The sequence below is a fragment of the Taudactylus pleione genome, unplaced genomic scaffold (assembly GCF_031769625.1).
Source record: "Taudactylus pleione unplaced genomic scaffold, aTauple2 ptg000134l, whole genome shotgun sequence".
Lineage (NCBI taxonomy): Eukaryota > Metazoa > Chordata > Amphibia > Anura > Myobatrachidae > Taudactylus > Taudactylus pleione.
Window position 1 is genome coordinate 4,239,704 of NW_028284536.1, and position 72,089 is coordinate 4,311,792.

A 72,089-nucleotide genomic window follows, 5' to 3' on the forward strand; every position below is an offset into this window, starting at 1 on the left:
CCCTAAGTGGGGTGAATATGTTGTGGACAATGGAGGAGGTGTCCCTTCAGAGCTGGAGCCTAGTGGCAGGTGCATCCATTGTCTCCCACAGTTCTGCCCCTGCCCATCCTTCTCTCCCATCCAGGTCATCTTACATGATGCCCCATTCTTCCATCCATCCATATTACACAATGCAAGAGGTGTCATCTAGTAGAGTGATACCCGATGCAAACTATTCCTGCACAGGGGAACTAGGTTCCACGGGTGAAATCCAGATGCGTGTTCCATTGAATGCAGCTATGAACTCCACCCAAACCCTGAGGTCCCTCATCAATTCTGCCGACAAGCGAATGAAGTGATGTGGTTTAAAAATCCGCACCATCGCTCTTTCTAATTTATGGCTAAACACCCACCCAATGGGAATCACCCGACACGCAAAATTGAGAAGGCCAAGCAATGATTGAGCCTGACGCAAGGTAAATTTACCTGCATCCAAAGCCCTTGCTAGTTCTTCGTGCAGCCGGTCCACCTTTTCTTGTGGAAGATGGCACACTCCCATGAGAGTATCAATCTCGATACCTAAATAGGCAATCACCGGTGAGGGCCCTTCCGTCTTACCATGGGCGACGGGTACGCCGAACTCCGCGAACAACAAAAGAGCCCCCGCCAACATTTCAGCATGACATAAAGAATCAGGAGGACCCACTAAAAGGAAATCATCCAAATAGTGTGCCACTCCCTGCATACCTGACCGATACACCAGACACCAGTGTAAGAACGTACTGAACCTCTCAAAATACGCCCATGAAATGGAACAACCCATAGGGAGGCATCTATCAAGATAAAATCCGTCCTCCAGCCGAAAACCAATGAACCGGAAATAATCTGGATGCAGGGGCAATAGCCAGAAGGCCGATTCAACATCTATACTGGCCATGAGGGCCCCAGTCCCAAAGGACCGGACCAACTCCAATGCATCGTCAAACGACTGAAAAGTTACCCGACAAAGATCCTCAGGAATTGCATCATTAACTGAGGACCCCAATGGCCAAGATAGATGCTGTATAAGCCGAAATTTTCCAGGGGTCTTCTTTGACACGACCCCGACCGGAGAAAAGATTAAGTCTGGTAGAGGGGGCCCCAAAAAAGGTCCCACCATGCAACCCAATCTGACCTCCTTCAAGACTTTCTCCTTAACCATGGCTGGAAATTCACCTGCCGAATGTAAGTTCCGTGGTGAACCCATGCGAACATTACCCAGCACAGGCAAGTGAAAATCCTGAAGGAAGCCCATCCACGAAAACTCAGCATCCTCGCGCCATGGGTAAATGTCGAGCCAGCGCGACATGGCAGCAACATTAACCAGCGTGGGGGCCCTACTTTGCACCCGAACCCCCGGTCTGTCCCCCTGAGGGGACACCACTACTGACCCCGGGCACCCAAGCACACTCCCTCCCTGCATGCGCACCCCGCATCGGAGACATTGGTGACATTTCGCACCATAGGGGCACCTTCTGCTGTTGAAAGCAAAGCACTTCCCTTTAGGACCTGCAGCAACCCCCAAGGGCACAGCCCCTTTTCCCACAACCTGCCCATGTTTGCCTCCTGAAATCTCAGTCCCTGGCCTACGTGGGTTAGTTGCCTTAAGCCAGACCTCAACATCTTTTGAGCCAAACTTCATAATGGCCTGGCCATGCTGCTTATGCCTAAACTCCTCATCATAAATGCGCCATACATAACCATTAGCTGAACGATACAGACTATGAATCAAATGAAGATAGCGAACTAAATTCATATGTTCATCGGGGTGCGTACATAAGTAGCACCCCATGAAAACACAAAAACCGCTCAGCCAGTTCGTATAGAATCTATACGAGTCAAGTGCCTTCTCTTTCTTTTGTTACCGCCAGCACCTTTCGGGTTTTGGAAGTGAGCGCAAAAATGTCCACATAACGGCCTACCCGAATCCGCTCCCGGATTCTAGGGCGGATGCCTCTGAGCATGGCCGTATTTGCGCAATGCACAGCTTCCTTGGGATCCTCCAATCCCGAAGAACTAAGGCTAGTAGACCTACGCCTGCGCCGGACGATTCCAATGAGGATGACTCCGTGGATGATGTGGAAGACTCCCCGGGCTTACTCCTCTTATAGCGTCTACGCCGCTTGCGCGACCTATCCACAGGCTTACGCCAAGAAGCCTCAACTCCCGACATCTGTGAACAATCCCCCGCCCCTGAAGAACTGCCCAAATCAGCCTGCCAATCCTTATCAGAAGTAGTACCTGAATTACCAGAGCTGCTCGCCTGATCTCCCAAAACAGACATGACAGCTACAACTCTGTCCCTGGTGGGAACGCCAGTCTCCGAACTTACAGCATCAGCATCTGGGGAAGAAACAGATAAAAAAACAGGAGGGGGTATCACACCAACAGCCCCAGAGCCCCCTGCCTCAGAAACAGCCGCCACAATGGAAACAGGTGCATCTGCAACATTATTTGACACCGCTCTGTGCACGCTCACTACTGGATCCAAGGAGGGGGGGGACCCCCGCGCCCCCAAGAACCGGAGTCAAGAGTTGAAGAAACAGAATGGCCAGTGGAACTAATTGCATGCCGAGTCACTGCTAATCCATAGGCTGCGCCAGGACCCCTGATGCCACACCACCCTGCGATGCCGGCAGCAATGGGGCCACAGCAGCAGCCACCACAGACATTAGCGACGCTAGCGGGGATGACAAACCATCAGCCGCAGTGACAACCTGCTGGCCAGGGGCGCAGGCAACGAAGCCGCAACCTGGGGGACAACGGTGGAAGCCAATGGGCCAGGGGTGGCAGCAGGGAGAACCCTAGCCACCACCTGTGCATATGTCATGGCTTCATGCAAAGTGGAGCCATCAGGCCTGACAGGCGGCTGCACTAAAGGGGTCACAGAGGCCTGCTGCCCTCGTGCACCACTGGCACCAGCAGGTGGTGCCGGGCAACATTGGCGCTGATTATTCCAACCCCCCCACGGCAGCACAGGGCGTGAGGCCGGCCGGAAGCTGGGGCCGGGGCCTGCGCCTGCGTCACAGTATCCCCAGCCTCCGCATAGCGAGCTGGGACTGCTGCGGAGCAACGGGGGCAATCGGGGACTTGAGCAGAGCGGCGGGGGCGAGGCATGTCAGCAGACAACAGGGAGAGAGGAGACAAGACTAAAGGAGAGACAGAGCAGAAAGAATAAAGTGGGAAATAAAACAGCAAAGACGAGACAGATACAGATGGGAACAGAGAAAAGGAATTGAATGAGATGAAAGTGAAGATGAAGATGTGTGAGTACAATAAGAGTAATGACAATACTTATATTGCTTTACTGCACAGCAGAACCTTCCTGGCAGCTGAACAAACCCAAGGAAGATGACCTAAAATGTCTGCCAGCCCAGTCTCCCTGAAATGTCCCTAAAACCCCACCCCCCAGCATCCTTCCTATAGGACAGTGTTGGCTAACCTTGACACTCCAGCTGTTATGGAACTACATAACCCAGCATGCTCTGCTACAGTTTTCCTATTAGGGCATGCTAAAACTGTGGCAGGGCATGCTGGGATATATAGTTCCACAACAGCTGGAGTGTCAAGGTTAGCCAACACTGCTATATGATAACCTAACTCACCTCATACTCACAAACTGCCTAGTAACAAAATTTAACCCCTAAAGCCCGTAGTCTGAGCAACTGGCACGGGTGTTTAATTTTTACTTCTTGCATATGAAATGCACTCTGTCTTAATATGCTAATGCTGGTATCAGTCCCTGCCCTGGGTATACAGCCGTGTGTCTGTGACTATATGCTAATGCTGGAATCAGCCTTCCCCTGGTGTACAGCAGTGTGTATGTGACTATATGCTAATGCTGGTATCAGCCTTCCCCTGGTGTACAGCCGTGTGTCTATGACAATATGCTAATGCTGGTATCAGCCCTTCCCCTGGTGTACAGCCATGTGTCTATGTCTATATGCTAATGCTGGAATCAGCCCTTCCCCTGGTGTACAGCTGTGTGTCTGTGACTATAGACTAATGCTGGTATCAGCCCTTCCCCTGGTGTACAGCTTTGTGTCTGTGACTATATGCTAATACTGGTATCAGCCCTTCCCCTGGTGTACAGCTGTGTTTCTTTGACTATATGCAAATGCTCGTAATTATTAATTTAATTTTCTCTAATTATTGCATCTTAATATTCTATATATTTTTCCTTTTGTTTTACAAGTGACCCAGTTATTTATCTTTTTATTTTAGTGCTTTTTGAAAAACCTGGCACTTGTCCTGAAGATGTTGATTATCCCCAGTGCAACACTATTGACATTGGCTTTAAGTCAGAATGTAAGAGAGACAAAGACTGCAATGATAAGATGAAATGCTGCTACTCAGGCTGTAGGTGGCGCTGTCTGCTTCCACTGGAAGGTAATAGATAGAGATTATTTACAAGATGTTCAGAGAATATTGTTTAAACATGAAAAATATATATTTTTAAAATGACACAATATTTTGGATGGCAAAATTATTCTATGAAATAATGACCAAATATCAGGCATAACACAGGACGACATAGAGGTGCAGAGGACATGACATTTTCTGAATGTAAATCATTGGTATAAAGGGCACTGCTGCTGTGGGGAATCATTGGTATAAGGGGCACTGATGCTGTGGGGAATTATTGGTATAGGGGCACTGATGCTGTGGGGAATCATTGGTATAAGGGGCACTGATGCTGTGGGTAATCATTTGTATAAGGGGCACTGATGCTGTGGAGAATCATTGGTACAGGGGGCACTGATGCTGTGGGGAATCATTGGTACAAGGGGCATAGCTGCTGTGGGGAATCATTGGAATAAGAGGGCACTGATGCTGTGGGGAATCATTGGTACAGAGGGCACTGATGCTGTGGGGAATCATTGGTACAATGGGGCACAGCTGCTGTGGGGAATCATTGGTACAGGGGTCACTGATGCTGCGGGGAATCATTGGTATAAGGGGGACTGATGCTGCGGGGAATCATTGGTACAGGGGGCACTGATGCTGTGGGGAATCATTGGTACAAGGGGCACAGCTGCTGTGGGGAATCATTGGAATAAGGGGCACTGATGCTGCGGGGAATCATTGGTACAGGGGGCACTGATGCTGTGGGGAATCATTGGTACAGGGGGCACTGATGCTGTAGGGAATCATTGGTACAGGGGGCACTGATGCTCTGGGGAATCATTGGTACAGGGGGCACTGATGCTGTAGGGAATCATTGGTACAGGGGGCACTGATGCTGTGGGGAATCATTGGTACAGGGGGCTCTGATGCTGTAGGGAATCATTGGTACAGGGGGCACTGATGCTGTGGGGAATCATTGGAATAAGGGTCAATGATGCTGTGGGGAATCATTGGTATAAGGGGCACTGATGCTGTATGGAATCATTGGTATAAGGGGCACTGATGTTGTGGGGAATCATTGGTATAAGGGGCACTGATGCTGTGGGGAATCATTGGTATAAGGGGGACTGATGCTGCGGGGAATCATTGGTACAGGGGGCACTGATGCTGTGGGGAATCATTGGTACAAGGGGCACAGCTGCTGTGGGAAATCATTGGAATAAGGGGAACTGATGCTGTGGGGAATCATTGGTACAGGGGGCACTGATGCTGGGCAAAATCATTGGTTCAGGGGACACTGATGCTGTGGGAAATTATTGGTATAAGGGGCACTGATGCTGGGGGGAATCATTGGTATAAAGGGCACTGATGCTGTGGGGAATATTTGGTATAAGGGGCACTGATGCTGTGGGGAATCATTGGTATAAGGGGAATTGATGCTGCCGGGAATCATTGGTACAAGGGGCACTGATGCTGCGGGGAATCATTGTTACAAGGGGCACTAATGGTTCTGGGAAAAAAAAATTTTATAAACTGAGCACCCATTAAAACACACAGAATTCTTAAATATTTGTGTGGCTTTTGGCATATTTTGCTTTTACCAAATGAAGCAAACACATCACAATATTGAACTTAATATAAAAAGCTGCTTCATACCATTTGTGAAAGGTTATTAAGAGCTAGAACCAGAGTTGGATTAAGGCTATTGGGGGACCGATGCACATAAGTCTGGGGTCTTGAAGAGCAACATTTGGAATTTGGGGATTAGGCCAATATCATGTCCATATTTCATATCACACTCCAGCCATACACATTGGGGGTGATTCAATTCAGTGGGAGTTGAGTCACACCAGGAAGTTGGTCCCGGAGCTATTCATTTCACTGCGCTGTTTAGTATGACTGTTACAAGTTAAGTCAGAGAATGCAGGTTCTCGCGACTTAACCTCTGTTTTCAGCCCTAAATTTATGCTGATTTGAATAGTTCCGGGAACTCCTGGTTCTATCAACATCACACTGAATAGAATTGTACCCACTGTTTCCTCAGGTGCTAGGCTGCCTGCACCATGAAACATACTGAGTAACCGCAGCTGTAGGCAGTGCTATGCATATGCTGATTTTACGGCTGTAATGGTGCATGTGCAGCACTGACTACAGCTTGGGTAAGGTAGAGCACTGATTACAGCTGTGGTAAGGTAGAGCACAGATTCCAGCTGTGGTAAGGTAGAGCACTGATTACAGCTGCGGTAAGGTAGAGCACTGATTACAGCTGCAGTAAGGTAGAGCACTGATTACAGATGAAGTTAGGTAGAGCACTGATTACAGCTGCGGTAAGGTAGAGCACTGATTACAGCTGGTATAAGGCAGACCACTGATTACAGCTTGGGTAAGGGAGAGCACAGATTCCAGCTGTGGTAAGGTAGAGCACTGATTACAGCTGGGGTAAGGTAGAGCACTGATTACAGCTGCGGTAAGGTAGAGCACTAATTACAGCTGCAGTAAGGTAGAGCACTGATTACAGATGAAGTAAGGTAGAGCACTGATTATAGCTGCAGTATGATAGAGCACTGATTACAGCTGTGGCAAGGTAGAGTACGGATTCCAGCTGCAGTAAGGTAGAGCACTGATTACAGCTGCGTTAAGGTAGAGCACTGATTACAGCTGGGATAAGGTAGACCACTGATTATAGCTGTGGTAAGATAGTGCACTGATTACTGCTGGGGTAAGGTAGAGCACTGATTACAGCTGCAGTAAGGTAGAGCACTGTTTACAGATGCAGTAAGGTAGAGCACTGATTACAGCTGTGGTAAGGTAGAGCACTGATTACAGCTGTGGTAAGGTAGAGCACTGATTATATATGCGGTAAGGTAGAGCACTGATTACAGCTGTGGTAAGGTAGAGCACTGATTACAGCTGGGGAAAGGTAGAGCACTGATTACAGCTGGGGTAAGGTAGAGCACCGATTACAGCTGGGGTAAGGAAGAGTACTGATTACAGCTGGGGTAAGGTAGAGCACTGATTACAGCTGTGGTAAGGTAGAGCACTGATTACAGCTGGGGTAAGGTAGAGCACTGATCACAGCTGGGGTAAGGTAGAGCACTGATTACAGCTGGGGTAAGGTAGAGCACTGATTACAGCTGCGGTAAGGTAGATCACTGATTACAGCTGCGGTAAGGTAGAGCACTGATTACAGCTGGGGTAAGGTAGAGCACTGATTACAGCTGGGGTAAGGTAGAGCACTGATTACAGCTGGGGTAAGGTAGAGCACTGATTACAGCTGGGGTAAGGTAGAGCACTGATTATAGCTGTGGTAAGATAGAGCACTGATTACAGCTGGGGTAAGGTAGAGCACTGATTACAGCTGCAGTAAGGTAGAGCACTGTTTACAGATGCAGTAAGGTAGAGCACTGATTACAGCTGCGGTAATGTAGAGCACTGATTACAGCTGTGGTAAGGTAGAGCACTGATTATATCTGCAGTGAGGTAGAGCACTGATTACAGCTGTGGTAAGGTAGAGCACTGATTACAGTTGGGGTAAGGTAGAGCACTGATTACAGCTGGGGTAAGGTAGAGCACTGATTATATCTGTGGTAAGGTAGAGCACTGATTACAGCTGTGGTAAGGTAGAGCACTGATTACAGCTGTGGTAAGGTAGAGCACTGATTACAGCTGGGATAAGGTAGAGCACTGATTGCAGCTGGAGTAAGGTAGAGCACCGATTGCAGCTGGGGTAAGGTAGAGCACCGATTACAGCTGGGGTAAGGTAGAGCACTGATTACAGTTTGTATAAGGTAGAACACTGATTATAGCTGGGGTAAGGTAGAGCACTGATCGCAGCTGTGGTAAGGTAGAGCACTGATTGCAGCTGGGGTAAGGTAGAGCACCGATTACAGCTGGGGTAAGGTAGAGCAACGATTACAGCTGGGGTAAGGTAGAGCACTGATTACAGCTGGGGTAAGGTAGAGCACTGATTATAGCTGTGGTAAGGTAGAGCACTGATTACAGCTGTGGTAAGGTAGAGCACTGATTACAGCTGTGGTAAGGTAGAGCACTGATTACAGCTGGGATAAGGTAGAGCACTGATTGCAGCTGGAGTAAGGTAGAGCACCGATTACAGCTGGGGTAAGGTAGAGCACCGATTACAGCTGGGGTAAGGTAGAGCACTGATTACAGCTTGGGTAAGGTAGAACACTGATTATAGCTGGGGTAAGGTAGAGCACTGATCGCAGCTGTGGTAAGGTAGAGCACTGATTGCAGCTGGGGTAAGGTAGAGCACCGATTACAGCTGGGGTAAGGTAGAGCACCGATTACAGCTGGGGTAAGGTAGAGCACTGATTACAGCTGGGGTAAGGTAGAGCACTGATTATAGCTGCGGTAAGGTAGAGCACTGATCGCAGCTGTGGTAAGGTAGAGCACTGATTACAGCTGTGGTAAGGTAGAGCACCGATTACAGCTGGGGTAAGGTAGAGCACTGATTGCAGCTGGGGAAAGGTAGAGCACTGATTACAGCTGGGGTAAGGTTAGAGCACCAATTACAGCTGGGGTAAGGTAGAGCACTGATTACAGCTGGGATAAGGTAGAGCACTGATTACAGCTGGGTTAAGGTAGAGCACTGATCGCAGCTGTGGTAAGGTAGAGCACTGATTAAATCTGGGGTAAGGTAGAGCACTGATTACAGCTCGGGTAAGGTAGAGCACTGATTACAGCTGGGGTAAGGTAGAGCACTGATTACTGCTGTGGTAAGGTAGAGCATGCAGGGAAAACTATCTATTTCCTGAAAAGCTGTCATCGCAAAAATGACACCTTTTTGAAATAGCTAGTAATGGAGAGGAGGAATGATGGATTCCTCTGTTAATTAGGTAGAACTCCATGCGAGCTCTAAACCTAATTACCTCCAGAGAAATTTTAGTTATGATGAATAGGCCTCTTAGTCCCTAACATTAACTCTCCCCATAGTGCCTAACTCTAACAATCCCCGCAACCATGCTACAGTACTTATGTTCGAGATGCCAGATGCTGGGATGACATTGCTAGAATTCTGGCAGGGGTCAGGATTCCAGTGCCAGTATTCTAAGTGCCAGCAACCCCTGCGCTGGTATACTGAATGTATCCCATACATGCATTCAGTAGTCACACATATACATGTACAGTCACCTACTTATACACATGTATACAGACAGAATGATAATATATTGTCTCCACTCCCTATTATATTACAATCTGCTATACTGCAGATGCTCCTCCCCTCCTCCTCTCCATGCAGCAGGAACTGACTGTATAGAAGTGATGGGCATTTATCTGATATTTTAGAAATATTGATTTTAATCTCCAAATAAACAGTGATTTTGCATCAATCCAGAAATCACAATGCTGCAGTATACCTGTCCCAGCATCCCCTGCTGCACTGCACATGTGTCAGAATATTTTTTTACTTCTGCACTAAGCACACTAACCATGCATGTGCAAAAATGATATCAATAAAGAAGAAGAGTAATATTACTATGTGTGATTATTCTGTGTATTAAATATAGACATGGCTATCCTCTGTCGACCTAAAAAGATCCATTCAGGACTGCCGATTGGCCATCCATACAGTGCTCTGATGTCCTTCCACCCTGCTTAGCCTCCACCCATCCTGTTTTCTTTTTCATTTCTACAATTTGCAGTGCACTCCTTCCCTGCTGCTGTAATCAAAGGCTGGAGTGCACCCTTAGAGAAAGAGCCATGGGACACGTGACCCCTCTGACTCCCCTTAGTCAGGCTTTGCCTAGAACATTTTCATAAGTGCATATGAATGTGTAACAATTTCCTCAGATCAAACTCTTTGACTCATAGGGCTAAATTTGCCAAGGTCAAATTACATAGAATGTGGCTAAATTGCATGTTAAATGCATATTCTGAATTTACTAAAGGCTAAACTCTCCCAACTTTGCTCCATTCAACATCTAAAACTCTGCTGACAATACCTGTAACTCAGCTGATAACATATTTTGGACACATAGAACAACTCAGCAGCACTTTGCCATAGAGAGCAATCGTACCTGCACATTTACTAAAGATTCAAATATGTTCTAATGGGCAAAATATAATGCAAATTGGCTGCTAACCACACAAATAGAACCCAAATGGAAAACTCCAATAGAACACCTTTTCTTATTTGAGTTTCACGTCTTAACCTAAACAGATGCATGCATGGATCAAGGAGATACATGATAAATTACATCTGTGTATAATTAAATAAATAAACACAGTAGCACAGAAGTGAGATCCGTCTGTGCTTCTGTGATAAAAAATTAAAACCAGTGTAAAATTAGAAATAAAAATGGAGTGGCCCCCTCCTAAAAGAACAACCAGCACCTGACTTTGGAGCCCCAGTACTAGTTGTGCTAAATACAGGGGAAAAACAACTAGCAACTAGCCCTGGTTGCCAAAATAAAGGGGACAAAAGACATAGGGGTCCCCTGTATTAAGCTCATCCAGCACTGGGCTCTGAGCCGGTCCTTGTTCTGGTAATACAGGAGAAAAATGTGTAGGGTTCCTCTATTAATTCAAGAACCAGCACCGGACTGTTTCTAGTGGGGGGATAATTCCATGGCCAGGGAAACCCTTTCACCAGTCCCCCCGGCCAAAGCATTACAACTGATTGCTAGTCAGTCCAGGTCGGGGATCCCAGTGGAGCTGTGGACCCACCCCAATAAAGGGGTCCCCTTCTACAGGGCACCCCAGCACCTCTGGCCAGTGGTCTGCAAGGTTGGTAGTGTAGTCTGGTGTAAAAAAACAGATGAGATAATATTGTTTTTTGCTGTGAATCTACAGGTCCCAGCAAGCTTCCCCCACATGCTGGTATTTAGAGAACCACAAGTACCATCATGCATGGCATTATGGTCCCACTAGTTTTTGTAGTTCCACAGCAAAAGAAATATTAAAAAAAACACATAACTCACACCGTGACAGTACAAGTTTAATAACACATACATGCACACACAGATGCACACTGACTATCTTGCATACTCACCTATACATCCCTAAAGCCATCATGTCCACTTTTCCAAGTAGAATCCATAGGGTGCCTGTAATATATAAAACCATACTCACTTCCTCCTATGTGTGGTTCACGTCCTTTTCTGTCCATGTAGGCATCCACGGGCTTGGCAAAACAAAACAAATAAAATACACTAACCAATGAACTAAGGACAGTACTACCCGGATAAGCGCACCTCAGCGGGATTTCAGTCTAGAAGTCCCACTATTGAGTTTTCATTTGAGTCCAACATTTGTCTTTAATGGTAAGAACCGCGAAGGTTACTTAAGGTTTCTTTTGCGGTTCTCACCATTGAAGACAATGGTGGGACCCATTCATCAAGCGCACTATACTATCAACCCGGCACCCACTGGCCAGGCTAGGGTAGATATCACCTGGAACAACATTAATCTTCTGGTATTTTGCAAATGTTGAATAAATTGGCTTAAATCAAATTAAACTCACTTTAGAGATAATGGTTTCAGAGAAGGTCTTGTACCCTACACTACAAGAGGTAGTTTGACATGTTGACTTGTCTACCTAAAAATCCCCAAAATTTTACTAAAAGAGCAGTCTCGACCCTGGGTTTGATTGAACCACCAACCTTCTGGTTAACAGCCAGACTCACTAACCAATTGCGCCACAGATACCTTATTTAAGACACAAACAAACAACAGCTAAAATAAACATTGATCTGGAAAGTTTCCTTGACAAAGTTTTAAAAGTCTCTAATCTGGACAGTTATTTTAGGAATTTTCATTCATTAACCAACAAAGAAAAATGTTGCCACATTCTTGTGATGAATCAACCCTTTTTGAGTTCTTAGCACTTCCATGAACAGTGAGTGGCGCAGCGGAAGCTTGCTGGGCCCATAAGCCAGAGTTCGATGGATCGAAACCATCCTCTGCTATGTGCTATTTTCATTTATCAAATCTAAAATTGGGATTGCTATTTTGACTTTTTTGGTCTTTGCTTATAGTAGAAAATCCATTATTATCTTAACTCATTTTAATCGAATTTTGACAGAAGTGCTGTAGCAAAAAATCCAAATAATGTCTTTACTTTACCCTATTACTTCTATGGTTATTGAGAAAAACAAACTACAATGACTCCAGAAGAGCAAATAATGTGTTCTAACTAGTGATTTATTAAAATCATCTTTCCAGCTTACACTTTGGTGATGCAATAAGACAATGATTTTGTAAAAAAAATCTTCATATTTAAAAAGTTTTTCTTAATTCATTACCTTTGTACTATTAAGATATCACCTGGTTTTAACATAAAAAGGCTTCCTCTTAAAAATGCTGCTAGGCTTCATTGTCCCTGGGGTGCCCTGGATAGGGGGATGTTTTTATTGGGGGGTCCCCATCTCCCCAGGGATCCCTGGCCTGGGCTGACTAGCAGTCAGGGGTAATGCTTTGGCCAGGGAACATGGGTAAAGTCTTTCCCTGACTGTGGCATTACCCCCCTCTAGAAAAAGTCTGGTACTGGATTTTTAGAGGGGAACCCTACACATTTTTTTCCACTGTATTTCCAGAACCAGAACCACCTCAGAACCCAGTACTGGTTGTGCTTACTACAGGAAACCCCTATGTATTTAATCCCCTATATTTTGGGTACCAGGGTGTGAGGAGACAAGGGAAAAAGACTTATAGGACTTGCCTTCATGTTGAAAAGAGTTAACCCCATGACCCATTTCTGTGTTCTTAAATTGAAACCTTCAGTCTGCATGTCTCATACAGGAAGCTTGTAAGCAGCAGACAGCAAGGGAGTGCTCTTGTTACAAAGCCCTCCTCCTTCCTCTCTGCAAAGACTGACACCTGAGCCCACCAATGAGTGAGATAGAGGGAAGTAGGGTGGTGCAGCAAGGGGAATTGTGGGATAGTGTGTGAGTACAGTGTGACTCTGGAGGTTGGGGTGTTGTCCCCTCTCAGTGTCTTAAGATATATAGCAGCTCTGTGTGCCCCACTACAGCTGTCATTGCTGGCCAGGTAGGGAGGAGATATACAGCAGCTGGAAAGGACTTTGCTGATGAGTGGACTGTAATGATATAACCCTGCTTACTGTTTGCTGGATTTTTGTGTGTCCATGATTAAAGTTCATCATTCCTTCATTATAACCCGCTCCACTGTGTGATCCCTGAACCCCAGGATACCCAGGTTACCCAGTATCCTCACTTTTGGCGGCAGCAGCGGGACGTCACACAGTTCCTGCAGTAATTAAAGGGGAGTGAGTAGAAGCCACGCTAACACTAGAGAATATCAGCATGGAGAGTCAGTCAGGAGTTGCAACCGGTGACCAAATTGAAAACGTCATGAGAGAGCAGGAGAAGTTTTATTGGACAGCCTGGAAACTGCACCTGCAAGGATTTTGCAGGATGAAGGGAATTGTATACAATGGGACTGACACCTGGGAGATTCTGGTACTGTGGTTGTTGGAGTGGGATTGTGCACACCCAGAGGATCCCGACCACCTGAGTGATGATGAAGGAGGGCCAATAGGCAGTGGAAGCACTTCTTTCAGTCAGTTACCCGAATCAACCACCGCTACTCCCGCCCTACTACAGAGCTGGCTGGGTTTGCTAGGTGAAAGTGCAACTACACAAGATAGAGCTGGAGTGATCCAAGCAATATTAGGGGTTCAAATCCCTACTAGCAGTGGAACTGTGCTGTCGCCCGGAGGGGCTGAACAAGAGAAATGGCGCTTGTGATTTAAGGATGTTCCCACATTTCAAGAGAATGAAACCTACATTGACACTCACCTCCAGATCTTTGAGAATCTCATGGGAGTGCACGGGATAGAGCCAGCTGTATGGCCCAAGTACTTGGGGCCAAGTCTCACCGGTAGGGCTTTGGAAGCCTACAGGGCTCTATCTCCCCAGGAATGTGGAGTCTACACCTGCATAACGAAGGCATTGCTGGCTAAGTTTCAGATCACTGCAGAATCTTATCTCAAATTCAGGACACTGAGCAAAAGTGGGACTGCTTCCTACCAAGAGTTTGCCAGTCAGCTATGGCAAGCTTGTGGAAAATGGCTTGAGGGTAGACAGGCCTCTACCATGGAGCAGATCGTCAACCTAATAGTGGTAGAACAACTAATGATTAAGATGGCACCAGAGATATGGGAGTGGGTTGCAGACCGGAAGCCCAACACACCTGAACAAGCTGCAGAATGGGCTGATGAATATATAGCTAACTATCCCCAATGGGGACTCTTCTTTGCAACAGGTGGTACAAGACCCCCACGAGAGGAGAAGCTCCCTGACAGAGAACCGCGCATCAAAGGAGGCCCTTTCAAAAACATATCTAATCAACCACCCAGATTCAAAGTGGTTAACCCCGAACCTTGGAAGTGTTACCGCTGCAATCAACCAGGACACTTGTTGATAGACTGTCCACGCATGCGAGGGCTATTCCATGGGGCTAGACTGGTCCCAGTCTCTGTGGTATGTTACACCATGGAGGATTATTGCGAGGCAGTCATTCAGTCAGATGCAGTTGAGATGATGGATGGGGTGTATATTGTAGACCTGGTTCTGGGGGAGGAGCAGGCAACTTCTCAGAATATGCAGGGGCACTTACAGCCTGTGTTGGTAGAGGACCAGCGGGTACAGGGCCTACGAGATTCTGGGGCTTCACTCACATTGATTGAGCCAGACCTGATTCCCACCTCCCGGGTGATTCCTGGACAGTACATATGAATTGCCACTGCTGGGGGACAACAGACAGATATCCCCATCACCAAGATACATCTCGACTGGGGAGCTGATCAATCGTGGATGTCGGAGTACTCAAGGGGCTACCAGCCAAAGTCATCCTCTGAAATGATCTGTGACAGGCACTGGTGACATGCTTTGTTCAAGTGGTGACCCAGAGCCAAACACAGAGAGCAGTGACCCAGGTGACAGATTAAGAACAGAACCAACCTACCCCGACCACAATGGTGAGTGATTCCAGTCCCTTGTCCAGTACTTCAGAGATAGACTTGGGGGAGGTGGACCGGAGCGAGTTTTGACAGGCCCAACGGACAGACCCTTCCCTAAGTAAATTAAGGAGCGCAGCCGACCTGGAATTGGAAACAGTCGATGGGAGCAAGATAGTTTGGGAAAAGGAATTGCTGTACTGAGTGGTCGTTCAACAGTCTGGACAGGAAACAGTCATGCCCACTAAACAGTTGGTGGTACCTACACCATACAGAGCACAATTACTAGCCCTTGCTCGTGACATTCCAGCAGCTGGGCATTTTGGCATGTGTAAAACACTGGCCCGACTGTTACAGAATTTCTTCAGGCCACGGATCTCTAGAGACGTTAAGCAGTATAGAGACACCTGCGATACCTGCCAGAGACTGGGGAAGCCCCAGTGAAAAGCTCCTCTGCACCCATTACCTATTATAGGGGAACCCTTTGCCCATGTTGCCATAGACCTAGTCAGTCCATTAGCTATTCCTAGTCATATGGGAAAAAAGTACATTCTAATGCTGGTTGACTTTGCTACATGCTATCCTGAGGCTGTGGCCCTGTCCTCTATTGAGACAGAACATGTTGTGCAAGCATTGACAGACATATTCAGTCGACTTGGATACCCACAGGAAGTCGTCACAGATCAAGGACCCCAATTCCAAGGTGAACTAATGCAAACCCTGTGGGAAAAGTGGGTGGTTCGACCTCTTTGGACCACCTCTTATCATCTGCAGACGAAGGCACTCTGTGAACATTTCAATGGAATGATAAAAAGACTTCTACAAGCTTACATGCAGTCTGAAGGGAGGGACTGGGAGAGAGCCCTACAACAGCTTCTATTTGCTTTTTGGGAAGTCCCCAGGCATCTACTGGATATTCCCCATTTAAACTTTTGTATGGCCAGAAAGTGCGGGGGCCTCTAGACCTGGTTAAAGAGAGCTGGGAGGGAACTTTACAAGAACACCAGCAGCCCATTTTAAAATATGTGGAGAATATGCGGAACCGCATGAGAAGATTGCTACAGTTAACCGAAGAGCATCTCAGAGAATCACAAGAGAGACAAAAGGTATGGTATGATGCCGACGATGAAGACTGAGAGTTGCATACAGGGCAAAAAGTAATGGTGCTTATCCCAGTGCGAAGAAACAAACTGCAGGCCACGTGGGAAGGATCGTATACTGTGGAAAGGCGCACCGGACTGGTCAATTACATGATTACCCTGGATAAGGGAGGGAAGCACCTACACACCTTCCATATAAATCGAATTAAGGCCTATCATGATCGTCAAGCAGTAACAATGGCGGTATGTTGTCCTCCGATGGAGACACCAGAAACTGTGCCATTGCTTGACCTTTTGGGAGCTGTTAAAGAGAAGAAAGGAGTGAAATCAGTCCAGGTGGGACAACAGTTGAATGCAGCCCAGCAGCAGGAGATGTGGAGAATCTTAGAGGCTGAACAAGCCCAGTTTTCTTGTCTGCATGGTCGAACTCATCTGACCGCCCACCATGTGGACACTGGAAGTGCTAGGCCCATCCGACAAGTCACTTCCCGGATGACTCCAGGTGTTATGAGGCAGGTAAAGGCAGAGATAGAGGAGATGCTAGCTTTGGGGGTCATAGTCCCATCTAAAAGCCCATGGGCTGCTGGGGTTGTGTTGGTTCCCAAGAAATATGGAACCACACGGTTTTGTGTAGACTATCGCAAATTGAACGAAGTCACCAAAACTGACGTTTACCCTATGCCCCGTGTTGATGAGCTACTGGATCAGATTGGAGGGGCTGAGTTTGTCTCAACACTGGACTTGAGCAAAGGCTACTGGCAAATCCCTCTTACCAAAGAGGCACAGGAGCATTCTGCCTTCATCACACTGGAAGGACTCTTTGAGTGGACTACCATGCCTTTCGGGATGAAGAATGCCCCTTCCACATTCCAGCGAATGGTTAATGACCTCCAGGAGGGGTGTCAAGACTTTGCCCAAGCCTACCTAGATGACATTGCCATCTTCAGCCATACCTGGAAAGAGCATTTAATTCAGGTGACAGAAGTGCTCAAGAGGATTAGACAGGCTGGACTCACCATACGCCCAGATAAGTGTCAGGTGGGGATGGCTGAGGTTCAGTACCTAGGACATTGGGTCAGAGGAGGTGCTATCAGACCTGATCCGGCAAAGGTGGAGGCTATTGCCAATTGGCCCCAACCTATCAACCAGAAACAAGTGTGGGCGTTCCTTGGAGTCGCTGGCTATTACAGGAAATTTATACCACATTACAGCACTGTGAGCAAGGCTCTGAAGGACTTGACCAAAAAGAGATATGCTCGAAATATTGAATGGACTGTTGAGTGTGAGCAAGCTTTCAACACCTTAAAAGACTTGCTGACTCAAACCCCAGTATTGGCTGTCCCTGACTACAACAGAAAGTTTATTGTGCAGACAGACGCATCAGGGTGTGGACTTGGGGCAGTGTTGAGTCAAGTGGGAGAAGACAGTAAGGAACATCCAATTGTCTATCTATCCCGTAAACTAGCTGACTGAGAGATAGCCTATGCCACTATCGAAAAAGAATGTCTAGCCATAGTCTGGGCCTTAAAGAAGCTACAACCATATCTTTATGGGAAATAATTTACTGTTGTCACTGACCATAACCAGTTGTACTGGCTAAATAGAACCTCAGGGGAAAATGGCAGGTTGTTGAGGTGGAGTCTTGCGTTACAAAGTTTAAACTTTTCCATTTCTCACAAAAAGAGACGAGAACATCACAATGCTGATGGGCTATCCAGATGTGATGAAACAAATATCAAGCTTTGTAGACCCTCGGGCTGAGTTGACAGTCAGGACACCAACATTGGGACCATGTCTGTCTCCTCGATTTAAGAAGGGAGAGGTATGCATGTCTCATACAGGAAGCTTGTCAGCAGCAGACAGCAAGGGAGTGTTCCTGTTACAAAGCCCTCCTCCTTCCTCTCTGCAAAGACTGACACCTGAGCCCACCATGTCTGTCTCCTCGATTTAAGAAGGGAGAGGTATGTTAGGAGACAAGGGAAAAGGACTTCTAGGACTTGCCTGCATGTTGAAAAGAGTTAACCCCATGACCCATTTCTGTGTTCTTAAATTGAAACCTTCAGTCTGCATGTCTCATACAGGAAGCTTGTAAGCAGCAGACAGCAAGGGAGTGTTCCTATTACAAAGCCCTCCTCCTTCCTCTCTGTAAAGACTGACACCTGAGCCCACCAATGAGTGAGAGAGAGGGAAGTAGGGTGGTGCAGCAAGGGGAACTGTGGGATAGTGTTTGAGTACAGTGTGACTCTGGAGGTTGGGGTGTTGTCCCCTCTCAGTGTCTTAAGATATATAGCAGCTCTGTGTGCCCCGCTACAGCTGTCATTGCTGGCCAGGTAGGGAGGAGATATACAGCAGCTGGAAAGGACTTTGCTGGCCCTAGGATAACCCTGCTTACTGTTTGCTGGATTTCTGTGTCTCCATGATTAAAGTTCATCATTCCTTCATTATAACTCGCTCCACTGTGTATCCTCACACAGGGCTAGTTATGTATAGCCTGGTGCTGGTTGTGCTTATGTCATTTGTCTCCTGTATTTAGCACAACCATAACTGGGGCTCTAAAGCCCGGTACTGGTTGTTCATTTGTGGGGGTTTACACCATTTTTCTTTTTACACTAGTTTTCATTTTTTTTTTATCACAGAGTAACAGATGGATTTCACTGATCCCTTCCGTGCTTCTGTGTTGTTGTTTTTTACACACAGATGCATGTATCACAGATCTCCTTGATGTTTGCATGCATCTGTGTAGGATCAGATGTGTAATTTCAAATAGAAAATGGTGGTCTATATGAGTTTTCTATTTGGGTTCTTTTTTGTGTGGTTTGGCTACTAAATCAAGCTTGAATCCTTAGTAAATTTGCAGATCCTATTGCTTTCTATGGCAACGTGCTGCCAAGTTGTTCTGTTGGTCTAAGTTTCCAGAAACATGTTACCGGCTGAATTAGAAATACTTTTAGCAGAATTTTAGACATCAAATAGAGCAAAATCAGCAGAGTTTAGCCTTTAGTAAATTCACATATGCATTTAATGTGCGATTTAGCTGCATTTGATGTCATTTGACCTTAGTAAATTTACCCCTTATTACTGAACATATTTCTATTGAAAGTGAAGTGTGCTACTTTGCAGAGTCCATTTTACTGTCACAAAATACCAAGATCGCCACTGAGGTTAATACTGTGCATGCATGGCACAATATTGTTCACTGTGTTCAGTGTCATGGTGGGAGATGGATGTCTCCTACTTTGCTCCATATAGAGGACCATGTTTACCTAAAGATAGCAAGATTATTCCAGAATGCCTGCACCGCTAACTGCTAGTAGTGTTCACTCACCAGCTAGTGAAAACTCACTTTGTTTCATTAACCATTGTATACAACAGTGTGTACTGAATGGCTGTATCTGTTTTATCTTCAATAAACCATCACCACTGGTTAAGTAACTGGGCTGTTTATAGTCTGTGGTGTGCCTAATTAAAAATCAACACCTGTACACAAACATAATTTCCAACAATGTCAACCAGTTATTTTAAATTGGGAAGATTTGCCTCCACTTAACTATAAGAAATTCAAGCTACATCACAAAACGCCTATATAAGTATTAAATTCTGCTTATTATTATAGTGATCAAGATATTCAACAAAACCTCGTGTACCAGTGCTTAAATATGTTTGAGTAGAGGTTTTTGGCACTTTCCTGTAACAAACAAAAGATAGATAAAGTCAGCAAACTTAAAAAAACAGCTAAGAACTGTTAGATTATCAGGGCAATGTTTAGGTCTTTGACCCCCTTAGCCTAGCTAGTCTGGCCAAGAAAGGGTAATTTCAAGTTTGTAAAAACAGTGGTCCTAATAGACAGTCCGACCTTAAAATAATTGTTCTTTTAGAGAGCTGTCCAGTGAATTGAGCCATATAAATTGATCTAATGCCAAAACATTGATATTATTCTTGAAGAGTCCAACAATAGATATTGCCACAAGGCTCATACACAGTAGACAATATGCTCCATGAGCAATATCTTCAGTGTTTGCCCTTGAACTGCTGGCCACATGACACAGTACATACACACTAAACTATATCGCTAACAATATAATTCAATGATGTCATTCTGCCACATCACTGAACAGGCAGTTCCTGATGATATCGTTAGATTGACCTGCATGTTCAGATGACAGCAGACATTATCTTCTTATGGAAGCGCGCAGCATTGGTTCTTCCAACCATACACATTAGACGATATGAACGATATGTCATTGCACGATATCATTATCATTCATACTGCATAGTTCACTTTTATCGTATAGTGTTTACGCTGCATTACATAAACCAGTCTGAATTAGAAGGTAGAGGTAGTGGTTGAGATTGTGATTCTCTACTGTACTAGGTTCCTCTACAAAAAATGTTGGACACTGTCTCTCCTCATGTCCTAGGGTTCAGCATGTCCCCTATTTGATATGATTTATGCAGTTTACCTGGGAATGGTAGGAAACAAAGAACAATCTTTTGTCAGGCCAAAAAGGATAATTCATGAATCCCATTTATTAACACATGAATGTGTTTTTTTCCACTCCTGCTGACTGGCAGATCTGGCACAACATGGCTGACTGCTAGTAAAAAAACTACTATAAAGCCATTAGCTTGAAACTAACGCTACTTCTCCTGGTGCCTCAGGGTGATTGATATCCTTACAAAGAGGTAACTATTGCTCTCTTAGGGGACATACTGGAGATGATAACAGCTCATATAAAACCCATCTGGTGACATTTAGGAACATGTTAATTTATAAACAGCAGAATATTTAAGCACAAGTCAGAAACAAAAATATAACATTATTGGGGAAGTAGGATTGCCAGGGTGGGCTTAAGCTTAATAATACATATAACTGACACCACAAGGATCAAGTAAGAAACATGATTCAGAGTTGGGAATAGAGAGAGAGATAGCACTTAACTGTGTACCTGGATAAACCATGTTACAATGCAAGGGGTGTAAATAGATATTTTTTTTTGCATGTGGGGTAAATACTGGCTGCTTTTGCATGTAGTCCACACATATTGCACAGCTTTATTATTTCTCTACAATTTAGATGTCAGTTTGGACACCACCCTCCCAAACCTAAATCTCTCTGCACATTTTAAATCTGCCCCACTTGCAGTGCAGCATGGTGTCACCTAGATGATCAGAGATATCTCTCTATTTTCCCAGCTCTTAATCAGGCCCATAGTGTAAAATGATTAATCGTTTGGCTTACATACAAAAATGTGTCCACCTATTAGCAAAACTATGGAACATTGTATCTGGACAAGGGCCATTCCAGTGCAAATTTAAGGGACAATGTTTTCTTGTAACTCCAGTTTTGAGTTATCATTCTATGGAATAATATCATTATTGCATTTTCTAAATTAACATTTTGCAAAATACACAGTCAGAAAACATCACTGGGGTGACAATGACAGATTGAATCTGCTCTGTAGTGGGTTTTTTTAAGGAAATTGGAGTCCAAATCTTGTGGTGACAATTTGGAAACCTTTATGGTCAATTATTGAAAAAGATGAAAAGTTCCTGGACAATATCAGTCATCTAATACCCTAATATTCATTTTGTGTCTGATAGCAGCAAGTAACATTAATATCCTTACTAAGAATGGGTCTGGCAGTCATATCAGTTCTCATTGTATTGTGATAAGTTTGCTGGGTGGCACAGTCTGAGCAGATGTCACATTGTGATAGTGTGGGCTCTGTAACCAGGTATGCATATACTTCTATATACTACAGGGCAGAACAAACGCTGGTCAACATGACCGAGCACATGAATGTACAGGAACAATAGGAAACAGTCACATTTTATGCTAGTTTTATTTTTTTCAATAATGAATAAACACTGGGCAATTACTGAGATACATGTGCTTAGTACACCTTCCATAATATTATTTTTCCACAGTTAAGATGAGATCGTGCCCTTACTTTGACTATTCAACCTGTCTTTGGGTCAAGACTCTGCCCTCAGAATGCCACAATGATGCACAGTGCCAAGGGACCGACCGCTGCTGCTGCTATAACTGCAGATACCAGTGCACCCCGACAGGTAAGAGACATCACTTGCACCCTGATACTTTGTGGTGTAGAAATCATTAGTAATATATGTACAGGCTTTGTGCCATAATATTACTATGCATACAGCAGGTAAGATAACAGGAAAGTTACTTGAACAATTGATGAAGCCAATGTCCTGTACCCAATGAAATATCTCCTGAATATAACATGGAGGGACCACAGCCTATATCTCCATTACCTGTTGTGTGAAGCATCTTCAGATGGCAGTAGCCTCTTTAGCCAATGGGCAACACTTTGCATAATTACTTGGAGAGGGATCCTGAGGTATTATAATAATCTGCTTTAAAATCAAATAATTGATAAATGTGTCCTAAAAACTGCTCTTTCATGACATTCACGGCATGACATTTATAAAACATTTAAAATACAGATAAATGTAACCCCATAAATGTTTAAATGCAAAATATGTGATTAGTGCAAAACAAATTTGGAAATTCTAGTATAGAGGTATAGAGGGGCCTAATTCATATTTTGGAATAGAGTAAGAAAGAACCAGTAACTGTGCATCTTGGTAACACTGTGCTGCCCTGCAGGGGGGCAGATATAACAAGTGCAAAAAGATAACAATGTGAGAGGGGTGTGTCCAATTTGAAATCTAAATTGCATTGTAAAGGGGCATACACACTAGACCAGGCCTGGCAAACCTGTGGCTCTCCAGCTGTTGTGAAACTACAAGTCCCAGCATGCATTGCCACAGTTTTGCTATTAGGGAATTCTAAAACTCTGGCAAGGCATGCTGGGACTTGTAGTTTCACAACAGCTGGAGAGCCACAGGTTGGCCAGGCCTGCACTAGACATGTGCTCCATGAGAGATATCATTAATGTTTGGCCTTGAGCTCCCGGGCTCTACCAGGCAAACGACATTTAGAATACACACTGAATGATATTGTTAACTATATTATTCAATGACATCACCCTGCACTTCCCCGAACAAGTGGTTCCCGACAATATTGTCAGATTGAGCTGCATGTTGAGATGACAACACACATTGTGTACGACCCGAGGGAGTGTGCATCGGCCATCGTTTTGAGCATACACACTGGACAATATGAATGATAATGATATTGTTATCCTCCATATCGTTCACTTTTATTGTCTAGTGTGTATGCTCCTTAAGAATAAAGCTGTCCAGCATTTGTGGCCTACATGCAACATCTGCCAGTATTTAGCCCACATGCAAAAAAATTGTATGTATCTGCCCCCCTCGTATTGCAACATGCTTTGTTAAGGTGCACAGTCACTTACTTTATTTTACTCTATTCCCAAAATCAGGCCCAGAGTGAAGTGTTTGCTCTGTACTGTAATAGTGAGCTAGGAGCTCTCCTAAAAACACGTTCTCTACATTCCTTTAACAACCTTCTTCCACTAAACAAAACCAAATTTTTTACACAAGTTGACATGTGATCTGTTCTTGGTGATGGATGACAGTAGGGCAGCACCCAATCCATAGCACTCGAAAACAGATATATTCATGAATGTTATCTCTGTATAATATGTTTAATAAAAGAGACATACAATGAAAAACTAAAAAGCTAAAGTTTACAGTGCTGAGATTGGTAAAGTGATGCTACGGTATATGGAATTCTGATTTTTTTTCAACAACTGAATGAAAAATGGTAACAGCACAATGTCAAATAAAATGATGGACATGATAGTAAGGTCACAAAATGTACATTTATTTAAACACATATAAAAACAGTAGACTGTTGCATCATATGTATCCATTAGTGTCTAGTAATACACAGTCTGTGATAAACAGCTAAAAGCAAAAGTTACTTATAGGCAAATGATTGATCCAAAAGAAAACAGTCCAGTAATGTTGTTTTATGGCTGGTAATAAAATTTGAGCTATTAATCCTCTAAATATAGAAAGAAGTTATATGAGATTTTAAACTTGCACCTTTGTGGTCTTTGAAGAAAGATACATTTAGGACACAAAAAAATTAATACATAGTACTAGACAAAATGTTTTCATTCAATTAGCATAAGAAATTTATTTAAAATTAATACTTTCACCAACTGGGGTATGCCCTTGCAATAAACAATAAGTCGCCGAACCACACAAAAATTCTAAACAAGATGTGCTGGGTGCAAACTAGCTGGAGAAGAGCCAGGAATTTAATGGATATTTTAGTCGAGTCACCTTGATACTCTGAAAAAAAATTAGATATGGGAATGAAGGATTATATAGATGCGGACAATGTAAAGCATGCAAGTTTATGGTCCCGGGAGAACATTTCTCTGATAAGTTTGGTAAGAAGTAGTCAAGTACAAACTTTATCTGTTATACCACTATGGGTGTAATATATCTACTGGAATGCCCATGTGGCAAGATATATGTTGGGAAGATGATCAGACCCATGGAATGGAGGATATGGGGACATATACATAGTACCCACAATGCCAGAAAGATGTAGCAAGATTCAAGACCATGACATCTGTAGACAGTGACTTTTTATGTTATCATTATGGCTGTACTACAGGACGGAAAGCCTTTGGAATGCACCATATACAAATGGGAGTGAGAGGTGGTGATGTAGATAAAGAACAGCTGAAGGCAGAAACAAGGATGATTTTTCTTATGGACTGCATATCCCCAAATGGGTTAAATGAGAACAACAGCTACTCACCCATTCTGTAAATTTGAGATCACCACTGTGTGTCTCTCCAATCATAGCAGGATTTTATATAATTGTATATGTTTTTCTCATGAATTTACGCTTAATATAAAGTTATGCTACTTCATTCATCAAGCCTTGGATCAGTGCATATGAAGTTTATGCTATCTTTATTTATGACAAACTCAATCACATAGAACCCAATGTGGCATATAATACCTGGAGAAAAATTTTCCAGGATAATGATATTTTTGGGGATTTAAGATCACTTACGCCTTATATGTGAATCTACATATCCGTAGATTTACTAAAATTACAGGAAATAGGAATTCTCTCTACTCCAACTTTCTCCTACAATACCAATAAGGATAATAAATATCTCTCCCAACAGGGCTTATATATTAATATGTTATATGTAATTAGTGGTATGAAATAGTGGTAAGTTACCAGATTTCAGGGGTTTACTTCCAGTTGATATATCCTGAGATTAATATACTAAAATATTTATTCTATACCTGAGTGTTCCCTGACAATTATGATGGACTTCAAATTAGATCCAGATGTGGAGACAGTAGGAACACAACTTCCCATCAAATTATAATTGGAGGAATTTCCTAATAATTCTTACTATTTATTTACTTTTCTACATTTTTTTTTACTGTATTGCTATTGGTGTAACTAGGGCCTTTGTGCTTATTTCATATACACCATTTAATTATGCACATTGGGATAGTCTCAGTTGAGGGGGTTGAGAATTATTATGGATTAGGTTTATAATATTACATTCTATATTATTTGTGATCCACTATGATCTGCTTATTGTTTCAGTTTATTATTGATAGTTTATTCTAAAAATATTTAATTGTGTTAGGTACACATTATGGATTTACATTTATTTTTACAATCACGCATTTGATTCATATATGAAAGTTTTAATTTTATTTTATCAATAATTGATACACATTCACTTGGTGTGCAGTGTCACTTATCACGAATTTTAGTTTTAATCTAAAAATTCATGTAGGTTTTCAGACACACTTTTTAGTAATTATTTTTTTATATTGTAAATTTTCAAACATACACTCATTATTATTTCTTTTCACAAATAATTTTTAGATCACTATTCCTTTATATACATTAATTATATTTTTTATATGTACAATAATTTTATCCTCCTATTCTACACAATATACATATATATATATATATATATATATATCAATGACACTATATACTGTGGCGTACACATTTTTTATTCATCTATCACATGGTTAAGGAATACTTTGTTAACACTTTCACATCACTATTATATAATATACAATTAAATATTTGATGAAGATTCAATTACAATTATAATTTATATGTTATATCAGTTTGATATGTAAGATTTACTTTCTCCAGTACACCTACCCAATAATTTATATTTATGTTTTACATAAATGATTGTTTTAATGAAGGGATTTGTATTATGATGTATTTTCACGTTTAGAATAATGTTCTCAACATTTGATCAATCTCTATCGGTTGACTATACCGCATGAGTAAGAATGATGTGTTGATTTAATACTGATAATATTTTTAAACTGGCTGAATTATACACTCAGGTTAGGCTTGAAAACTATAAGTGAAACATACATTGGCGGAACGACATGCTGACCACCTATGCTGCTTCAAACATGTATATGTGCATTCTATGTGATTGTATAATTAATGTGAAAAGTAGAGAAATAGATCTACTAGAGAAGCATCTGCTGCACACTTGAGTTATACAGTACACTCTGCCCTGTGGTTTTGCGGCAGTGCACAGGTGATGGTCGACACAAGGGACAGGGGCTCTGACTCTATACTCAGGAAGCAGAATGAATACTTGCGGTGTGTGAGAGGTTACATATCTTATCTAAACAGGAGCTCCATGTGAATTAGCAAGGCTAAGGAGGAGTTATATACTATACACTAGATACAAGAATTATCAATACCCCTGACCCGGAATACTGATGGCATCCATGCACTAATAATAAAAGTGTATTGATCATTAAATAAGCATTGCATGTGTCACTGTATAAATTAGGTAGAGATAACAACTGAGGACCGCTAAATGCAAGCGCACGCTCTGAATGAGGGTGGCCGCATGTATTTTGTGACCCAGCCTCCTGGCCACTCGCTAGACTGTGGGTGACCTCCCACAGCTTTAGCGAGTGGCCAGGTTGATGGTCGCGATGGTCAAGACCATCGGGGCTTGTGACGAGACCCTTGTAGTAGGGACTAAAGCATTACTTCTAACCTATAATGTTTAATACAGTCATCTGATTTATAGCTAATGGGAGCCTTAAGAGAGATGATTAGCCATAAGATACTGGAAATATACAATAACGGGCTTTGGAACTAACATTTATGTGTGATAGAAGGACACAGACTAATCGTTTATTAGCTTCCAAGCTCCTATTCACTCTGACGTGTACCATTGGAATAAAATGTTTCAATTTGTTACTAAGTATTGCTGATACAGCGTGTGGTGTGTGTCAGGGGCAGACCTGGCAAGAGCCGCACCGGGCCCTGGTAAAATAAGGTGTGGCCTAATCATGGGAGGTGTGGCCATGCCATTTTATGTAAAAAAAAAGGTTTGTGGCACCGTGCACTGGGGAAGGAGGCACAGTTAGCCCCATCAGCCTGGCTTAAAACCAGCTTGATTGCTCCCCCCCACAGGCATAGGAGATTGCTGTGGCTGTTTCTTAGCAGCTGAGAGCAGTCTCCCAGTGCAGCTCAGCACACAGCAGAGTGTGGTGGGCTGCTGTGATGTAAGGGGGGGTGGTGCCAGAGCTGGGCCCCTGCCAGGCCCCTCCAGCAAGCCCAGGCCAGGGTAATTAGTACCCGCTCCCCCCCTCTTGGTGCCCCTGGTCAGAGTAACAGTGAAGCCAAAAGCCATTCATCCAGCAAGGGCTATTTCCACTTTCAATAACTTAAATAAACACTTACTGATAACATTTAATTTAAAAGAAGAAACTATATATTAAGTGGAATATATCAGCAATCTCCATTAGTACCAGACAGATTTAATATATTCACATTAATAGTACATTATATTTATATCTGATTTTCTCAGGTTAATCATATTGGTAATTCTCTTTTAATAACCAGAGACAGGTTATTGACCCAGATATATTTATATGAAGTATACTTATCTGTTTATCGATTTACTTTGCTATAACTGAAGATGACACTATAGCGATACATCAATATTGGATTTCCCATCAGAGGAAGGTTGGATATAATCACTTATACAAGGTATAATACGTGATAGTTATTTATACCTATAATACAATATAATAATCCTTCATAAATTAGCAGCATATAGTGAGTCCTTGTGATTTTTTTATTTTTACTTTTCGAACTTAACTTTCTTTTTTCTTGAATCCATTCTTTGTTTGAAATATTTTACTCAACAAGGTTTTAAAATTAAGATAATAAAAGTTATATTTTATGGTCTATAAACATGTATTGTATCTGATGTGCGCCACTATACGACATCTTTTCTCCTCCTTTGGAAATTTGTACATAAATTCACACATTCCAAGTTGTGGACCTTGCAGTGAATGATTTTTTTTTTTGAGAAGTGGTTGACCCAGCAGATCACATCACGTGGTCAATATGTCACCAGACCTTTTGAAAGGAGATCTCTGTGAGCTCAGTCAAATTTAATGGAATCATTTGGGTCTAGGTCCAGAACTACGCCCCCCAAATTTTTAAGCACATCCATATGGCCCAAATAAGGAAGATCTTTTGGGAGGCTGCAAATTTGATTATTGTTTCTATGACCACTATTGTCCAAATCATTCAACCTGTTTTAAATGGCCCTCATATCCAGAGACTGTTGTCACAGTGTGCCGTACACCAGTCATCTCTTAGCCGGTAAGGCAGCACTGGTTTCTCCGCGAGCAGCAGGCGGGGAGAACCCTGTGCCAGCTTCCAACAAAACCTACTTGTGATGTTCTGGGTTGTTTGTGGACCCGGGGTGGTAGCTGGAGTGATCACAGTAGCAGATTTAAAAATAAAACTAGAATTTTTAATAAGTGCTTGAGTAGACAGATAATGGCAATAAATAAAAGTCCAGGAATTTATAATGTGCACAAGAGTTCTGTGGTGGGAGTAAAAGGGTTAATGTCCAAGTAGATACAATTAAAGCTGTCCAGGTGTGCAGGTAGTGAAACTGAAAATAATCAAGCCTGGTTTGTAGTGAGCTGAAAATAAACAAGCCAGGTATACAAGTAGTGAACTGAAGCGCAGGATGTCAGCAGGCTCAGGCACTCAGGTATGGGCAAGGGTGATGGAGAAAGCGGGGTAGTCCAGTGGGAGCTAGGAGCTGACAGGCAGACTGGCAGACAGCGAATTCACAGGAACAGGTAAGCACCGAGAACTCCCTCTCAGCTAGGCTGAGATACACGTTGCACTGGCAAAGAAGGAAGGCACTGACCCTTCCTAAATACCCCATGCCGTGCTGTTACTGGCCGGAGGGAACATGTGACTTACCAGGATTGGCCAGCCGCATCACATGGCCAGAAGGCAAGATGGCGGCGCCCATGCCAAACGGAATGGAGACGCCGCCAGGCCTTACCAGCGCAGAGTGACAACAGGCCCGCACAACAACACGCGCAGCCAAAGCCCCCCGCCAGACACCAGCTCTGCCACCAGACAGCCCGCACCACAATGACCTCACAGGTAACACTCGCCTAGCGCCATGCTGAAATACCCTGGCCGTGACACTACTCCTGCTCTCTGTTACATCCCTAGGTGGGTGCCAAGCAGGGAGACCACAGTGCTTCCTGATTTTGGGCCCTCCTCCATATAAGAGGGAGTATCTGGCAACTGACAAGTTCCAGAGTATAGGCTCCAATACCTACTCCAGCATTCCTGTGCATTTCATGTTATTCCATTCCTGACCTTGGATTGTTGTGACTCCATTTTTGTCTAATCCCTGGTACTTCATTAGATATCTGGTTTTGACCTTTGCTACTCCCTGTGACCCACCAATGTTTACTCCCTGGTACTGTTTCATCTGTTTGGTTTGACACGGCTTGTCGAATACACTTAAGTCCTCTGCACTCCATCCAGAGTTCACCAAAACCTGTATAGGGAAACCTAGCCTGAGGGCAGCGCCCGGTGTGTTGGATGCAACCAAGTCCATACCTTCTTGTGAGGGTCCCTGGTGAATACCGCCAGCACATTAGACTCTGCTCCTCAGGCATAGGTCATGCCAATTCCCTAAATATGGGCTGCATCCACAATCCATCTGAGAGTTGTGACAGAATACTCTGGCCAAAAACATGGATGCTGCTGGTAATCTGTCACCGCAAGATTTACTTGAGAATCTATTTGCTAGAGAGTAGATACAGGAACAAGACCAGGCTCAGATTTTGCAGTGTCTCAAGACCCTTAAGCAATGAGTTGGTGCCACTCAGCTGCTTCTGTTGCAATATCTCCCACCTTCTATGGTGATTCTACAAGCTGCAGATGCTTCCGCACCATTACACATTCCGAATCCTTCAAAGTATGATGGGAATTCCAAAGACTGTCCAGGATTCTTGAACCAGTGCTCAATTCAATTTGAGATCCAAGGTCAAATTTCAATTAAGAAAGGACGAAGGTGGCGCACTTTATCTGGCTACTGTCTGGTCAGGCGTTGGCTTGGGCCTCATCATTGTGGGAGAGGAATGATCTCCTAGTCAACAACAGCACTGAGTTTCTGAAAGCTTTTTGGAAGGTCTTTGACTAGTCTGGGCGAGTATCTCTGCAGGGTCAGCCATTTTGCAGCTGAAACAGGGAAACCAATCTGCAGGACAATATTGTGCAATTCCGACCCCTTGCTTCTGTGAGTTGTGGTGGATCAATGAAGCCTTGGTTGCTGAATTTATGCAGGGGCTGTCTGATCAAATTAAATATGTCCTTGCATCTAGAGAATTGCCGACTTCCTTGGATGACTTAATCTCCTTGTGTATCCGAGTAGATCATCGCTACAGAGAGAGAGAGCACGTGAAAGGGAACAGTCTTGCTGCATCGCCTCTAAGCTTGCTCCATGTTTCACGGCACCTACTGAGCCCCCAGAGGAACCCATGTAGATTGGGGAGTCTCGCCTTCCTGCCTCAGAAAGGAATAGGAGGTTTAAAAATAAACTTTGTTTGTACTGTGATGAACCAAGTCATCTCTCTGGCTGTCCATAGCATCTGGGAAATGAGAAGGCCTAACTGATCAAGGAGTGGTCAGGTTAGGTAAATTTCAGTACACCCAAAACAACAGTTTTACTTCCCAGTTTTCCATTGATGTAACTCTGGTCATGAGCAATTCTTCTGAAGTCATCATGGCCTTCTTTGATTCGGGTGCCAATGGCAATTTCATTATGGCTGAGAAAGTCCAAGAGTTAAGGATTGCAAGTATGCCACTGCAAAACCGATTTTGCATCATTGGAGTGGATGGGAATAAACTTTCTATGGCTACCATTCACTCGCGGACTACAGAAGTCACCATGCAAATAGGGGCTCTTCATCAAGAATTGATAACATTCTACATTCTCCTGTCCAATCATTCTAAGTCTTCCCTGGCTCCACATGCATGCTCCTGTTCTAGATTGAAAGGAACATCAAATCCTGTTGTAGGGTTCTCAATGCCGTGGGTCCTGTTTGTCATCTATTATACCTCCACATCATCTCATTCAAAGCTCAGTCATCTCTCCAGAAGACCAACTTCCAGTTCCATATCAATCCTTTAGAGACGTGTTCATTAAAAAGGCTGCAGAGATGCTTCCTGCTCACCAGTAGTTGGATTGTGCTATAGATTTACTACCAGGGAAGGTGCAGCCCTATGGAAGAATTTTTCCCCTTTTGCTTTCAGAGTCCCAGGCTGTAACCGAATACATTAAGGAAAATCTGGAGCATGGGTTTCTCAGGGATTCTAAATCACCCCCTGGAGCTGGTCTGTTCTTTGTTATTAAGAAAGATGGAGGTTTGAGACCATGTATCAATTACCGGGGCCTGAATGCAATCACCATTAAGGACCGGTATCCTCTACCGCTGATTTCTGTTATGACCAAATAAAAGGGGCAAAGATTTTCACTAAGCTGGATTTCTATGGGGTCTACAACCTAATCAGAATCCAGTCTGGGGTCAAGTAGAAGATGGCCTTTAATACTCGTGATGGCCACTACAAGTACTTAGTCATGCCCTTTGGATTAAGCAATGCCCCAGCTGTTTTCCAAAAGTACATGAGCCATATCTTCCGTGACCTGTTATACAAGTACGTGGTGGTATATCTGGATGATATCCTGATATTTTCAGAGGATATGGCAAGTCATCGCCAACATGTGTGTGAGGTACTGTCATGACTCTGGGCTAATCAACTTTTGATTCTAAATTGTAAAGGAAGGGGAAAAATAGGGATATCCGAGTACACGTGGATAAAGGATGGTAAGAAGAGTAGATGAGTAGCAAGCAATGTAATCTTAAACCCACTGTTACAGATCAATATTGTATCCTCAGATATCACTGTCTCATGTGGGGGTGCTCCCCTGAGAGTACAAATACTATAATCACCAGGGGGGAAAAGAGAGGAAAAGAACTCTCATTTTTTGGGAGGGCACACTCAGTAGTTAATGTAAAATCTAACTTTTATTAAATCTTTAAAAAATTATAAGTCAAAACTAAAACAAAAAACATGAAAATAGACAAATATAAATATGTATAGGTGCTAATACAGCAAATATTGATAAAGTATTCAAGTCTTAATTCTTAATGATTAAAGCAGCAGTCTTTACAGTTTATATACAAAGGAAATTATTTTATATAAGGCACCCATAGTATGGTTCAGAAAAATTATATGTGAAGTTGTGAATAATTTGTATATCATTAAACATACTAGTGCTTGATGCTAGTGTATATTGTACAATATTGCATATTGCACACACTGGAGTGGGATAATTAATTACTTTATTTATGGTAATTGAACATCTGTGGAAATCAGCAGATGATTATAGATCACTTAATGAAAACACATAGTACTAGTTTATCTGCTTTTCTTTACACAGATAATGTGTCTATTTTATTCTATGCTGGCTGCAGGGGATGCTGGTACAATATTCACTAGCATCAAGCACTAGTATGTTTAGTGATATACAAATTATTCATGAATTGATGTATCATTTTTCTAAACCATACTATGGATGCCTTATATAAAATTATTTCCTGTGTATATAGACTGGCGTAACTAGGGGGGGGTCAGGCAGGGTGCGTGCCCTGGGCGCCATTGGACTGGCAGCACGGGGGGGCGCTGCCGGCCACAGTACTGGCCCGCCCGCTCTAGTTAGCCAGTGTAGCGCCGACCGCAATGAGTGCGGTCAGCACTACACATTTACACAGGACCAGTGCTAGGCTTCCAGCACCGGTCCTGTGCTGCACACCTGAGCCTGTTCCCTCCCCCTAAGCGCTTGCCCAATAGTGCCAGGAGGTGGGCTCAGGCTGTGCATAACACACGCATCGCCGTCAGCACTGGCGGTGATGCGTGTGTTAAACAGCAGCCAATGAGAGTCAGATAGACTCTCATTGACTGCTGCAGCACCCACTGCAAGAGCCGGACTTCCGTCTGGCTCCTGCAGTGGGTAATGGGACAGACATCATGTGACATCTTGACTTCTCTCCCATTATGCTGAGTGCGCCAGCCCGGGAGGATTGGCGGCGGCGGTGGGAGCAGTGTCACTGTTTGGAGCAGCAGCGTGGATTAAGGTAAGTATGTTTTTATATATATTTTTTAAAAAACCTGTCAGCACTACTGGGGGCACAATGTTGGAGGGGGGTGGCTACTACTGGGGGGTACCTCTACTGGGGAGGGGGCACAACGGGGGCTGGTGGCTACTACTGGGGGCACCATTATTGGGAGGAACTCTACTGGGGGGGCTATTACTGGGGGCACCATTATTGGAAGGACCTCTACAGGGGGGGCTATTACAGGGGACACTTAATCGAGAGGGGGAACCTCAACTTAGGACCACTAGTAGGGAGGGGAACTACTACTGGGGGCATTATAAAAGGGGCCTACTACTAGGGGCACTGCACTGGGGGGACCACAACTGGGGGCAATAACAGGAAGGACCACTACAGGGACCACTGCAAAGGGGGGTCACTACTGGGGGACTGCATCAGGGGGACCACTACTGGGGGCACTGCATGGGAGGAGGGGGGACTACTGCTGGGTGCACTATATAACGGGCTTACTGCTAGGGGTACTGCGGGGACCACTACAGGGAAAACTGTATGGAGGTGACTACTGCTGGGGACACTATATACAGGGCACTGCATAGGGGGGTACTACTACTGGGGGCACTATATAAAGGGCACTGCATAAGGGGATACCATTACTGGGTGCACTGCATTGTGGGGACTGCTACGGGGGCACTGCATAAGGGAGAACACTACATAGGGCACTGCATTTGGGGGGACCAATACTGGGGGCACTGAGTAAGGGGAACTAATTGGGGGCTGTATAAGGGGAACCACTACTGGGGATACTGTAAAAGGGGCACTACTATGGGCCTGCATAAGAGGGACCACAACTGCATACTGGGGGCACTGTATAAGGGGTACTTCTGGGGTTAAGGTGCATATGGATAAGAATGTTCAGCGTGAAAATAAAGGGGTGTGTCATGTTGACACGCCCCATTTTTAAGTGACCACACCCATTTTTTTCGCACATATCCAGTTGTTTGGGGGGGGGCTCCCTTTTCACATTTGCCCTGGGTTCCAAATACCCTAGTTACACCACTGTCCTCCAGTGATCTCAGTCGACTATCAGGAGGAGTATGATGTGAAGCATATCCTGGACTCCAGGTTTTAGAGGGGATCGGTACAGTGCCTTGTAGATCGGAAGGGATATGGCCCCGAAAAACATTGTTGGGTCACGGCCTCAGACATTCATGCACCTCAACTACTTAAAAAATTCCATCAGAAATTTCCTAATGAGCCATTTGTGGGGTATTTGGTGCCCAAACCTAGAGGGGGGGTAATGTCACAGCATGCCGGACACCGGTCATCTCTTATCGGTTATGGCAGCACTGGTTTCCCAGTGAGCGGTGGGTGGGGAGAACCCGGCACCTGCTGCCGACAAAGCCTCCTCCGGCTCTCTGTTACATCCCTCGGCGGATGGCAAGTGGGGAGACCCCGGTGCTTGCCGCTTCTGGCTCCCGCTATTGTGGCTGTGTGCAGGTGGCCACGGCTCCCTTAGGGGCAAGCATGCATCATCCTGCAAGAAGATTTAAAGTGACAGGCAAGTCAAACATGAATTACATTTGGCGCAAGATTTGAAATCCTCCCTCTAAGAGGGAGTCTCTGGCAACTGACAGGTGCCAGATTAAAGGCTCCAATACCTACTCCAGTATTCCTGTGCATTTCATGTCATTCCTTTCCTGACCTTGGCTTGTTGTGACTCCATTTTTGTCTGATCCCTGGTACTTCATTAGATATCTGGTTTTGACCTTGGCTACTCCCCGGTACTTTTTCATTTGTTTGGTTTGACCCGGCCTGTCGACTATGCTTATGTCCTCTGCACTCCATACAGAGTTTGCCAGCACCTGTAGAGGGAAACCTAGCCTGAGGGCCACAACCTATGTGTCAGATGCAACCAAGTCCATACCTTCTTGCGAGGGTCCCTGGTGAATACCACTGGCACATTAGTCTCAGTGCCTCAGACATAAGTCATGCCAATTCTGTAAATATGGGCTGCATCCACAATCCATCCGAGACTTGTGACTGCTGTTGAGTGAATTTATCATGAAGAAGGGATAGCTGAGAATGTACAGCATTTTTATCCTCTTCCAAAGTATGCACACATGGATCCAGATGAGTGACATTGACCTGCACCAGTGAAATCTGAGTTTGTAGAGATTCATGAAGTCGAGACTGAAGAGCTTGCATATCCTGTTTAGAAGGGAGCAAATTGACGTGAGATAGAATCTCTGCAATTTTGCCTCTCAGTTGAGACATATGATCATGAATATCACTGGAGGGAGGAGCAGCAGCCATAGTAGGAGTGTAACTGGTGATGACCCAGGGTGGCATCTCAGAAGAGTCCATATGTGTGAAATAGACAGATAGGAATGCAAATTCTGTTGGGAGGTATGATCACTTGATTTCTGGAGAGTCTTACTCTGAGATCAATTTTCTGTTTTGCCCATTAGAGAAGTAGAGTAGGGGAAGTTACATAAAAAGAGAGGACTGAGAATAGAATGAATGATGTAGATCACATTCCCCATTAGTGGAGCAGTATATTGGACAGATAGCAATTATTGGGGAAACACAGCCGGATGAAGATGTATTTGGTTGGATCCCTGTCCCAGGTTATCAGAATGTGCAGGTCGGCATTAAGACTTTTAACTATATCCAGCAGGAATAATAGCTCAAGAGCCAGAAATAATTCAGAAACCAGAAATGTTATAATAGTTACATGCAGCCAGAGGAAGGAGCCCTAGGGAAAAGAAACTGCTATGGTACCTCCTGTTTCCATGCACATGCAACATGGGAGGAGACTGAAACCCCCTGCCAGTAGAGTCAACAGGGATATGGAAACAGGTGGCCTTGAGAAAGTAGCATCATATATAAATAGTACCTAGCGCTGGGTGGTAATGTGGGAAAAAGGCAGTCTCCTCTGCCCTGGCACCATGTTCTGGTTCCAAAATATTAGAAAGGACCCCCTCTGGGTCCAGTTTTCCTAGCTCTGGCTGCTGGAGATCATCCCTCTGACCAGGTAAGAGAGCTGAGGGTCAGCAGCAGGAGCCAGCGGCATCTCAGGGGCCAGGTGGAGGGGAGAGAAACAACCCACCATCAGCAGTTAGCTGTAGAGATGTGGCATAAGGGGAGCAGTAACAGAAGCAGTGGCTTCACAGGTCTGTAGTCCCCAGCTTGGTGGAGAGCCGCATACAGTAGATGCTCTGGCAGCAGCAGGAGAGAGAAAGACTGGGAGCACACCCAGACAGCAGAGTGGATGAGGGGATCCCTCAAAATAACCCCAACAGTGGCAAGGCCATGGGAGCCGATGCAAGGCTCATCTGCTCTCTTCCTGCCAAAGCCACGCCCCCTGGGTGCTTGTTTTTTAATAGCATTTTCCACTTCTCTGCTTTGTTATTTTACTGCAGTAATAAAATAATGATTAATCAACTACTCAATCAATCACTCTTCCACTACATACTACAGCTCAACTTCCCTGTACTGGTCTTGGGCCTCCGTTCTAGTTCTTGATGAATGAAATCATTCTACAGCATCATATAGTTTATATTAAACTGCCATCCTGTCTGCCACTACAGTGTCACTCAGTTTCCTGATTTGTGCAATGTTGGAATTTGAACTGCCACATATTTGTGCCACCCCTACTGTCACTTAGCTTAGTCAGCCAGTTAGATAGGTGCAACCTTTTAGCCTAAACTGTATAAAAACAATATTGTGAGCTGTGATGTGGTCAAAATGGACTGGAAATTACTGTTATTGAGGTTAATTAAAACTACTGTAGGAACAAAAACAGGCCCAATGTATGTGATTTTAGCAGTTTTTATAAATTTTTGAAACAAATTAAGATCCAAAACCTGTTAGGGCAGTTTTACCAAAACAAAAACAAAAAGTTAATACAGATCCAAAACCGAAAACAAAACACAGGGGTTGGTGCACATCTCTACTCTTAGGTAGGTAAAAAGGACACCTGCTGAGCTTAGCTTGGCTCATGGCCACCCAGACTCTAATGAAGGAACACTCACGGTTATCATTTTCCTTTCTCAGCTTGAAGTGGGATCAGAGTTACGACAACAATTGATAAGAAAATCTTAATTAATCCTATAATTATCATGTTTAAAAAATAATATTTGAAGTGCAAAATAAAAGGTATCAGATCTGATACATCATGCGGCATAAGGACAAGTCTAGCATGTTCTATTATTTATACTCTCCTTCCTATACTCTCAGTTACTAGGAACATTTAGCTGAACCAATGAATCACATCATACGAATATAACATACACATTAAAATACGTAGTATAGGGAATATGGACAAAAGCTAAAAGAGAGGTGATTCATGGTCTGGGGGATTCTAACTTTATCGATGGGCAGAGCATTTTATCTTGTCCTAAGACTTCTTAGTAAATTCTGTGTATATGCTAAAGACTAGATCAGCTTAGTATACAGGAAAGGTTTGATGTATCTCTGAGGTCATAGGGCCTGATTCAGAGCCGCTCGTTAGTGGCTGCTCGTTTGCTCCGAGCGATGTTTGCACAACTGCGCATGTGTACGGATTGTAATACGCATGCGCGAACCAGTCTGTGCGGCGGAAAATTGAATGTTCGCCAGATAGCGAGTGCCTGCTATTTTGAGTGACAGACTGAGGCATATGTGGGTGGTAACAGGGCAAGGTGCTTGAAAATGGGGAGTGGAGATCTGAACACAGGCGTGCTTAAAGGTCAAAGCGGGCGTTTTATGGGTGTGCATAATTAATACAGCAGCGTCATTGACCACGTCAGTTGGGTGTCTTTTAGCCAAAACTGCTCGCAAGATTGTGGTAGAAAAAACCAACCACAAGACTAGCGAGCAGTTCATACGCTGTTCGATGTACTCGATTAATCTAATATATAGCGGACATGATGTATGATGCGAGCGGCCAGGGGGTGATTTTATCAAATAAATGAGCGTATGTTTTGCTCGCTCGTTCAGACATGGAGGCGGCAACAGACCGCAAGGAGCATACGGTTCATTTGAATAGCCACCCCCTTTTACTGAACGAGCGAGCGCTAATTGCGAGCGGCTCTGAATGAGGGCCATAGTTTCTAATTTATTTCTTTAATACTATATGGACAGAAGTGAGGTCATTTTGTCACTTATATACTTTTCCTAACTATCCCTTATCCTCTCCCCTGAATCTGTATTTTCCTTCCACATAATTGTACTACAGCTGATAGACTGTGATGTAATGCTGTCTTCTTGTTGTTATAGTGATGATCGGGCAATGTCCATTTCTGAATATATGTCCTATAACCATGACGATAGACAGGTGTAAGACAGATGATGGCTGCCCTGGGAAGCAGAAGTGCTGTAATATGTGTGGGATGCAGTGTGTGGAGCCACAAAGAGGTAACAGAATATACACGATGATAATATGTCAAATATGAGATTACTATGTGTAAGTCTCCACCTGTGCTGCTTTCTAAGAGTAGTTCTGTTGTAATAATTACCTCGCTCTGACTCAGTGGGAGTAACGCTGCCCTTATTGTGGGAGTCATCTCCTCCCTCCTGCCTGAATACCCCTCTGCTATTGTGAGTATGTTCATTTCCTTGGATTTCACAGCCAAACTGAGAAACAAACAGCAAGTAATCATGTAACAGAGGAGAGCTCAGCATGGACAGAGAATTGCTATATATGGTGCTAGGTGCACATAATAACAGCCTGACAATATTTGTTTCCCATCCTCAGAGCATTCTGGCTTCTGCCCAACCAGCCTGGAGCAATTATCATGTGTCACCGTGAAACTATCTAAGTGCCGCTCGGATGCTAATTGTCCTAAGAACCAGAAATGCTGCCTGTGTAATAATTATGTTCTATGCATGGATGCCTTGCCTGGTAAATACGTTTCATTCTGCATTATATACTTCTACATGATATACAATTGCAATGTTTACCTTTTTCACTGAATACACTAATATATAATAATCTTATTTTACCTTGAAGTATTTCACATGCTAAACTGAAAAGATCAGTCAGAGGTAGGAATAGTCACTTGTTACTTGGATTATAAGGGAATAGAAGTAATTGGTTACATGTATATCTAATATATTAATTTGTCATTGGACAAGAATGTTCTCCCCACACATTATTTATTAACAATCACTAAACATTATTTATTTTCCATGAATGACTCTATGCCCTGATTCATGCACTGACAACAACTCCTGGTTCAGAGGTTATGCCGATATTTATGCAATGGGCAGATGATTGTTCCAGTGTCTGAGTCACACTGAGCACACGTCCGGAAGGTGTTTGTACAGAGCCGTCATACAGATTTGGATATATGTAAGAAGAACAGTATAGTCAGTAAGGGCTGACTGGCAACTTTTAGCATAGGGGCAATGCATGCAGGCGGCCCCGACAGGGGAGTAGCGTGTAGCCAGGGTGCCCGAAGAAGGTGCATGCTACGGCGCCCCCCCTCAAGTGTTCCAAGGAGGAGGCGGGTCAATATGGGATTAATGTAAAGTAAAAATAAAGATTAGGGGCAGCCCCCTGTTGTAGTGCCCATGTGCATTGCCCCCCTGTGCCCCAAGAGAGGATTCCCTTACGCAGGCCTCCAGTAGTGCCCCCAGTAGTGATCTCCCTCTATGCAGTGCCCCCAGTAGTGATCCCCCCTGTGCAGTGCCCCTTGTGCCCCCAGTAGTAATCCCCTTATATAGTGCCCCCAGTAGTGGTCCCCCCTGTGCAATGCCCCTTGTGCCCCCAGTAGTAAGCCCTTATATAGTGCCCCCAATGCAGTGCCCCTTATATAGTGGCCCCAGTTGTAGTCTCCCCCCATGCAGTACCCCCAGTATTGCCCTTTATATAGAGCCCCCAGCAGTGGTCCCTGGATGCAGTGTACCAAGTGGTAGTCCCCTCCCCCCTATGTAGTGCCCCTAGTAGTACCCTCCCCCTTATGCAGTGCCCCTAGTAGTGGTCCGCTCCCCTTGTATTGCCCCCAGTAGTAGTCCCCAGTAGTAGTAGTCCCCCCCTTGTAGTACCCTTTGTAGTAGTAGTCCCCCCTTTGTAGTGCCCCCAGTAGTAGTAGTCCCCCCTTGTTGAGCCCCCAGTAGTAGTAGTCCCCAGTAGTAGTAGTCTTCCCCCTTGTAGTGGCCCCAGTTGTGGTCTCCCCTTTGTAGGGCCAGCCACCCTGCAGTAGACACACATAATACAAAAAATAAAAAAAACACTTACCTGAATCCCCGCTCCTGCCGCTGCCATCTGCTCCTCCGTCTGCCCTCCCGGGCCGCTCTGCATTATGGGAGAGACATCATGACGCCTCTCCCATTACCCACTGTGGGAGCCGGAAGATGGTGCAGCTCCTGCAGTGGGCACAGCAGCAGCTAATGGGAGTCTGTCAGACTCTCATTGGCTGCTGATCCAAACAAACACACAGCTGCCGGACCTGGCGGCTGTGTGTTAGTCAGTGTAGCGCTGACTGAACTCCGTCCGGTCAGTGCTACACTCGCGGTGCAGCCTGTGTCACAGAGACACAGACTGCCTGCTGCCAGTAGCTCGCATGGCGCTGCGGTCCAGGGGGCACATGGCACCCTGCCCCCCGGCCCAGCCCGCCACTGTAGTCAGTGATCGGGGTGTCCCTGGATGGTGACTGGCATGTAGGAGAGCAGGGGCTAAACAGACACATGCTGATGTTGGGTGTTATAGAAGTGTCATAGTGTATCACATGCATGTCACTGACATGACTCTGACCTGGCTGTGTAAAGAAATCCTCAGCCGCACAGTTGGCAAATCTCAATCAGGGAAGCTGTACCTGCCATAGGAGCGATGAGTAGTGTCATGTACAGGTGCATCAGATGGTAATAAGGCATCTATAGACACTGCAAGTAGGCATCTCAGTCCTTGCACATTTGGACGCACAGCTGTACATAGGGGCAGAATTATGGGAGACAATGGAGGCACAATGCCACTGGTCTCCAGCCCTAAAGAGGCACCTTCTCCATAGTCCACAATATATTCACCCCACTTAGGGCTGTAACTATGTACCCGGAGTGTACTGTCACAGCTGCCCAATACATGGCACCCCTTCCCGGTACCTGAGATGCCACCATACACTAGTGGAGAGCTCCATGTCAGACCATCAGCTGCTGCCATTGTCTATCTATAGCCTGTGTGCATGGAAATTACTACATTACAGTGTCAGCAGCTGTGATGGGGGGGCACCAAATTATAATGTCCCCGGGCATCTGGGATGAACTTACACCACTAGGCCTGTACAGCAGGGAAGGGCTTTATAGCGGTAATTGCATAACGGTTGCAGGTCCTCAATGTGCTGAGAATCAGAGAGGAATTCAGTCTCAATTTATAGCAGCATGAGGCAATGTCATAAGTCCCTCTTACCCTTATGTATGTCATGTATGTATGTCTTTTACAACCCAGTATAATGTTAATCTTGATTCAAATTGTAAAGCGCAACGGAATTTGCTGCGCTATATAAGAAACTGTTAATAAATAATAATAAATAAATAAAGTCATGAGTGGTGCAATGTGATGCTACAATGATGCAATTGATTTATACGTCTCATACTTGCCAGATCTCCCTGATTGTTGGGGAGACTCCCTGAAATATCAGCAATCTCCCTGACTCCCAGCATAGTTTAATAATCTCCCTGATTGCACCTTACCCTTATTATGTAACTGTTACAGTATATACTTGGGAAAAATAAATAAATCAGATATATACATTGAAATGGTATAATCAGTATAATTTCTCTGCATTGGGTATAAGGCACAATGATCCCTATGGCTACAGGCATTTTCATATAAGGTTTATTTTGGCCAGTTATATTGAGCCCCCTGTAATACACAATATATAACCAAGCCCTAAATAGTATCAGGGTGTTTTCATCAACAAATAGATCTTACTAACTGCTTTGGGGCTCATTTACATTTAGATGTAAATCACTTTTATGGCACGTCTCTCAGATGTTGCAGTACAGTCCACTCTACCACCGTGCTCATAGGTGTGGCTTTCACAATCTATCTGAAAAGCTTTTTAAAAAGTAGGCAATTATTCTACATCTGTGCATACAAATACTTTCACTTATGTATTTTACATGTATTAATTTAACTTGTATATTACACAAATATTAATGGTATATGTGTGTAGGATTCATACAGTTACTTGCGCTCATTGCCTAAAATATTATTATTATTGGTGTACTAGACATATAGTACTGTTATAAGTATATGTTTTGTATGTACTGTAGTATTACAGGTTATTCAGTAATATTATAAATATTGCTTCTACACTGTTGTTGTGATTAAAGTGATATCTTATTTCTGTAATTACTCTCTTCTGTATATACTAGTAGTAGACATATAAAGAAGCCATATTTTGTATTGCAGAGAAACCTGGAAGTTGCCCATTGTTTATCCTAAATGAACGGTGCAAGTTTCCCCCTCCTCCTCCTCTATGCAAGAGTGACAGTGACTGTCCAGGGAATAAGAAGTGTTGTACCTCAGGTTGTACTCGGCAGTGCACAGACCCCATCCCATGTAAGTTGTCACAAATTGCTTATACTACACATTTATGTTGGGTAGAAAGGAGTTGCTAACATAAACTTTATTTTGTAACACATGGGCACAGTTCCATGGTGGAAAGTAGAAATGATAGAGCCAAGTATAAGTGCTTCCCATGTGTGCTTTCTGCAATTACTGAGCATTGTAAATAGAAGTTGGAAGTATTAGGATAGAAGCAGAGTCCAGATAGTTGTGTAATAGGTCAGTGCTGGCAGCATATAGAAGTGGAGTTTCAGGGGTGACTGGCAGCTGTTGGTCCAGGAAATGTTCTCAGCAGATGATTAATAGGGAGAGAGGCGTAAAACTTTATAAGAAGTTAGAATTAATTTCTAGTTTGTCCACATCTATAATCCACCACCACCACCCAACATATATTGTCTCATGCCATCCATTACACAATGACTACATTATAGCATGTGTGTGAGGCTGCGATGGTACTCAATTGTGCTGATGGTTTTTGAAGTATTACGGATGTGGGTATGGTAAAGTGGGCATCCTTACGTAGTTCTGAGTTTGCATTGTGATCACAGTGGATTAGCTAATTATCGCAGCTGAACTGCGTGCCTACACAATATTGTTATACCATAGTGAATCAGGCCTTTAATTGGAAGTGTTAATTCTAGGATGAAAGTTCAACATAATTTAGCATAAAAATTAACTTTTATATTTTATAATCATTTTGGAAGAAGAACTAATTACAGTATAATAAGTATGATGTCTGGCTGATACACATAACATGTGGTGAATATTTGGTATATTTAGAAAACATTTTTGTGGCACAATATAAAATAAAATATCCAGAACAGCCCAATATAACAGATATCCTTATCCCAATTCAGAAAAATGAGAGAAGAGATAAAAAACAATTATAATGTTTCTTATTCTTGCAAACAATAATGTGATAACATATTTATGTATGTGCTCTCCTTATATGTTAGAAGCTATCATTTATCATCAGTAAACTAGTTAGATATGATCAGTAATTCCAATTCTCCTTAGTAAATATATTTCATTGTGGGTCCAACATACTCGACACAACAAAGCAGAAAAATAAATAATGCAGATTGTATGACTACATAGATGTTTAAATACCCTGTAATCTGCTCACCTGGAACTAATCATAACCAGTGACATCAAAGGATCTTTCTCTTTATCTTCCAGGAATATTCTCACCTTGTGCGTCAGATCGGTGGCAAAGTACAGAGAGAAGAGAAAGTCCTGGCACTCTCTGTGTTTCTGTCTGTGAGCAATAAATGAAATGTAGGAGTTAGATGCACTCACCCTGAGATGTGATTTATCCTCTGTATAATCATCAATAAAACTTTCTTTGCATTCCACAAGAGCATAATTTATTTGGAAATAAATCAAATATAAAAAATTGTAATACTACTGCAACAATAAAATTAACATTATTTATGAGCTCACAATTCAGAAATTGATCACAACAAACTAATGAGATGAATGGGGCTGTATTGCTTAGGGCAAGGCTTTTTAACATACAGTCCTCCAACTGCTGTGGAAATACATTTTTCAGCATTCCCTGCCATAATTTTGATTTTAGGACATGCTAAAACTGTCACATGGCATTCTGTGATCTGTAGTTTCACTGGGTGGACACATGTTGATTACACCTGCCCTAGGGTAATTGGTCCCACAAAAAAATGCATCCACTTACGAGAATTAAGCTCTTTGCCAGTATCACTAGGGATCATTAAATCACTCCTAGTCTGGGTGTTGAGGTAATTATCATGGTATTTGTGCAATACACCAACTGCCATGTTAACGGGCATGACATAATTTGTGGCCAGAGCATGTTCTGCACTTGGAGGCATTCAGTGCTGGCTGACACCTGCAGTGTACCTGTAATAAACACACACACACACACACACACACATATATATATATATATTCAAATTTAAAAAATGAATACACTGACACACACTGAATGTTTTAGTATTTTATTTAAACAAACAACTCCCCCACTCCCAAATTGTTAAAATGTCTTATGGAAAGAGTTCTCACCCTTGTAGGGGATTGTGGTGGGCTAGCTTAATCAACCAAGTGGGTCCCGGAAACATCAAACAGCATCACCACAATTAGGTGTATAAGGCGCCCAGTTCAGGATTTGGCTAACAAATGTGAGAAATCCCTTTCAAAGAACCAGGTCCAAGCATGCAGTCTGCACAATGCGTTTCAGTAAATCCTTCATGATTACAGCCTTAACCTGGGAGCAGGTCAGAGCTCATCACAAGAGGGATTTCTAACTCATTTAAATGCAAATTGGTATAAGAATTATTTTTTATGTCCACTTGTTACCAGGATTGGTTATACATAATGGTCCGATTTGCTTACCCCTGATGAAGTCCTAATGGACAAAATGCGTATGGTTTTATCTTTGGAGTCCAATTGCCTCAAGGGAGAAGGTAAGAAATCTGCTGTAAAAATATCTTGCCTGATGTGGGTAACAGCTAGATTTGTATAATAAACCCATCCCCCATATTATGGCAAACAGATTATTGTTGATGTAAGCAACTGAAGTTTTACTTACAAATATTATAAATTGTGTCAAATGATAAATTACATTTTATAATAAAATATCCATTTGAATCTAAAGTGAGGCCTTATCGACCATCTCTCTGGGAGTTTTTGGTGAGAGTGTTTTTTTTTAGAACTATCTGGATAAACTGAGATTATTAAAAAAATATATATATATATATTGGTATCCAGGATTGACATTCTTGTTTGGACTTCCCTAAAGTAGCTCCAGTATTGAACTGAAAGCTCTGGAACTCAGTTGAAGACTTTGTGAATTTATAGCACCATCCAAGTGTCTTTTTGTATATATATATATATATATATATATATATATAATTTATATTTATTTATGTAGAAAGACAGTAACTGGATAAGTTAAACCTTACATAGAAACTTTTTAGGTATGACTTACTAAGCAAAGATGTGCAAATTGTGAAGTGGAGGCTCAACAATAGGGCCACAGATGTGCTTTCATTTTCCCAATTTACCTTTGGGTGAACCCTTGTCGCCTTCAGATTCCGGTGAGCCAGCATTGAAACTGGACAAACAATGGACAATGTAAAATAAAAATAAAATAGAATCCATACAGCGAAAACACTGCTTCCTCCATGAGAGGATAATGAGCCAATTAATGACATAAACCCTCCACCCTAACAAGCAATGTAGCATTACTAATCAACTCCTCTGGGATCATGCCTAACCCTGAGTGGCTGACCACTACCTTGTTATAATGTTGGGCTAGATGATCGCCACTTACAACAAGCAGAAATGTATTAATATTGACTACCTACCCCTTAATTTACCTGTGCAATATTAAACACATGTCATTTATCTTTTCCTGCTGAAAGGGCTCTTTATCTGGTGAAAAATGTCTGCTTCCTAGCTGGAATCACTTCAAACAGGGCCTGATGGTGCAGAGTAAAATCAAGCCAGATTTCAACACCTTTGACTGATGATTTTCGGGTCCTCCTGCTTCATCCTAAAGTGCTCCTCTTATAATGTACTCTCCAAGCCATGGCCTTGATTTTAACTAACATTCCATGGATCATGTGCATGTAGTTCAGAACAACTGGGCTCAAGGATGCATGCTGCAAAAATAAACATCCACAGAAATAATATCACATAGTTGTGTTGTGCCCCTCCCCTAAAGTCTCAGAGGCTGTAGTTGCAAATAAATCCTTATTTTCCTCATTAGTAACTTTAAATACATATCCACTAACTGTTTATTCCTAATTCCCTCTCTAACCCTAGTTCATACACCTCTCCGAATAGTGCATTGCTGCACATACATGCCTACCCTCCATGTTTTCGCGGGAGGCTCCTGATGTTTTGAGTAACCCCCTGCACCCCCAGAAGGGTAGGCTTTTCTCCCACATTCTGCCCACTTCCTAGTGAAGTGGGCAGAATTAGGAAAATTTATGTGGTGTCCGTGCAGGTGGTGGGGCTTAATGACATGATTCTACACGATTTACATCATTTGGCTCTACCACTATGTAAATTTAAGCCAATCACAGACATTTTACCATGAGGGGGCAGGGCTTAAAGAAGCAAATTGTCAGGCCCTGCCCCTATCGCCACCCACCTGCTTCTCCTCCCAGGGCTTCTCCCGGGGAAGAGACTACAAAGGTAGGCAACTATGGCATTGCACCATATCACCCCATTCATCCAGTCCAGTAGTGCTAGCCACTATATTAGCAGCTCTAGACTCCATATGCTTACTATAAAATTTCTGCATTCAAGTTTTATTAACTTGTTTGGCCTATGGAAGGACTCAGAAGATTGTTACTGCTGCTTGAGCAATGGTCACTCTTGAGTTGAAAAAACATGTGCTGGCAGGCAGAACTGGCATCTTGCAATGAGACTTCCACTACTAAAGCAACATGGGTTGATAGAACAGTCATCATAATAGGGGAAAACATGGAATGAACCTCTGGTCACTGCAACTAATATTTAAGAAGAAGGTAGGAGAAAGTAAGATCTGGGTTCCGGTGGAGCTATTGCCTCCTGGGTGAGGGAGGAGGTGTGATTGGGGACTGGATGGTAAGGAACATGAAACTGAGTAGCAGGAGGGAGGGGAATTATTTTGCTTCTAAAAATGGGTCAGGAGCTATAAAGGAGAAGCAAGTGGAACAGAATTCTGGTCAACATGGGAGAACTGAGCAAAGGGGACCAATGTAATGGTGATTGAATGATTAATTAAATTGTGGTGGGTTATAAGTGCCTCAATCAGATGATCCTGCTGAAGCAGGGTGCTCAAACACCTGTTCTTAAGTAACTGCTTAATTTGTTAATGGATATGCATGCTAATACTGCACATGTGGAGGAGGCATCATAACAGTGTGAGGTGATGCACAGTATGGGGAGAAGCTCAAGTGTGGAAAACATAAATGGGGCGAGCTATAAAATTATAAGGGTGAACCACTGACACAGAAAAAGGCCTATGGTAAGCAAGGGGTATAACACAGGGGATATGCCCTTGTTTCTTGCTGACAAAGCAGTGAGCAAAGCAGTCATTGTGCTATAGGGCAATGTGGAAACCAATCTACAATAATATATCTTAAGTGCTGGAAAAATGGAGATTGGAGAAGATATATATGTTTATTCTCCAAATGTAAGCTTTCAGAAGAGACTTCCCAGCCCTAGAATCTGGTGGGCAGTTAATAATTGTGACAAAGACAACTGCAAGCCACTGTGACTGGGGTTGCTATGGCTGTCTCATGCATGCAGCCAATTACACAACAAACAGGGGCCCTTTGGCATTTCTATTCTTGTGGGGGTGCTAATGTTGCTCACATCACCCAATCCATGAGCACAGAAGCCAGGACAGATGGGGAGATTATAGCATGGCAACTAACCACAGCACTGCCTCCTTTCACAATGGGTCTTTCTGCATTAGGGGCCCTAGTGGAACATGAGTTGGATTGTACCTCAAGCATGACTGCAGCACCTGAAGTGAAGGTGAGAGCAGAACTGACCAAGCTGTGAAGTGGTGGTTCACTATGCTGGGGACTATGCATGGTGGCAATGGGGCAAGCAAGAAGTAAAAAAAGGGAAGGAGGAAACAAGAAAAAAAAAGAGAGGCTGGTAGAAGACAATGGGTGAATATGAAGAACAAAAACAATTAAATGTACTGTATATAGAAAACAACAAAAACAATGGAAGATATCAGAAGAGAAGTAATGTGGTACAAGAAGAAGACAGGGGATGCTGTGAAACATATCTTGTGGGATGAAAACTGGTAAGAGAGAGATATTCCTTCTTACCAGCCTTATGTAATCTAAATTGAATCTTATCCCTACACATTTGCTTTAGAAACTAAAGCTGACCTGTCAGTCATTCACCTGATTCAAATATTTCTTCATACCAATATATGAGGCTGTATTCCATGAAAAATGGACTCTTATAAGTCCTCATATTTAGGACAAACCTTCACTTACTTTAATAGCAAGGTCATCTTCTTCTGTCATAGTACTCATGCTGGCCCTGAAATTATCTTGTTCTAACTGGTACCTTGTACTCAGTTCAGTTTATGTTAGTTTGTGTGTATGACCTCAAGCAAGAAGTTATTTTTACACATTGAGAAAAATATAGAAATTGCAGGCATCCATCTGGTTGACCTACAATATATAATAATAACAACAACCCCTCTTTAGGTCATATGTCATGATTTATTAGCACTGCAAATTATTATGGCATTGGTAGACTGTCAGTCATCACTGGGCCGTGTGTCTGATGGTCACTTACAGGGTAATGGGATCTCCGACAACACCTTGTTGCTTGAGCGGCGATAAAATATGTAATTGAGGCTCAGATTATGCTAGTTCTGTAGGGCCTGTCACAGCATCCACACATGCTAAATGTTGCCTCTGGCAACAAAATATATATCCTCATAATCCAATATTGGCTCCTGTAGCTGTAGCAGCATCCTCTCAGTTCTGGATTGCTGCTCAGAAAAAATGTTACATTGCTATATTGTTACTTCCCATTTACCTTGGCTTCACCTTGGCTTATATCTCTGGCTTAAGGTGCCTAAACACTTGGTGATATTTTACCCAGTCTGGCCGATTCTGATGCAATGGAATGACAGATCATGTAAAATATGCCCAAATCATGAGTCCCCACTCACAATCACGATGCGCATCCCCGCTGGTTGCACATTGCATCTTCAGATCTGCTATGCTGTAGGGCAGATCTGCAAATATGTGACACTATGCACTGGAGAAAGTCTGGATGTAGGAGAGATTGTTTGTAAATTGGAATCTTTAAACACCAAATCATGTGCAGAGCTGCAGGGGAGGAGTTTCAAGGGAAATCATATACATCGTGGGATCATGTGCAGATTGCTAAGTGTGTAGGCACCATTACTCTCAAGTAAAGCACTGAATGATCATCTTCTGCTTAATTGTGATTCCATGAAGGCTTTCAGAGCATTTTTGATTAACAAAATTGTGTCTTCTTAGGATTTATCATCAATGCATTTTCTTTGTGGGACAGTACAGTATGTATTAATTCTGGATAATTGCTTGCAGTATAATAATGCAATGAGGCTCTGTCTAAAGATCATTGAACCCCAGAAGTTATCTTCTTCTATGAATGACCAAATTTCACTTTTAAACAAAGTGGACATTCATTTCACCTGCTCAATATAGTGAGTCATCCAGTTGCTACTCAGTCAGGTTGTCATACCATGTTTAGACTTCAGTAGCACCCTCTGAGATATCCAAGCAACTGGGATGTTCTCCTTTGTCACCAGAGCAACACGAGGCTCTGTCTCACTTCATTACTCCTGCCATATATGAGGTGTCAAAGAGTAATTTACATAATTCCATATTTACATATGCTTTATGCTGTATAATGAAGCAGTTCATGAGATGTAATAGGGCATTTGCACATCCATTTTGTTTCTCTGTCCGAACTCACATTTAAATGAAAATTAGTGTGTGTCTTTAAGGCCACTCTCAAGAAAAACTGTTTATCTAACAAAGTGAACAAGAGCTTGCCCATATATGTATACTTGTGTTGAGAACAACACTCAGAATAAATATGGGGATGCAGCACGCCATGACTATCTCTTAAAAGAATTCAGTTTCGATTTCACTGATGAAGGAAATGGTCCAAAAGAGCAAGCTTTGTCTATCTGATGATGTCAGTGGGTGTACAGAAGGCGTATTACATGAATATTGTAATAGGGTATAAGTACTGTGTGACAATGTCAATGGGTGTTGTTTTTGCTGCATTAACCCTGCGGGAATATGTCCCAGTTAAAAGGGCTAGATCTATTTATTTAATTAAATAATAAAATGACAAATTCTTAAGTACACTGGATTGGACTTTATTACTATATGCAACAATGGAACACCTGATAAAAGGCAGATTTCTAGAGATTTTTAACAGAGGTCTCTGCTAAATCTATATAATAGTTATTTGAACACCATCATGCAACAGACTGTGTGGAAGAATGATGCATGTCAGTGTAGCGTTGTCTCAGGCATTGCAGAGGGGCCTTATACAATGGATATACTTGATTTTACCAGGAACTAATACAAGCTTGTATGGGATGGGCTGACAGGTGCTTACATGTTGCAGCTCTCTAATTGCCATCTAAATAGACAATCTGGGAGAATACATATAACAAGGTTTGGTACAGAGGGCCTGATTCTGCAAGGATCACAATTCTGCTTTGACACACACAATGCAGTTGCTAATATCAGCGGTGATATGCAAATGTTTGCATTTGCTATGCAATCTAAGCCTAACATGAGGACAACGACTTCGCCTTACATCCGGATACTTTGGCAAGAAAGCGAAACAATCAGGAATTGCTAACTTCAGCAAATGCTATAAGGCTTCAGACTGTGTATGGTATCACAGTGGCTAATTTATGCATGCCAATGCAAAGGTGATAAAATGCACTGGCAAACTTGCATTCACCCAGCCACCCCCCATCACCACCCACAAACAGCACTTCCTGTCAATCACTCTGCAATGGGTCTGCGCACACACTGAAAATGCATTATCATCTTAACTCATTTAAACCATATTTTGACAGAAGTGCTTTAGCAAAAATGTACATAATGTCTTTACTTTACCCTATTACTTCTATGGTTATTGAGAAAAACAAACTAAATTGACTCCAGAAGAGCAAATCAGGTGTTCTAACAAGTAATTTATCAAAATCATCTTTCCAGCTTACACTTTGGAGATGCAATAAGACAATGATTTTGTAAGAAAATCTTCACACTTCAAAAAGTTTTTCTTAATTGCTTACCTTTGTACTGATAAGATAACACCTGGTTTTAACATAACACAGGCGTCCACTTAAAAATGCTGCTAGGCTGCATTGTGCTGATTAGAATCTTCTAAAACAACATTAACTTTCAGGTATTTTCTAAATGTTGAATAAATTGGCTTAAATCAAATTAAACTCACTTTAGAGATAATTGTTTCAGAGAAAGTCTTGAACCCTACCCTAAAATAGGTAGTTTGACATGTTGACTTTTCTACCAAAAAAATCCCCAAAATTTGACTAATATAGGAGTCTCATCCCTGGGTGCGATTGAACCACCAACCTTCTGGTTAACAGCCGAATGCGCTAACCAATTGCACCACAGAGACCCTATATGAGACATAAACAAACAACAGCTAAGAAACATTGATCTGGAAAGTTTCCTTGCAAAAGTTTATAAAGTCTCTAATCTGGAAACGTAATTTAGGATTTTTCATTCATTAAAAGGAACACATTGCCATGTTCTTGTGATGAATCAACCCTTCTTGAGTTCTAAGCACTTCCATGAGCAGCAGAGTGGCGCAGTGGAAGCGTGCTGGGCTCATAACCCAGAGGGAGATGGATTGAAACCATCCTCTGCTATGTGTTATTTTCTTTTATCAAATGTAAAATTGGGATTGTTATTTTGACTTTTTTGGTCTTTGCTTATAGTAGAAAATCCATTATCATCTTAACTCATTTGAATCGTATTTTGACAGAAGTGCTGAAGCAAAAAATCTGCATAATGTATTTACTTTACCCTATTATTTCTATGGTTATTGAGAAAAACAAACTACATTGACTCCAGAAGAGCAAATCAGGTGTTCTAACAAGTAATTTATCAAAATCATCTTTCCAGCTTACACTTTGGTGATGCAATAAGACAATGATTTTGTAAGAAAAATCTTCACACTTCAAAAGTATTTCTTAATTCTTTACCTTTGTACTGATAGGATAACACCTGGTTTTAACATAACACAGGCTTCCACTTAAAAATGCTGCTAGGTTGCATTGTGCTGATTAGATATCACCTGGAACAACATTAACTTTCCGGTATTTTCTAAATGTTGAATAAATTGGGTTAAATCAAATTAAACACACTTTAGAGATAATTGTTTCAGAGAAAGTCTTGAACCCTACCCTAAAATAGGTAGTTTGACATGGTGAATTCTCTACCTAAAAATCCCCAAAATTTGACTAATATAGGAGTCTTGTCCCTGGGTGGGATTGAACCACCAATGTTCCGGATAGCAGCCGATCGTGCAAACCAATTGTGCCACAGAGACCCTATACGAGACATAAACAAACAACAGTTTAGAAACATTCATCTGGAAAGTTTCCTTGCCAAAGTTTATAAAGTCTCTAATCTGGACAGTTATTTTAGGATTTTTCATGCATTAAAAGGAACACATTGCCATGTTCTTGTGATGAATCAACCCTTCTTGAGTTCTAAGCACTTCCATGAGCAGCAGAGTGGCGCAGTGGAAGCGTGCTGGGCTCATAACCCAGAGGGAGATGGATTGAAACCATCCTCTGCTATGTGCTATTTTCTTTTATCAAATGTAAAATTGGGATTGTTATTTTGACTTTTTTGGTCTTTGCTTATAGTAGAAAATCCATTATCATCTTAACTCATTTGAATCGTATTTTGACAGAAGTGCTGAAGCAAAAAATCTGCATAATGTATTTACTTTACCCTATTATTTCTATGGTTATTGAGAAAAACAAACTACATTGACTCCAGAAGAGCAAATCAGGTGTTCTAACAAGTAATTTATCAAAATCATCTTTCCAGCTTACGCTTTGGTGATGCAATAAGACAATGATTTTGTAAGAAAAATCTTCACACTTCAAAAGTATTTCCTAAATCCTTACCTTTGTACTGATAGGATAACACCTGGTTTAAACATAACACAGGCTTCCACTTAAAAATGCTGCTAGGTTGCACTGTGCTGATGAGATATCACCTGGAACAACATTAACCTTTCGGTATTTTCAAAATGTTGAATAAATTGGCTTAAATCAAATTAAACTCACTTTAGAGATAATTGTTTCAGAGAAAGTCTTGAACCCCTCCATAAAATAGGTAGTTTGACATGTTGACTTCTCTACCTAAAAATCCCCAAAATGTGACTAATATAGGATTCTCGTCCCTGGGTGGGATTGAACCACCAACCTTCCAGTTAACAGCTGAACACGCTAACCAATTGCGCCACAGTGTCCCTATTTAAGACATAAACAAACAACAGCTAAGAAACATTGATCTGGAAAGTCTCCTTGCCAAAATTTATAAAGTCTATAATCGGGACAGTTATTTTAGGATTTTTCATTCATTAAAAGGAACACATTGCCATGTTCTTGTGATGAATCAACCCTTCTTGAGTTCTAATGACTTCCATGAGCAGCAGAGTGGCGCAGCGGAAGCGTGCTGGCCCATAACCCAAAGGTCGATGGATCGAAACCATCCTCTGCTATGTGCTATTTTTATTTATCAAATCTAAAATTGGGATTGCTATTTTGACTTTTTTGGTCTTTGCTTATAGTAGAAAATCCATTATCATCTTAACTCATTTTAATCGAATTTTGACAGAAGTGCTGAAGCAAAAAATCCACATAATGTCTCTACTTTACTCTATTACTTCTATGGTTATTGAGAAAAACAAACTACATTGACTCCAGAAGAGCAAATCAGGTGTTCTAACAAGTAATTTATCATAATCATCTTTCCAGCTTACACTTTGGTGATGCAATAAGACAATGATTTTCTAAGAAAAATCTTCACACTTCAAAATTATTTCTTAATTCTTTACCTTTGTACTGACAGGATAACACCTGGTTTTAACATAACACAGGCTTCCACTTAAAAATGCTGCTAGGTTGCATTGTGCTGATTAGATATCACCTGGAAAAACATTAACCTTCAGGTATTTTCAAAATGTTGAATATATTGGCTTAAATAAAATTAAACTCACATTAGAGATAATTGTTTCAGAGAAAGTCTTGAACTCTACCCTAAAAAAGATCATTTGACATGTTGACTTCTCTACCTAAAAATCCCCAAAATTGGACTAATATAGGAGTCTCGTCCCTGGGTGGGATTGAATCACCAACATTCCGGTTAACAGCCGATCATGCTAACCAATTGTGCCACAGAGACCCTATATAAGAAATAAACAAACAACAGTTTAGAAACATTGATCTGGAAAGTTTCCTTGCCAAAGTTTATTAAGTCTCTAATCTGGACAGTTATTTTAGGATTTTTCATTCATTAAAATGAACACATTGCCATGTTCTTGTGATGAATCAACCCTTCTTGAGTTCTAATGACTTCCATGAGCAGCAGAGTGGTGCAGCGGAAGCATGCTGGGCCCATATCCCAGAGGTCAATTGTTCAAAACCATATTCTGCTATGTTCTATTTTCTTTTATCAAATCTAAAATTGGGATTGCTATTTTGACTTTTTTGGTCTTTGCTTATAGTAGAAAATCCATTATCATCTTAACTCATTTTAATCGTATTTTGACAGAAGTGCTGAAGCAAAAAATCCACATAATGACTCTACTTTACCCTATTACTTCTATGGTTATTGAGAAAAACAAACTACATTGACTCCAGAAGAGCAAATCAGGTGTTCTAACAAGTAATTTATCATAATCATCTTTCCAGCTTACACTTTGGTGATGCAATAAGACAATGATTTTGTAAGAAAAATCTTCACACTTCAAAATAATTTCTTAATTCTTTACCTTTGTACTGATAGGATAACACCTGGTTTTAACATAACACAGGCTTCCACTTAAAAATGCTGCTAGGTTGCATTGTGCTGATTAGATATCTAGTGGAACAACATTAACCTTCAGGTATTTTCAAAATGTTGAATAAATTGGCTTAAATCAAATTAAACTCACTTTAGAGATAATTGTTTCAGAGAATGTCTTGAACCCATCCATAAAATAGGTAGTTTGACATGTTGACTTCTCTACCTAAAAATCCCCAAAATTTTACTAATATATTATTCTCATCCCTGGGTGGGATTGAACCACCAACCTTCCGGTTAAGAGCTTAACATGCTAACCAATTGCACCACAGCATCCCTATGTAAGACATAAACAAACAACAGCTAAGAAACATTGATCTGGAAAGTTTCCTTGCCAAAATTTATAAAGTCTATAATCGGGACAGTTATTTTTATTATTTATTGTTAATTAAAATGAACATATTGCCATGTTCTTTGTGATGAATCAACCCTTCTTGAGTTCTAAGCACTTCCAGGAACAGCAGAGTGGTGCAGCGGAAGCGTGCTAGGCCCATAGCCCAGAGGGAGATGGATCAAAACCATTCTCTGCTATGTGCTATTTTCATTTATCAAATCTAAAATTGGGATTGCTCTTTTGACTTTTTTGGTCTTTGCTTATAGTAGAAAATCCATTATCATCTTAAATCATTTGAATCATATTTTGACAGAAGTGCTGATGCAAAAAATCCACATAATGTCTTTACTTTAACCTATTATTTCTATGGTTATAGAGAAAAACAAACTACATTGACTCCAGAAGAGCAAATCAGGTGTTCTAACAAGTAATTTATCAAAATTATCTTTCCAGCTTACACTTTGGTGATGCAATAAGACAATGATTTTGTAAGAAAAATCTTCACACTTCAAAAGTATTTCTTAATTCTTTACCTTTGTACTGATAGGATAACACCTGGTTTTAACATAACACAGGCTTCCACTTAAAAATGCTGCTAGGTTGCATTGTGCTGATTAGATATCACCTGGAACAACATTAACCTTCCGGTATTTTCTAAATGTTGAATAAATTGGGTTAAATCAAATTAAACACACTTTAGAGATAATTGTTTCAGAGAAAGTCTTGAACCCTACCCTAGAATAGGTAGTTTGACATGTTGAATTCTCTACCTAAAAATCCCCAAAATTTGACTAATATAGGAGTCTCGTCCCTGGGTGTGATTGAACCACCAATGTTCCGGATAGCAGCCGATCATGCTAACCAATTGTGCCACAGAGACCCTATACGAGACATAAACAAACAACAGTTTAGAAACATTCATCTGGAAAGTTTCCTTGCCAAAGTTTATAAAGTCTCTAATCTGGACAGTTATTTTTAGGATTTTTCATGCATTAAAAGGAACACATTGCGATGTTCTTGTGATGAATCAACCCTTCTTGAGTTCTAAGCACTTCCATGAGCAGCAGAGTGGCGCAGTGGAAGCGTGCTGGGCTCATAACCCAGAGGGAGATGGATTGAAACCATCCTCTGCTATGTGCTATTTTCTTTTATCAATTGTAAAATTGGGATTATTATTTTGACTTTTTTGGTCTTTGCTTATAGTAGAAAATCCATTATCATCTTAACTCATTTGAATCGTATTTTGACAGAAGTGCTGAAGCAAAAAATCTGAATAATGTATTTACTTTACCCTATTATTTCTATGGTTATTGAGAAAAACAAACTACATTGACTCCAGAAGAGCAAATCAGGTGTTCTAACAAGTAATTTATCAAAATCATCTTTCCAGCTTACACTTTGGTGATGCAATAAGACAATGATTTTGTAAGAAAAATCTTCACACTTCAAAAGTATTTCTTAAATCCTTACCTTTGTACTGATAGGATAACACCTGGTTTAAACATAACACAGGCTTCCACTTAAAAATGCTGCTAGGTTGCACTGTGCTGATGAGATATCACCTGGAACAACATTAACCTTCCGGTATTTTCAAAATGTTGAATAAATTGGCTTAAATCAAATTAAACTCACTTTAGAGATAATTGTTTCAGAGAAAGTCTTGAACCCCTCCATAAAATAGGTAGTTTGACATGTTGACTTCTCTACCTAAAAATCCCCAAAATGTGACTAATATAGGATTTTCGTCCCTGGGTGGGATTGAACCACCAACCTTCCAGTTAACAGCAGAACACGCTAACCAATTGCGCCACAGCGTCCCTATGTAAGACATAAACAAACAACAGCTAAGAAACATTGATCTGGAAAGTTTCCCTGCAAAAATTTATAAAGACTCTAATCTGGACAGTTATTTTATTATATTTCGTTAATTAAAAGGAACATATTGCCATGTTCTTGTGATGAATCAACCCTTCTTGAGTTCTAAGCCCTTCCAGGAGCAGCAGAGTGGCGCAGCGGAAGCGTGCTAGCCCCAGAGGTCGATGGATCGGAACCATTCTCTGCTATGTGCTATTTTCATTTATCAAATCTAAAATTGGGATTGCTATTTTGACTTTTTTGGTCTTTGCTAATAGTAGAAAATCCATTATCATCTTAAATCATTTGAATCGTATTTTGACAGAAGTGCTGAAGCAAAAAATCTGCATAATGTCTTTACTTTACAATATTATTTATATGGTTATTGAGAAAAACAAACTACATTGACTCCAGAAGAGCAAATCAGGTGTTCTAACAAGTAATTTATCAAAATCATCTTTCCAGCTTACACTTTGGTGATGCAATAAGACAATGATTTTGTAAGAAAAATCTTCACACTTCAAAAGTATTTCTTAAATCCTTACCTTTGTACTGATAGGATAACACCTGGTTTAAACATAACACAGGCTTCCACTTAAAAATGCTGCTAGGTTGCACTGTGCTGATGAGATATCACCTGGAACAACATTAACCTTCCGGTATTTTCAAAATGTTGAATAAATTGGCTTAAATCAAATTAAACTCACTTTAGAGATAATTGTTTCAGAGAAAGTCTTGAACCCCTCCATAAAATAGGTAGTTTGACATGTTGACTTCTCTACCTAAAAATCCCCAAAATGTGACTAATATAGGATTCTCATCCCTGGGTGGGATTGAACCACCAACCTTCTAGTTAACAGCAGAACACGCTAACCAATTGCGCCACAGCGTCCCTATGTAAGACATAAACAAACAACAGCTAAGAAACATTGATCTGGAAAGTTTCCCTGCAAAAATTTATAAAGACTCTAATCTGGGCAGTTATTTTATTATATTTTGTTAATTAAAAGGAACATATTGCCATGTTCTTGTGATGAATCAACCCTTCTTGAGTTCTAAGCCCTTCCAGGAGCAGCAGAGTGGCGCAGCGGAAGCGTGCTAGCCCCAGAGGTCGATGGATCGAAACCATTCTCTGCTATGTGCTATTTTCATTTATCAAATCTAAAATTGGGATTGCTATTTTGACTTTTTTGGTCTTTGCTAATAGTAGAAAATCCATTATCATCTTAAATCATTTGAATCGTATTTTGACAGAAGTGCTGAAGCAAAAAATCTGCATAATGTCTTTACTTTACCCTATTATTTATATGGTTATTGAGAAAAACAAACTACATTGACTCCAGAAGAGCAAATCAGGTGTTCTAACAAGTAATTTATCAAAATAATCTTTCCAGCTTACACTTTGGTGATGCAATAAGACAATGATTTTGTAAGAAAAATCTTCACACTTCAAAATTATTTCTTAATTCCTTACCTTTGTACTGATAGGATAACACCTGGTTTAAACATAACACAGGCTTCCACTTAAAAATGCTGCTAGGTTGCACTGTGCTGATGAGATATCACCTGGAACAACATTAACCTTCCGGTATTTTCAAAATGTTGAATAAATTGGCTTAAATCAAATTAAACTCACTTTAGAGATAATTGTTTCAGAGATAGTCTTGAACCCCTCCATAAAATAGATAGTTTGACATGTTGACTTCTCTACCTAAAAATCCCCAAAATGTGACTAATATAGGATTCTCGTCCCTGGGTGGGATCGAACCACCAACCTTCCAGTTAACAGCAGAACACGCTAACCAATTGCGCCACAGCGTCCATATGTAAGACATAAACAAACAACAGCTAAGAAACATTGATCTGGAAAGTTTCCCTGCAAAAATATAAAAAGACTCTAATCTGGACAGTTATTTTATTATATTTCGTTAATTAAAAGGAACATATTGCCATGTTCTTGTGATGAATCAACCCTTCTTGAGTTCTAAGCCCTTCCAGGAGCAGCAGAGTTGCGCAGCGGAAGCGTGCTAGCCCCAGAGGTCGATGGATCGAAACCATTCTCTGCTATGTGCTATTTTCTTTTATCAAATCTAAAATTGGGATTGCTATTTTGACTTTTTTGGTCTTTGCTTATAGTAGAAAATCCATTATCATCTTAACTCATTTTAATCGAATTTTGACAGAAGTGCTGAAGCAAAAAATCCACATAATGTCTCTACTTTACCCTATTACTTCTATGGTTATTGAGAAAAACAAACTACATTGACTCCAGAAGAGCAAATCAGGTGTTCTAACAAGTAATTTATCATAATCATCTTTCCAGCTTACACTTTGGTGATGCAATAAGACAATGATTTTGTAAGAAAAATCTTCACACTTCAAAATTATTTCTTAATTCTTTACCTTTGTACTGATAGGATAACACCTGGTTTTCACATAACACAGGCTTCCACTTAAAAATGCTGCTAGGTTGCATTGTGCTGATTAGATATCTCCTGGAACAACATTAACCTTCAGGTATTTTCAAAATGTTGAATAAATTGGCTTAAATCAAATTAAACTCACTTTAGAGATAATTGTTTCAGAGAATGTCTTGAACCCATCCATAAAATAGGTAGTTTGACATGTTGACTTCTCTACCTAAAAATCCCCAAAATTTTACTAATATATTATTCTCATCCCTGGGTGGGATTGAACCACCAACCTTCCGGTTAAGAGCTTAACATGCTAACCAATTGCACCACAGCATCCCTATGTAAGACATAAACAAACAACAGCTAAGAAACATTGATCTGGAAAGTTTCCTTGCCAAAATTTATAAAGTCTATAATCGGGACAGTTATTTTTATTATTTATTGTTAATTAAAATGAACATATTGCCATGTTCTTTGTGATGAATCAACCCTTCTTGAGTTCTAAGCACTTCCAGGAGCAGCAGAGTGGCGCAGCGGAAGCGTGCTAGGCCCATAGCCCAGAGGGAGATGGATCAAAACCATTCTCTGCTATGTGCTATTTTCATTTATCAAATCTAAAATTGGGATTGCTATTTTGACTTTTTTGGTCTTTGCTTATAGTAGAAAATCCATTATCATCTTAAATCATTTGAATCATATTTTGACAGAAGTGCTGATGCAAAAAATCCACATAATGTCTTTACTTTAAACCTATTATTTCTATGGTTATAGAGAAAAACAAACTACATTGACTCCAGAAGAGCAAATCAGGTGTTCTAACAAGTAATTTATCAAAATTATCTTTCCAGCTTACACTTTGGTGATGCAATAAGACAATGATTTTGTAAGAAAAATCTTCACACTTCAAAATTATTTCTTAATTATTTACCTTTGTACTGATAGGATAACACCTGGTTTTAACATAACACAGGCTTCCACTTAAAAATGCTGCTAGGTTGCATTGTGCTGATTAGATATCACCTGGAACAACATTAACCTTCCGGTATTTTCTAAATGTTGAATAAATTGGGTTAAATCAAATTAAACACACTTTAGAGATAATTGTTTCAGAGAAAGTCTTGAACCCTACCCTAGAATAGGTAGTTTGACATGTTGAATTCTCTACCTAAAAATCCCCAAAATTTGACTAATATAGGAGTCTCGTCCCTGGGTGTGATTGAACCACCAATGTTCCGGATAGCAGCCGATCGTGCTAACCAATTGTGCCACAGAGACCCTATACGAGACATAAACAAACAAAAGTTTAGAAACATTCATCTGGAAAGTTTCCTTGCCAAAGTTTATAAAGTCTCTAATCTGGACAGTTATTTTTAGGATTTTTCATGCATTAAAAGGAACACATTGCCATGTTCTTGTGATGAATCAACCCTTCTTGAGTTCTAAGCACTTCCATGAGCAGCAGAGTGGTGCAGTGGAAGCGTGCTGGGCTCATAACCCAGAGGGAGATGGATTGAAACCATCCTCTGCTATGTGCTATTTTCTTTTATCAATTGTAAAATTGGGATTATTATTTTGACTTTTTTGGTCTTTGCTTATAGTAGAAAATCCATTATCATCTTAACTCATTTGAATCGTATTTTGACAGAAGTGCTGAAGCAAAAAATCTGAATAATGTATTTACTTTACCCTATTATTTCTATGGTTATTGAGAAAAACAAATTACATTGACTCCAGAAGAGCAAATCAGGTGTTCTAACAAGTAATTTATCAAAATCATCTTTCCAGCTTACACTTTGGTGATGCAATAAGACAATGATTTTGTAAGAAAAATCTTCACACTTCAAAAGTATTTCTTAAATCCTTACCTTTGTACTGATAGGATAACACCTGGTTTAAACATAACACAGGCTTCCACTTAAAAATGCTGCTAGGTTGCACTGTGCTGATGAGATATCACCTGGAACAACATTAACCTTCCGGTATTTTCAAAATGTTGAATAAATTGGCTTAAATCAAATTAAACTCACTTTAGAGATAATTGTTTCAGAGAAAGTCTTGAACCCCTCCATAAAATAGGTAGTTTGACATGTTGACTTCTCTACCTAAAAATCCCCAAAATGTGACTAATATAGGATTCTCGTCCCTGGGTGGGATTAAACCACCAACCTTCCAGTTAACAGCAGAACACGCTAACCAATTGCGCCACAGCGTCCCTATGTAAGACATAAACAAACAACAGCTAAGAAACATTGATCTGGAAAGTTTCCCTGCAAAAATTTATAAAGACTCTAATCTGGACAGTTATTTTATTATATTTCGTTAATTAAAAGGAACATATTGCCATGTTCTTGTGATGAATCAACCCTTCTTGAGTTCTAAGCCCTTCCAGGAGCAGCAGAGTGGCGCAGCGGAAGCGTGCTAGCCCCAGAGGTCGATGGATCGAAACCATTCTCTGCTATGTGCTATTTTCATTTATCAAATCTAAAATTGGGATTGCTATTTTGACTTTTTTGGTCTTTGCTAATAGTAGAAAATCCATTATCATCTTAAATCATTTGAATCGTATTTTGACAGAAGTGCTGAAGCAAAAAATCTGCATAATGTCTTTACTTTACAATATTATTTATATGGTTATTGAGAAAAACAAACTACATTGACTCCAGAAGAGCAAATCAGGTGTTCTAACAAGTAATTTATCAAAATAATCTTTCCAGCTTACACTTTGGTGATGCAATAAGACAATGATTTTGTAAGAAAAATCTTCACACTTCAAAAGTATTTCTTAAATCCTTACCTTTGTACTGATAGGATAACACCTGGTTTAAACATAACACAGGCTTCCACTTAAAAATGCTGCTAGGTTGCACTGTGCTGATGAGATATCACCTGGAACAACATTAACCTTCCGGTATTTTCAAAATGTTGAATAAATTGGCTTAAATCAAATTAAACTCACTTTAGAGATAATTGTTTCAGAGAAAGTCTTGAACCCCTCCATAAAATAGGTAGTTTGACATGTTGACTTCTCTACCTAAAAATCCCCAAAATGTGACTAATATAGGATTCTCGTCCCTGGGTGGGATTGAACCACCAACCTTCCAGTTAACAGCAGAACACGCTAACCAATTGCGCCACAGCGTCCCTATGTAAGACATAAACAAACAACAGCTAAGAAACATTGATCTGGAAAGTTTCCCTGCAAAAATTTATAAAGACTCTAATCTGGACAGTTATTTTATTATATTTCGTTAATTAAAAGGAACATATTGCCATGTTCTTGTGATGAATCAACCCTTCTTGAGTTCTAAGCCCTTCCAGGAGCAGCAGAGTGGCGCAGCGTAAGCGTGCTAGCCCCAGAGGTCGATGGATCGAAACCATTCTCTGCTATGTGCTATTTTTTTTATCAAATCTAAAATTGGGATTGCTATTTTGACTTTTTTGGTCTTTGCTTATAGTAGAAAATCCATTATCATCTTAACTCATTTTAATCGAATTTTGACAGAAGTGCTGAAGCAAAAAATCCACATAATGTCTCTACTTTACCCTATTACTTCTATGGTTATTGAGAAAAACAAACTACATTGACTCCAGAAGAGCAAATCAGGTGTTCTAACAAGTAATTTATCATAATCATCTTTCCAGCTTATACTTTGGTGATGCAATAAGACAATGATTTTCTTAGAAAAATCTTCACACTTCAAAATTATTTCTTAATTCTTTACCTTTGTACTGATAGGATAACACCTGGTTTTAACATAACACAGGCTTCCACTTAAAAATGCAGCTAGGTTGCATTGTGCTGATTAGATATCACCTGGAAAAACATTAACCTTCAGGTATTTTCAAAATGTTGAATAAATTGGGTTAAATCAAATTAAACTCACTTGAGAGATAATTGTTTCAGAGAAAGTCTTGAACTCTACCCTAAAAAAGATCATTTGACATGTTGACTTCTCTACCTAAAAATCCCCAAAATTGGACTAATATAGGAGTCTCGTCCCTGGGTGGGATTGAACCACCAACATTCCGGTTAACAGCCGATCATGCTAACCAATTGCGCCACAGAGACCCTATATAAGAAATAAACAAACAACAGTTTCGAAACATTGATCTGGAAAGTTTCCTTGCCAAAGTTTATTAAGTCTCTAATCTGGACAGTTATTTTAGGATTTTTCATTCATTAAAATGAACACATTGCCATGTTCTTGTGATGAATCAACCCTTCTTGAGTTCTAATGACTTCCATGAGCAGCAGAGTGGTGCAGCGGAAGCATGCTGGGCCCATATCCCAGAGGTCAATTGTTCAAAACCATATTCTGCTATGTTCTATTTTCTTTTATCAAATCTAAAATTGGGATTGCTATTTTGACTTTTTTGTTCTTTGCTTATAGTAGAAAATCCATTATCATCTTAACTCATTTTAATCATATTTTGACAGAAGTGCTGAAGCAAAAAATCCACATAATGACTCTACTTTACCCTATTACTTCTATGGTTATTGAGAAAAACAAACTACATTGACTCCAGAAGAGCAAATCAGGTGTTCTAACAAGTAATTTATCATAATCATCTTTCCAGCTTACACTTTGGTGATGCAATAAGACAATGATTTTGTAAGAAAAATCTTCACACTTCAAAATTATTTCTTAATTCTTTACCTTTGTACTGATAGGATAACACCTGGTTTTAACATAACACAGGCTTCCACTTAAAAATGCTGCTAGGTTGCATTGTGCTGATTAGATATCTCCTGGAACAACAATAACCTTCAGGTATTTTCAAAATGTTGAATAAATTGGCTTAAATCAAATTAAACTCACTTTAGAGATAATTGTTTCAGAGAATGTCTTGAACCCATCCATAAAATAGGTAGTTTGACATGTTGACTTCTCTACCTAAAAATCCCCAAAATTTTACTAAGATATTATTCTCATCCCTGGGTGGGATTGAACCACCACCCTTCTGGTTAAGAGCTTAACATGCTAACCAATTGCACCACAGCATCCCTATGTAAGACAAAAACAAACAACAGCTAAGAAACATTGATCTGGAAAGTTTCCTTGCCAAAATTTATAAAGTCTATAATCGGGACAGTTATTTTATTATTTATTGTTAATTAAAATGAACATATTGCCATGTTCTTTGTGATGAATCAACCCTTCTTGAGTTCTAAGCACTTCCAGGAGCAGCAGAGTGGCGCAGTGGAAGCGTGCTAGGCCCATAGCCCAGAGGGAGATGGATCGAAACCATTCTCTGCTATGTGCTATTTTCATTTATCAAATCTAAAATTGGGATTGCTATTTTGACTTTCTTGGTCTTTGCTTATAGTAGAAAATCCATTATCATCTTAAATCATTTGAATCGTATTTTGACAGAAGTGCTGAAGCAAAAAATCTGCATAATGTCTTTACTTTACCCTATTATTTATATGCTTATTGAGAAAAACAAACTACATTGACTCCAGAAGAGCAAATCAGGTGTTCTATCAAGTAATTTATCAAAATCATCTTTCCAGCTTACACTTTGGTGATGCAATAAGACAATGATTTTGTAAGAAAAATCTTCACACTTCAAAAGTATTTCTTAATTCCTTACCTTTGTACTGATAGGATAACACCTGGTTTAAACATAACACAGGCTTCCACTTAAAAATGCTGCTAGGTTGCACTGTGCTGATGAGATATCACCTGGAACAACATTAACCTTCCGGTATTTTCAAAATGTTGAATAAATTGGCTTAAATCAAATTAAACTCACTTTAGAGATAATTGTTTCAGAGAAAGTCTTGAACCCTACCCTAAAAAAGATCATTTGACATGTTGACTTCTCTACCTAAAAATCCCCAAAATTGGACTAATATAGGAGTCTCGTCTCTTGGTGGGATTGAACCACCAACATTCCGATAAACAGCCGATTGTGCTAACAAATTGCGCCACAGAGACCCTATATAAGAAACAAACAAACAACAGTTTAGAAACATTGATCTGGAAAGTTTCCTTGACAAAATTTATAAAGTCTCTAAACTGGACAGTTATTTTAGTATATTTCGTTAATTAAAAGGAACATATTGCCATGTTCTTGTGATGAATCAACCCTTCTTGAGTTCTAAGCACTTCCATGAGCAGCAGAGAGGCGCAGTGGAAGCATGCTGGGCTCATAACCCAGAGGGAGATGGATTGAAACCATCCTCTGCTATGTGCTATTTTCTTTTATCAAATGTAAAATTGGGATTGTTATTTTGACTTTTTTGGTCTTTGCTTATAGTAGAAAATCCATTATCATCTTAACTCATTTGAATCGTATTTTGACAGAAGTGCTGAAGCAAAAAATCTGCATAATGTATTTACTTTACCCTATTATTTCTATGGTTATTGAGAAAAACAAACTACATTGACTCCAGAAGAGCAAATCAGGTGTTCTAACAAGTAATTTATCAAAATCATCTTTCCAGCTTACACTTTGGTGATACAATAAGACAATGATTTTGTAAGAAAAATCTTCACACTTCAAAAGTATTTCTTAATTCCTTACCTTTGTACTGATAGGATAACACCTGGTTTAAACATAACACAGGCTTCCACTTAAAAATGCTGCTAGGTTGCACTGTGCTGATGAGATATCACCTGGAACAACATTAACCTTCCGGTATTTTCAAAATGTTGAATAAATTGGCTTAAATCAAATTAAACTCACTTTAGAGATAATTGTTTCAGAGAAAGTCTTGAACCCCTCCATAAAATAGGTAGTTTGACATGTTGACTTCTCTACCTAAAAATCCCCAAAATGTGACTAATATAGGATTTTCGTCCCTGGGTGGGATTGAACCACCAACCTTCCAGTTAACAGCAGAACACGCTAACCAATTGCGCCACAGCGTCCCTATGTAAGACATAAACAAACAACAGCTAAGAAACATTGATCTGGAAAGTTTCCCTGCAAAAATTTATAAAGACTCTAATCTGGACAGTTATTTTATTATATTTCGTTAATTAAAAGGAACATATTGCCATGTTCTTGTGATGAATCAACCCTTCTTGAGTTCTAAGCCCTTCCAGGAGCAGCAGAGTGGCGCAGCGGAAGCGTGCTAGCCCCAGAGGTCGATGGATCGGAACCATTCTCTGCTATGTGCTATTTTCATTTATCAAATCTAAAATTGGGATTGCTATTTTGACTTTTTTGGTCTTTGCTAATAGTAGAAAATCCATTATCATCTTAAATCATTTGAATCGTATTTTGACAGAAGTGCTGAAGCAAAAAATCTGCATAATGTCTTTACTTTACAATATTATTTATATGGTTATTGAGAAAAACAAACTACATTGACTCCAGAAGAGCAAATCAGGTGTTCTAACAAGTAATTTATCAAAATCATCTTTCCAGCTTACACTTTGGTGATGCAATAAGACAATGATTTTGTAAGAAAAATCTTCACACTTCAAAAGTATTTCTTAAATCCTTACCTTTGTACTGATAGGATAACACCTGGTTTAAACATAACACAGGCTTCCACTTAAAAATGCTGCTAGGTTGCACTGTGCTGATGAGATATCACCTGGAACAACATTAACCTTCCGGTATTTTCAAAATGTTGAATAAATTGGCTTAAATCAAATTAAACTCACTTTAGAGATAATTGTTTCAGAGAAAGTCTTGAACCCCTCCATAAAATAGGTAGTTTGACATGTTGACTTCTCTACATAAAAATCCCCAAAATGTGACTAATATAGGATTCTCATCCCTGGGTGGGATTGAACCACCAACCTTCCAGTTAACAGCAGAACACGCTAACCAATTGCGCCACAGCGTCCCTATGTAAGACATAAACAAACAACAGCTAAGAAACATTGATCTGGAAAGTTTCCCTGCAAAAATTTATAAAGACTCTAATCTGGGCAGTTATTTTATTATATTTTGTTAATTAAAAGGAACATATTGCCATGTTCTTGTGATGAATCAACCCTTCTTGAGTTCTAAGCCCTTCCAGGAGCAGCAGTGTGGCGCAGCGGAAGCGTGCTAGCCCCAGAGGTCGATGGATCGGAACCATTCTCTGCTATGTGCTATTTTCATTCATCAAATCTAAAATTGGGATTGCTATTTTGACTTTTTTGGTCTTTGCTTATAGTAGAAAATCCATTATCATCTTAACTCATTTTAATCGAATTTTGACAGAAGTGCTGAAGCAAAAAATCCACATAATGTCTCTACTTTACCCTATTACTTCTATAGTTATTGAGAAAAACAAACTACATTGACTCCAGAAGAGCAAATCAGGTGTTCTAACAAGTAATTTATCATAATCATCTTTCCAGCTTACACTTTGGTGATGCAATAAGACAATGATTTTGTAAGAAAAATCTTCACACTTCAAAATTATTTCTTAATTCTTTACCTTTGTACTGATAGGATAACACCTGGTTTTCACATAACACAGGCTTCCACTTAAAAATGCTACTAGGTTGCATTGTGCTGATTAGATATCTCCTGGAACAACATTAACCTTCAGGTATTTTCAAAATGTTGAATAAATTGGCTTAAATCAAATTAAACTCACTTTAGAGATAATTGTTTCAGAGAATGTCTTGAACCCATCCATAAAATAGGTAGTTTGACATGTTGACTTCTCTACCTAAAAATCCCCAAAATTTTACTAATATATTATTCTCATCCCTGGGTGGGATTGAACCACCAACCTTCCGGTTAAGAGCTTAACATGCTAACCAATTGCACCACAGCATCCCTATGTAAGACATAAACAAACAACAGCTAAGAAACATTGATCTGGAAAGTTTCCTTGCCAAAATTTATAAAGTCTATAATCGGGACAGTTATTTTTATTATTTATTGTTAATTAAAATGAACATATTGCCATGTTCTTTGTGATGAATCAACCCTTCTTGAGTTCTAAGCACTTCCAGGAGCAGCAGAGTGGCGCAGCGGAAGCGTGCTAGGCCCATAGCCCAGAGGGAGATGGATCAAAACCATTCTCTGCTATGTGCTATTTTCATTTATCAAATCTAAAATTGGGATTGCTATTTTGACTTTTTTGGTCTTTGCTTATAGTAGAAAATCCATTATCATCTTAAATCATTTGAATCATATTTTGACAGAAGTGCTGATGCAAAAAATCCACATAATGTCTTTACTTTAAACCTATTATTTCTATGGTTATAGAGAAAAACAAACTACATTGACTCCAGAAGAGCAAATCAGGTGTTCTAACAAGTAATTTATCAAAATTATCTTTCCAGCTTACACTTTGGTGATGCAATAAGACAATGATTTTGTAAGAAAAATCTTCACACTTCAAAATTATTTCTTAATTATTTACCTTTGTACTGATAGGATAACACCTGGTTTTAACATAACACAGGCTTCCACTTAAAAATGCTGCTAGGTTGCATTGTGGTGATTAGATATCACCTGGAACAACATTAACCTTCCGGTATTTTCTAAATGTTGAATAAATTGGGTTAAATCAAATTAAACACACTTTAGAGATAATTGTTTCAGAGAAAGTCTTGAACCCTACCCTAGAATAGGTAGTTTGACATGTTGAATTCTCTACCTAAAAATCCCCAAAATTTGACTAATATAGGAGTCTCGTCCCTGGGTGTGATTGAACCACCAATGTTCCGGATAGCAGCCGATCGTGCTAACCAATTGTGCCACAGAGACCCTATACGAGACATAAACAAACAAAAGTTTAGAAACATTCATCTGGAAAGTTTCCTTGCCAAAGTTTATAAAGTCTCTAATCTGGACAGTTATTTTTAGGATTTTTCATGCATTAAAAGGAACACATTGCCATGTTCTTGTGATGAATCAACCCTTCTTGAGTTCTAAGCACTTCCATGAGCAGCAGAGTGGCGCAGTGGAAGCGTGCTGGGCTCATAACCCAGAGGGAGATGGATTGAAACCATCCTCTGCTATGTGCTATTTTCTTTTATCAATTGTAAAATTGGGATTATTATTTTGACTTTTTTGGTCTTTGCTTATAGTAGAAAATCCATTATCATCTTAACTCATTTGAATCGTATTTTGACAGAAGTGCTGAAGCAAAAAATCTGAATAATGTATTTACTTTACCCTATTATTTCTATGGTTATTGAGAAAAACAAATTACATTGACTCCAGAAGAGCAAATCAGGTGTTCTAACAAGTAATTTATCAAAATCATCTTTCCAGCTTACACTTTGGTGATGCAATAAGACAATGATTTTGTAAGAAAAATCTTCACACTTCAAAAGTATTTCTTAAATCCTTACCTTTGTACTGATAGGATAACACCTGGTTTAAACATAACACAGGCTTCCACTTAAAAATGCTGCTAGGTTGCACTGTGCTGATGAGATATCACCTGGAACAACATTAACCTTCCGGTATTTTCAAAATGTTGAATAAATTGGCTTAAATCAAATTAAACTCACTTTAGAGATAATTGTTTCAGAGAAAGTCTTGAACCCCTCCATAAAATAGGTAGTTTGACATGTTGACTTCTCTACCTAAAAATCCCCAAAATGTGACTAATATAGGATTCTCGTCCCTGGGTGGGATTAAACCACCAACCTTCCAGTTAACAGCAGAACACGCTAACCAATTGCGCCACAGCGTCCCTATGTAAGACATAAACAAACAACAGCTAAGAAACATTGATCTGGAAAGTTTCCCTGCAAAAATTTATAAAGACTCTAATCTGGACAGTTATTTTATTATATTTCGTTAATTAAAAGGAACATATTGCCATGTTCTTGTGATGAATCAACCCTTCTTGAGTTCTAAGCCCTTCCAGGAGCAGCAGAGTGGCGCAGCGGAAGCGTGCTAGCCCCAGAGGTCGATGGATCGAAACCATTCTCTGCTATGTGCTATTTTCATTTATCAAATCTAAAATTGGGATTGCTATTTTGACTTTTTTGGTCTTTGCTAATAGTAGAAAATCCATTATCATCTTAAATCATTTGAATCGTATTTTGACAGAAGTGCTGAAGCAAAAAATCTGCATAATGTCTTTACTTTACAATATTATTTATATGGTTATTGAGAAAAACAAACTACATTGACTCCAGAAGAGCAAATCAGGTGTTCTAACAAGTAATTTATCAAAATAATCTTTCCAGCTTACACTTTGGTGATGCAATAAGACAATGATTTTGTAAGAAAAATCTTCACACTTCAAAAGTATTTCTTAAATCCTTACCTTTGTACTGATAGGATAACACCTGGTTTAAACATAACACAGGCTTCCACTTAAAAATGCTGCTAGGTTGCACTGTGCTGATGAGATATCACCTGGAACAACATTAACCTTCCGGTATTTTCAAAATGTTGAATAAATTGGCTTAAATCAAATTAAACTCACTTTAGAGATAATTGTTTCAGAGAAAGTCTTGAACCCCTCCATAAAATAGGTAGTTTGACATGTTGACTTCTCTACCTAAAAA

General features: G+C 41.0%; 1 protein-coding gene and 1 pseudogene across 1 annotated transcript; both read left to right on the forward strand.

Moving 5' to 3' along the window:
• The first annotated feature begins 2,300 nt into the window (after positions 1-2,300).
• Positions 2,301-44,679, forward strand: LOC148523024 (uncharacterized). Its single transcript, XM_088473296.1, has 7 exons — positions 2,301-2,454; positions 4,243-4,407; positions 22,333-22,476; positions 39,124-39,261; positions 39,602-39,748; positions 43,259-43,408; positions 44,594-44,679. Coding segments are annotated over exons 1-7 (900 nt in total). The 3' UTR covers positions 44,596-44,679.
• Positions 13,644-18,216, forward strand: LOC148523025 (uncharacterized; annotated as a pseudogene).
• Positions 44,680-72,089: the final 27,410 nt, after the last annotated feature.

Bases quoted from the DNA above. Each gene is read 5' to 3' on its own strand.
- LOC148523024 (XM_088473296.1), top strand. From the start codon at position 2,301: ATGACAGCTACAACTCTGTCCCTGGTGGGAACGCCAGTCTCCGAACTT. The intron at 22,477-39,123 runs GTAAGAGACATC...TTGTTGTTATAG, and splicing joins ATACCAGTGCACCCCGACAG to TGATGATCGGGCAATGTCCA. The intron at 39,262-39,601 runs GTAACAGAATAT...TCCCATCCTCAG, and splicing joins GTGTGTGGAGCCACAAAGAG to AGCATTCTGGCTTCTGCCCA.